This window comes from Capra hircus, chromosome 3 (genome assembly GCF_001704415.2).
Source record: "Capra hircus breed San Clemente chromosome 3, ASM170441v1, whole genome shotgun sequence".
Taxonomy (NCBI): Eukaryota; Metazoa; Chordata; class Mammalia; order Artiodactyla; family Bovidae; genus Capra; species Capra hircus.
Genome location: NC_030810.1, coordinates 97,998,366 through 98,059,313, shown reverse-complemented (window position 1 = coordinate 98,059,313; position 60,948 = coordinate 97,998,366). Strand labels below are relative to the sequence as shown.

The 60,948-nt window shown below is 39.3% G+C and overlaps 1 protein-coding gene across 4 annotated transcripts; it reads left to right on the top strand.

The window, feature by feature from the left end:
• Positions 10,984-50,627, top strand: FMO5 (flavin containing monooxygenase 5). Of its 4 annotated transcripts, none has more exons than XM_018045998.1 (9): positions 10,984-11,086; positions 11,567-11,739; positions 23,609-23,797; positions 26,524-26,686; positions 30,202-30,344; positions 35,120-35,319; positions 38,462-38,814; positions 45,357-45,429; positions 48,393-50,627. In XM_018045998.1, the coding sequence occupies exons 2-9, from the start codon at positions 11,605-11,607 to the stop codon at positions 48,736-48,738; spliced, it is 1,602 nt and encodes a 533-aa protein (XP_017901487.1). In that variant the 5' UTR covers positions 10,984-11,086; positions 11,567-11,604; the 3' UTR covers positions 48,739-50,627. The 4 variants fall into 4 exon arrangements, with proteins under 4 accessions (XP_017901487.1, XP_017901488.1, XP_013817924.2 ...); XM_018045999.1 differs by lacking the exon at positions 10,984-11,086 and adding an exon at positions 11,126-11,229; XM_013962470.2 differs by lacking the exon at positions 10,984-11,086 and adding an exon at positions 11,266-11,460.

The following is a 60,948-nucleotide window of genomic DNA, read 5'->3' as shown; positions in this document are numbered from 1 at the left end:
ACCTAGATAGCATATTCAAAAGCAGAGACATTACTTTGCCGACTAAGGTCCGTCTAGTCAAGGCTATGGTTTTTCCAGTAGTCATGTATGGATTTGAGAGTTGGACTGTGAAGAAGGCTGAGCACCGAAGAATTGATGCTTTTGAACTGTAGTGTTGGAAAAGACTCTTGAGAGTCCCTTGGACTGCAAGGAGATCCAACCATAGAAGAAATACATAATCCTAAATGTGTATGAACCTAATAATATAACTTCAAAATTTATTAAGCAAACAATTGACAGAATTGTATGGGAAAGACAAACCTAGAATTAGAGTTGGAGATTTTAACATACCTCCCCAGTAATCAATAGAACAGACAGACAAAATATTAGTAAGGATATAGAACACTTGAATAACAATACCAAGCAACTTAACTGATACTTGTAGGAAACTACAAGTATCAACAGCTGTAGATTGCATCATCTTTCCAAGTGCATATGGAACAATGAACAAAATATATCATATACTGAGCCATAAAACTAGTAGTCAATTTCAAAGCATTAGAATCACATGAAATGTTAAAATGGAAATCAACAACAATAAGGTATCTATTACCGAACCAAAATTTGGGTCCACTTGCCTACACACAGGAAAGCCAGTCTGCTGACACCAGGTTGTGATGAAGCAAATTGCAGCATGTATTGTAAGGTGCCATATAAGGAACCCTGGAGGAGGAAATGGCAACCCACTCCAGTATTCTTGCTTGGAGAATCCCCATAGACAGAGGAGCCTGGCGGGCTACAGTCCATGGGGTCACAGAGTTGTACATGACTGAAGCAATCTAATTAGCACGCATGCATATAAGGAACCCAGGAATAGTGCTCAAAAAGCCTAACCTCCCTGATGGGTTTCAGCAATGTAATTTTAAAGACAAGGTGAGGGAGTGGCAACCCAGCGTAAATGACCAGCCCCTGCAGAATTCTCTGATTGGCTGATGGTGAGATAACAGGGTGGTGTCACAGGGGTTAACATTATCAATCCGTAGGCCCCAGTAGGTCTACAGGTTACAGGCTTATGGTCATCAAGTTAATTTCCTCCATTTGGTGGCAGTTTTAGCATCTGTAAAGCAACTTAGGAAATATGTGTCAGATATAATTATCTAAATACTTCAGAGAAGCTAAAACAGAGGATATGAGGAAGGGGTTTGTCAGGAGAATGACCCATAGGGTCCTGCTTGGTTACATATCTAGAAAATCCCAAATCATCTGGAAATTAAGTAACTTACTTCTAAATAACTCATCCATCAAAGATGAAATTACAATAGAAATTATAGAATATTTTGAAAGTAACAGTAATGAAAATACAACATCAAAATTTGTGAAATGTGGCTGCAGTAGTTCTTTAATGGAAACTTGATGAGTTAATGATCTCAACAAGCAAAAAGAGGATAAAAAGAAAATCAGAAATTAATTAAACAGAAAACAGATATAAAATAGAGAAAATCAATGAAGGCAAAAGATTGTTCTTTAAAAACATTAATAAGATTTAATGACAGAATTAATAAGGAAAAGAGTGAGAGGGAAAACAGATATACCTAATATCAAAAATGACAAGGCCATGACCCACCTCCTAGAGTAATGGAAATAAAAACAAAAATAAACAGTTGGAACCTAATTAAATTAAAAGCTTTTGCACAATGAAGGAAACTATAAGCAAGGTGAAAAGGCAGCCATCAGAGTGGGAGAAAATAATAGCAAATGAAACAATTGACGAAGAATTAATCTCCAAAATATACAAGCAGCTCATGCAGCTCAATACCAGAAAAATGAATGACCCCATCAAAGAGTGGGCCAAAGAACTAAACAGACATTTCTCCAAAGAAGACATATAGGTGGCTAATCAACACATGAAAAGATGCTCAACATCACTCATTATCAGATAAATGCAAATCAAAACCACAATGAGGTACCATCTCACGCCGGTCAGGATGGCTGCCATTAAAAAGCAAACAATAAATGCTGGAGAGGGTGTGGAGAAAAGGCAACCCTCTTACACTGTTGGTGGGAATACAAACTAGTACAACCACTATGGAGAACAGTGTGGAGATTCCTTAAAAAATTGGAAATAGAACTGCCATACAACCCAGCAATCCCGCTACTGGGCATATACCCCGAGGAAACCAGAATTGAAAGAGACACATGTACCCCAGTGTTCATTGCAGCACTGTTTACAATAGCTAGGACATGGAAGCAATCTAGATGTCCATCAGCAGAAGAATGGATGAGGAAGTTGTGGTACATATACCCAATGAAATATTCAGTTCAGCTCAGTTCAGTTCAGTCGCTCAGTCGTATCCGACTCTTTGCGATCCCATGAATCGCAGCATGCGAGGCCTCCCTGTCCATCACCAACTCCCAGAGTTCACTCAGACTCACGTCCATCGAGTCAGTGATGCCATCCAGCCATCTCATCCTCTGTCGTCCCCTTCTCCTCCTGCCCCCAATCCCTCCCAGCATCAGAGTCTTTTCCAATGAGTCAACTCTTCGCATGAGGTGGCCAAAGTACTGGAGTTTTAGCTTTAGCATCATTCCTTCCAAAGAAATCCCAGGGTTGATCTCCTTCAGAATGGACTGGTTTATTCAGCTATAAAAAAGAACTCGTTTGAGTCAGTTCTGATGAGGTGTATGAAATTGGAGCCTATTATATAGAGTGAAGTAAGTCAGAAAGAGAAACATCAATACAGTATATTAATGCATATATATGGAATTTAGAAAGATGGTAATGATGACCCTATATGCAAGACAGCAAGAGAGACACAGATGTAAAGAACAAACTTTTGGACTCTGTGGGAGAAGGCAAGGGTGGGATGACTTGAGAGAATAGTACTGAAACATGTATATTACCATATGTAAAATAGATGACCAGTGCAAGTTCAATGCATGAAGTAGGGACCCAAAGCCAGTGCTTTGGGACAACCCAGAAGGATGGGGTGGGAAGACAGGTGGGAGGAGGGTTAGGAAGGGGGGACACATGTACACCTGTGGTTGATTCATGTCAATGTATGGCAAAAACCACCACAATATTGTAAAGTAATTAGCCTCCAATTAAAGTAAATTAATTAATTTCTTTTAAAAAGGAATGACAGAGGCAATATCACTATAGATGCGGCATACATTAAAAAATTATATGAGGATTCATGAATAACTTTATGTTAATAAATCTGACAACCTAGATGAAATGGGAAACTTTATAGAAAAATACAACTTACAAAAACTTTGAATAATCCTGTAACTTTTAATGAATTAAGTCCATAATTTGTAACATTCCATTAACAAAAATGTCAGATCCAAATGGTTACACTGGTAAATGCTATCAAACTTTAAGGAAAGTGATGAACAATTCTAGAAAAAATCTTTCAGAGAAGCCAACAAACCTTAATGCCAAAGACCTACCAAAGACATTACAAGAAAAAAATTACAGACTAATATCCCTGGAGACTTCCTGGTGGTTCAATAGTTAAAAATCCGCCTTACAATGCAGAAGACATCAGAGATGTGGGTTGGATCCCTCAGTCAGGAAGATCCCCTGGAGAAAGGCACTGGCAATCCACTCCAGTATTCTTGCCTGGAGAATCCCATGGACAGAGGAGCCTGGTGGGCTGCCGTCTGTGGGGTTGCACAGAGTCAGACATGACTGAAGCTACCTAGCACACACACAAGGAGAAATAAAATCCCATCTGTCTTGAGGCAAGTAAGCCAGTGAGCTGCAACTACTGGGTCATACGACCCAGCATGCACTCTGCAGCCCAAGCACCAAACCTAGAGAAGCCCTTGCACCACACTGAAGACCCAGCATGGCCAAACTAAAAAAGAAAGAAACAAAGAATATAGATGGAAAAAAATTCCAAATGAAATACTAACAAATCAAATACAGTGTTATGTAAGAATGATACATATCATGGTTTTGTGAGTTTATTCTAGAAAGACATAACTGGCTTAACACTTAAAAAAATCATTCAATATAATTTTAACAATGTGATCATCTTAAAAGATATGCAAAAGGACTTTCCTGGTGGTCCAGTGGTTAAAAATCTCCCTGCCAATGAAGGGGACATGGGTTTGACTCCTGGTCCAGAAAGAGTTCACATGCTGCAGAGCAACTAAGTCCATGTGCCATAACCACATTGCTCACATGCCACAACTTTTGAAGCCCCTGCACCCTAGAGCCTGTGCTCTGCAACAAGAGAAGCCACCAGAATGAGAAGCCCATGCACCACAATCAGATTAGCCCCTGCTGGATGAAACTAGAGAAAGCCCACACGGCAATGAAGACCCAGTGCAGTCAAAATAAAAATAAATTAATTAGTTAAAATTTAACAACAACCAAAAATGATAAAGAAAAAGCATTTTATAAAATTTTACACCCATTCATAATAAAAACTATTAGCTGACTAAAAATAGAAGGAAACTTTCTCAATTTGATAAAAATGATTTACCTAAAACTTACAAATAACATCACAATGGTGAAATAGCGAATGTTTCCCTCTAACAAGACAAGGTTATCTGTCATCACCACTTCTATTCAACACCGTATTGGAGTTCCTGTCAGTGTAATAGGAGAGAAAACAATTTAATTGCAAAGGAAATAGTAAAACTGTACTCATAAATGACATGATCATGTACATAGAATATCCAAGGAATATGCAAACTACTAGAATAAGTGAATTTAGCAAGGCCATGTGATACAAAGTCAATATACAAATATTAATAGTATTTCTTTATACTTGTAACAAACAACTGAAATATGAAAATGTAAAAATAATACCATTTACAATGGGATATGAGTTCCATCCCTGTCAGGAATGCAACCTGGTCAGTTCCATCCCTGCCCACATGTTTCAGAGCAACTAAGCCCATGTACCACAACTGCTGAGCCTGGGCATCACAGCTACTGAAGCCTGCATGTCCTAGAGTGTTGTCCACAACAAGAGAAGCCACCGCTATGAGAAGCCTGTGCGCCACAACCAGAGAGTAACCTCTACTCATGGAAACAAGAGAAAGCCCACGTGCAGAAATGAAGACTCAGCACAGCCAAAAAAAAAAATAATTGATTATTTTTAAAAAGAAAGTAAAAAGTTAAGTCACAGACTGGAAGAAAAAATTTGAAATACATATATCTGCAAAGGATTTGAAACCAGATTACACAAAGAATTCTTACAACTCAATTCTAAAACCACTGAGCTTTTTTAAAATGGGCAAAAGATTTTCACAAACACTTTGCAAAGAAGATATATAAATGGCCAAGAAATTAAGTGGAAAGAGGTTCAATATCATCAGTCATCAGGGAAATTCCAATTAAAAACACCATAAGATAACACCACATGCCCACAAGTATGGGTAACAGTACAAAGTGTTGAGAGGCTATGGAGCTACTAGAATTTTTATATATTGCTAGTGAGTGTGTAAATGGCACAACCTTTTTGGAAAACTTTTTGGCAGTGTCAACTAAAGTTAAACATTATACCTACCTATTACCTATAAAGTTAAACATTATTCCTACCTATGACTCAGCAATTCCACTTGGGCACACAAGAAAACTGAGACTAGAAATTAAAAAAAAAAAAAAGACTTGTTTAAGAATAAAACACCTTTTTCATTACGCCAAAAAGCGGAAATAATCCAAATATTCATAAATAAGAGAATGGATAAAACTTAAAAACACTACATTGTGTAATGATTCCAAGCACAGAAAGTATATATTGTACAATTTATATGACGTTCAAGAACAAATTAAAGTATCAGATGTTCTCCAGACTTATTGTGGTGATCATTTCACCATTTCATCATATACAAATATATTCAGATATATAAATTCTGTACACCAGAAACTAAATATATGTCTATTACACCTCAATAATAAAAAAACAAAGAAAAATGAAAGGAATCTATGGTGATAAAAGAAAACAATGCCTGCTTCTAGAGGTGGGTATTGGCTGGGAACATGCACAAGAAAACTCTGTATGACTCCTCTGCTCCACACCCATCTTGACGGCCATTCTACCTCTGAACCGTTCCTAGAATCATCTATTTCTCATGATCTGCACTGTCCCTACCCTAGACCACATCTCAACAGTCTCTGATGTGCAGGTCAGCAGGACCCTGTGTCTGAGGAATGAACGGAAAGACAAGAGCCCCAGAGGCTCATCTGATAGGACCGTTGTTCTTCTCTATGTGAATGAGCCATTACCACAAAATTTCCATTCCCTACTGATCCAGAATTTTAACTTTTTTTTGTGCCTCAGTTGGTTTTCACAACATTTCCAGTGCCTTAACCATGGGAAAAGATATTGTTTCTATGGGGAAATGTATTCCGATTTTCAACAATTTATTAAAATTGCTTAACTTTACAGAACCCAGCCATTTCTTCATTGGCGACGTTCCACCTGCTTTTTACTTAATGGTATTTTTAAGTATCTTTAAATCTTTTTGATGGGTTTATAGTCTGTGTTTCCAATCGTCTCTGAAAATCACAAAGGGAAGGTCTTCCACTGCTTGTTTTTGTGCACAAGAGCATGGCATGCCGCACTAGATGCGTAGGAAGCACAGTTGAAACAGGACACCCCAGCATGTCCTCTGCCTGCCCTTCACCTGTAGAAAGACTTCAGTCAAAGCTGAGCATATATATGTGCTGTGCTGTCGCTTAGTCATGTTGGACTCTTTGTGATGCCATGGACTGTAGCCTGCCAGGCTCCTCTGTCCATGGGGAGTCTTCAGGCAAGAATACTGGAGTGGTTTACCATGACCTCCTCCAGGAGATCTTCCCAACCCAGAGATCGAACCGGGGTCTCCTGCATTGCAGGCAGCTTCTTTACCAGCCGAGCTACCAGGGAAACCTGAGTTTGTATATACTCACTTGCAAATTTGCAGTTAGCCCAAATAGAGAGAAAATTTGAGTTAAGGTTTAAAACATTTCACAAGAATTTAAAAACGACATCCATGCCAAGTTTGAAAGTAATTAATCACAAGACAATGAAAAGTAGTAGAGCATTAAAATGAAATTACATTTTAAAATACCAACTTTTAAAGGTAATTCTTGTATTATTCTGAAATGGTAAAACTGATTCAGTAGGGAGAGAGTACTATTCAGTTTATAAACATATTCATCAGTTTTCCCATAACTAGAAATCTCTAGTAAATTCAAATTTATCCAATTTATAAATAAGTTAATTTTAGGTTACACTGCCAGTATATAAAATGGTTGCATTAAAACACTTTTTAGAATTTTATGTTTAAAAGTACCTATTGTAAGTTCACATTTATAACTGAAAACTTTTATGAATGATATGTCTTTAAAAAGCTACAGGTCCAAAAAATATTGATGCTAAGATTAATTGTAAAAGTTAATTGTTGTAAAAAGTTGTAAAAGCAGTTTTAAAAAGCAAAATTGAAAATTCAACAGCACAAATAAAATAGCAATTTATTTATCTCTTATATAACTGACCAAGATTAATAGATCAAATTAGGAGATCCAGTCATTTAGAGCCTCAATCTGATGATGGACCTACTTCAATACATAGTTTCCAAAGGTCTCTCTAGTTATCAATATTCTAGGCCACAGGTAAGAAAATAGCTCAGAAGTTCAGGGCAAACCAGGGCAAACTAGTGCCTTTTAAATAGGCTGGGCAGAACTTGCCTAGTCACCTCTTTTCACATTCCTAAGTGAGGACTTGGTCATACTTAGACAAGTAGCTGCAAGGGAAACTGGGAAATACAGTTGTTATTTGGGTAGCCCCATCCCACCTACAGTCCTCTAATGCTACAATACGAGGAAAACAGATATCAATGAAGAGTTAGCAGTCTGACACCCCTCTAGTCACTAAAATTCTTTCTTCCTTCTGTTCTGCTCATCCCCACCCCAAGGGAGACAACTCCAAATTCCATCCAGGTGCCAAATCCATCTCAAATTCAGGGACCTCTGGGCAACTTGTAATTACCTCCCTCAGACATGGGTTGGTTTCTTGTGGTTGAGCACCTCACTAATGCAAAGGAAGTCACTTGCTTCTCCAATACCCAATAAATCATGGTCTAGTAGAAGAGACAGGATGATTGTATGAGAACTTCTTGTTCTTTAGTATTCAGTGGCCCTTCCACCACCATAAATTTTGGGCAGTGATAAGATGAGAGGTTAATATTTTGAAATCTCAATGAAGATGCGTTTAGGTAACTGAAAAAAATAAAAGACCCTGCTTTTTCTTTCTAGGAGAAAGTAGCGTTAGACAGAAGAAAAGATATTTGGTGACAAAAGGCATTCTATTTTGTGGTATTTGATGGTGAGCACACTAGTTAAATACAATATTGTAAAGTAAAAAAAAAAAAATCTACAAACGATAAAAAAAGATTTCTGAAGCAAAGTGAGAAAAGAATCCAGAACAATAGTTAATAGTGGCTTTTTTAGAAAAATGAGAAATTTTTGACTAGCTTATCTTAATATCACTCTTGAGAGATAAATGGTATTTTGATAAATAAGAACCATATCAAAAAAGACAGAACCACATAAAAAAACCGACTTTTTAAAATTACTGAAAATTTGAACTCTATCCTTAAACTCCTTTCCCTTTACTCTCCCATTAGGCTATGATGATGTCATGCGTTTCCCACTGCGCATGTATGTGTCTGTGTGTTCATATAATTCAGACCATATTGTGGGCAGAAGTCTTTCTGACAAAGCCAAATGATTTCCCAAACCAAAGGTCTATTTTTAAACATATTTTAAAGTAGTCAAAATAAGACAAGCTATGATCAGCTAGGAGAAGGCAATGGCAACCCATTCCAGTACTCTTGCCTGGAAAATCCCATGGACGGAGGAGCCTGGTAGGCTGTGGTCCATGGGGTCACTAAGAGTCGGACACGACTGGGCGACTTCACTTTCTTTTTTCACTTTCATGCATTGGAGAAGGCAATGGTAACCCACTCCAGCACTCTTGCCTGGAGAATCCCAGGGACGGCAGAGGCTGGTGGGCTGCTGTCTATGGGTTCGCACAGAGTGGACACGACTAAAGTGACTTAGCAGCATGATCAGCTAAAAGCAGTTCAATGAAAGTATAAACTGTAAAGGCAGGATTTAGGCAAAGAAAAGAGAGATGAGAAATGGGAGGACTTGTGACTAAATTAGAAGTAAAAAATATCCTCATAAAGGAGAATTATATATGGTGATTGACACCCAGGCCCAAAGCCAGACTGCCAGGGTACCCCCCTGCATTTTCACTTCCAAAACACACACATTATGAAGTTGCTCAGAGGATTACATGTGTCCATTCCCAATTACATCTGTTGCACCATACAAGGTAAACACTTGAAAAATAACCATTGGTCTGGGAAGGATACTTTTGGGGTGAGGTAAGTCAAAACCCAGTGTTGGTATTATTGGCATCAAATCATCTTCAGTAAAGTTGACTCAGGGAGTAGTACAGGGTGCACAAAGATGCATGGTATCAGCCATAACCTACCTCTCCCAGAACCCCTTACACCTGTCAAAACAGACTTCTGGGTTGAATGGACCCTGATTCTGACCCATTGTGTGAAGTCCTATATCATTACATTGGTCTTTTCTGCATGATTTGAAAAAATCTGTCACTTTTTCAAAGTGGATATTTTGTGTTTTTAATTGCACAGGTAACTGTGTGAGAAAAAGAGCCTTTTAAAAGTATTTTTAGTTTTTTGAAATTATGTTTGTATATTGCCCTCCCTACTAAACTCTGCTGCTGCTGCTGCTGCTCAGTCGCTTCAGTCGTGTCCGACTCTGTGTGACCCCATAGACGGCAGCCCACCAGGCTCCCCGCCTCTGGGATTCTCCAGGCAAGAACACTGGAGTGGGTTGCCATGTCCTTCTCCAATGCGTGAAAGTGAAAAGTGAAAGTGAAGTCACTCAGTCGTGTCTGACTCTTTGCGACCCCATGGACTGCAGCCTACCAGGCTCCTCTGTCCATGGGATTTTCCAGGCAAGAGTACTGGAGTGGGGTGCCATTGCCTTCTCCACTACTAAACTCTAAGCTCCTCTAAGTAGAAAGCAATCCACTCACTCCTCACTGTACCCCAGCACCCAGGTCAGTGCATGGATATTTTAAAGAAAATTTCTATCAGTAGCATAGAACCATTTGAAGTGAAGTGAAAGTTGCTCAGTTGTGTCAGGCTCTTTACAAATTGATGGACTGTAGCCCGCCAAGCTCCTCTGCCCAAGAGATTCTCCAGGCAAGAATACTGGAGTGGGGGGGGGGCGGGCGGGGGGGAAGGATACCGGAGTGGGTTGCCATTTCCTTCTCCAGGGGATCTTCCCAACCCAGGGACTGAAGCCAGGTCTCCTGCATTGCAGGCAGATTCTTTAGCTGCTGAGCCATGAGGGAAGCCCAAATAGCAGAGGGGGCATCCCTGGGTGGGCACAAAGAATTGATGCTTTTGAACTGTGGTGCTGGAGAAGACTCTTGAGAGTCCCGTGGACTGCAAGAAGATCAAATCAGTTAGCCCTAAAGGAAATCAACCTGATTATTAATTTGGAAGGACTGATCCTGAAGCTGAAGCTCCAATACTTTGGTCACCTGATGCAAAGAGCCAACTCATCAGAAAAGACCCTGATGCTGGGAAAGATTGAAGGAAAGAGGAGAAGGAGATGACAGAGGGTGAGATGGTTGGATGGCATCACCAACTCAATGGACATGAGTTTGAGCAAGCTCTGGGAGATAGTGAAAGACAGGGAAACCTGGGGTCCTTAAGTCCATGGGGTAGCAGAGAGTCAGATATGACTGAATGACTGAATAACAAGCACAGAACCAAAGATCCAATTTTGGGTGTTGAGGCCAAAAGGTGGACGAGGGGGCCCCAAAGTGGTTTATCAGATCTCCCGAAAGCCAGATGTTCTCCACTTAAGCTTTTGGAGCAAGACTTGCTTGGTGGTGGTGTTGACAATTTCCCTTCACCAGGAGGCGTCTGTCACTTTAAGATAAACACCAGGAAGTTCAAAGTGAATGGGAGAGGCGAACGACGGAAATTCCGGCTGCTTGGATCTCCCCCTGAGAGTATTTGAGAGTTCGAGCATCTGTAGCTGAAAAACCGAGAGGTTGTAGGGTTAATCCTTTCTGCTTAAACTGGGTTGGCCCACTTTTTATTCCGTCAGCTGGGGAAAAGGTTGCGGCTGAGTGGGCGGGGTGTTGGCTGAGAAGTGTGGAGCCGAACAGCCCTTCCCCATTGGCCATTGCTGATGTTGGTATTTTGTTGCTTTATATATCTTTGAAAAGAGCCAAAATTGCAGTGTGCTCCAGATCGCAGCTGTAAGATCTGCTGGTGTTGAGGCAAGGGCATTGAGTTCGGGTACCATAGCCGACCTCTCAGCTCTGGGTCTCAGATCTGGGTCTTGCAGCCGCAGGGCTCTCCCATCCAAGGTGTAGTAATTCCCTGTGGCTAGGAGGACACTGGTATCTGGTTTCCTCAAAGGTGTCTGCTGTTTCAGCCTTTATTTATTAATGCCATGTCCAAGTCTTACTGAAAGATGTTAATTGATGTGTGTTTTCTATCTTTTGTCATCCTTTCTTTTGGACAGGTTCCACTGACCCAGCCCTGTGAAGATCTCTGGAGACCATGGCCAAGAAAAGAATTGCTGTGATTGGGGCAGGTGTGAGTGGGCTCACGTCTATCAAGTGCTGCCTGGAAGAAGGCTTGGAGCCCCTCTGCTTTGAAAGGTCTCATGACATCGGAGGGCTGTGGCGGTTCCAGGTAAATCTCCTGGTTCCTTAATACTTGGAACTCTGGCTGTAACTAGGTGCAAAAGATATTTTATCTTGTGTCAGGAAATATGATGGGCTTCATAGTGATTCAGCCTGCTAGACTTCAGTTTGCTGATCCCTTCTCAGCAACCATCACCTCAGGTTCTATGCAAGTTCCTCTTTCCCAAGGCTGGCAGCAAAAATGGGACAGAGATATCACTTTTTTTTTCCCCTTTACTGATGACTATGAAAATGGCACAGAGATCATTTTCATTTACAGATCTTCTTTGATTGACAATGAAATTATATCTTGATAAGCCCATCATAAATTGAAAATATCCTTTGCTTAAAATACATTTAATACACCTAACTTGGTAAAGAACCTGCCTGCTATGCAGGAGACTGCCTACAATGCAAGAGCCCACCAGCAATGCAGGAGAGGCAGGATTGATCCTTGGGTTAGGAAGATCTCCTGGAGAAAGAAATGGCAATCCACTCTAGTACTCTTGCCTGGGAAATCCCATGGACAGAGGATACTGGTGGGCTACAGTCCCTGGGGTTGCAAGAGTTGGACACGATTTAGTGACTAAACCACCCCCTAACACCATAGCTGCACCTAACCTACCTTAAATGCGCTCAAAGCACTCATCTTAGCCTACACAGGCAAAATCATCTCACACAAAGCCTATTTTGTAATAAAGTGTTGAATATTTTATAATTTATTGAATACTGTACTGAGCATGAAAACCAGAATGGTTGTAAACTGATCAGTTGTTTACCCTCCTGATCTGTGACTTGGGGGAAGCTGCCACTGCCCAGCAGCACCAGAGTATGGCACAAAATATTGCTAACCCAGGAAAAGATTAAAATTCAAAATTTGAAATATGGTGTCTATTGAATGAATATTGCTTTAAAACTATTGTAAAGTCAAAAAAAATCACAAGTTGAATCATGGTAAGTTGGGGAGTGTCTGTAATAAGTTTTGCTGCTATCTGGAAGAGGGCAACAATCTCTGTAGTGGCAGGGTATAACAAAATGACAATATGTGAAGTGGCTAGAAAATTTAGAGTGGTTACTCTTGGTCTGCATTAATCAGTAATTGATCTAGAATATAGGTTACAGCTCCTTCCAGTAATTCCTCTTTTCAGTCTTTTCTAATCTTACTGTTTTGTTTGTTTGTTTATTCCTTCCTTCCTTCCTTTTAAAAAATTCTAGTAACTTTAAACAATTCTATAATAATTCCAGTCCCTAAATAGGATATAAAATCTGGCTTGAAAGAATCAAAAAATTCTTTGAACTTTTTCTTTGCTTGAGAAGTCAAATCAGTAGTCATATCTTCAGAGGAGGCCAGAGGGTGCATGCAACTACATTTTCTTGTCCTGCACAGATGAAGTTGTTGTTTTAATATGCACACCCAGCCCTGCAACTAACATAATAAGGTCTCATCTAACTTAAATGATAGTTAAGCTTATTATATGTTAAAGAATATTAACCTCCTTAACTACCTCCAAAGCAACATCCATTGGGTTTGCTTTTCAGCTCACTTTTTAGAGCCAGTGAATGGTATTAAGGTGTCCAGCTTTGTTTCCTGTTTCATAAAGACAAACATAGTGTTTGCCAGTTACTTTAAAGTGGTTTCACAGCATTCCTTAGTTGAACAACAGCACCGCTGTTTTGCATCTTGGCTCTGTCTTGGTGACTAGCTCTGACAGTAGTTCTCATTCAGATCCAGGGTGAATACCCCTTAGCACACCACCATGCCTTGGTCATAATCAGTCTTGCACGTGGGCTGAAAAGACTGTTAATTAATATTTTGTAATCAATAGAAAATTTTACTTTAGAAACCCAGCCACAACATAGTGTAGAGTTTAAGAGCACAGTCTGAGTTCAAATCCTGTGTCTGCACCTACTAGCATTACTGTGACTTCGGGGAAAATCATTAAACCTCTCTGTACCTCTATGTTATCATCTTTAAGAAGGAGATACCCCCTTCACAGAGTTATTGTGGGAGGTTAAGTGAATAATTATGTCATAACTAGTAACAGTGGCACAATAAGTGCTACACATCAGTTGTTATTCAGTAGGCCGAATGTGGGGCCCACACATTTGATGTCTGGTAAGCATCCTAAGCAACTACTGATCAGGTAAGAAATCAGTTGAAGGTTCACCATCCTACCTGATTATCAGGTTTATAGCTTTTGTCTCCAAAGTGGCTTAAACTTCTCTGTTAAAAACTCAACTTGAAGTTTGTTCTGATGATACTCTTGGCAAAATTTCAACACCTTATAAACTGCTTACTTGAAAATAAATAAGCTATATTTCATCGTAATGCTCTGACTTCTGTTAAGACAGACCACATCTATGTCTATTATATATAACACATATTTTTACATATATTATATGCACACACATACACACCACTATAATTCTAGAGCCAAAGGCCATGCATGCCTGGCATGTATTAGGCACCAAACATTTGCATTTTATAAATGAATCCTTGAGATGGAAAATTTCTTGGGTGGCTGCTTAGACTGCTTGTGGAAATAGACCTTCATTTTCACATATTCCAGTTACACAGTTGTGAAGTCTGAGGTATTATAAACATTTGTTAATTGCAGATTAAGCATGTTTCACATGTTGATGCTGGTTTCCTCAAACATTCCTTTGAGATCTGCTTTTCTTTCACCTCCTTGCTTGTTATTTGGAGCCTTCTCCCCCACCCTACCCCTCTCACATTTTTATAATTTCATTGGAGGTTTCATATATAAGATCATCCCAAGCACATTGGAATTCCACTGTTGCTACGAGGTGTCCAGTAAGTCACTGGGGACTCAGGGCTTCCATTTTCTTTCTTGTAATAGGTCTCAGGGATTCAGTATGCATGCCTTTCTTCTTGACCTCTTCATTAATGTTAGGTCAGACTGAGTGTGAAACATAGGTAGTGACGTGACACATATCGCTTTAACGTTCATCACTACAGTATTACTTTATAAGCAAAGTGGCTTAAAATGATAAATTGCTTGGGAAATGTTGAGGTTTTAATAAGTATGCAATGCTGTAGAATAATTTTTAATTTTAAATTTAGTTTAATTTTAGTTAAATTTTAAAAATCTCAATGCATACCATAGCAGTGCTTCTCAAACTTGAAAATGAAAATGAATCACTGGAGATTTTGCTAAAATGTACATTCTGATTCATTAATCTGGGGATGGTGCTTAGATGCTATATTTCAAATAAGCCCCCAAGTGTTGTTGATCCTGCTGATAATTACATTTTGAGTAGTAAAGTTCTAAAGTGTATATGTTATACAAAGGAACCATATTGATACAATATAATGTAAAATAAGGCATATTTACTACATTTTGATTTAAAATATAAAATTAAGTAATAACCACTCTTAGATGGATAGATCTTTTAAATTCTTAAATATATCTCCTTCTAAAAAAGACAACTGAATGGATACAAAGTTAGAAGGTTAACTATAGAGCAGTGGCTGTTAACTCTGGCTGCACACTGAACAGTCACCTGGGAACTTGAATAAACTTTAGCAAATACTGCTATCAGCCCATCCAGATTCTGGCTTTATTGGCCTGGAGTGCCAATAAAATTCTCCACTAGTTATTTCTAATGCACAATCAACATGGAAACCTTTGACCTTCAGCCTTTACTCCCACTTTCCCGTGTGATAAACGAGGATGACATTGCATCTTTAAAACAAAATCAATAATGGTTTATTGAATAAACATTTCTGGACCTCAGACTATATTAGATGATGAGGAAACAGAGTTATATAACCTCTTGCCTCTGCCCTTAGATATTTTGCAATTTAGCTAAGAATGTGTGGAGAAAGGACTTCTGAGGTGGATGGGATAAACTCTGGTTCCCTGAGCTTTCTAGGGCCAGCACATGACCTCTTATCAGTACATTTCAACCTTATCTATATATTGCTGCTGCTGCTGCTGAGTCGCTTCAGTCGTGTCCGACTCTGTGCGACCCCATAGATGGCAGCCCACCAGGCTCCCCCCCTCTGGGATTCTCCAGGCAAGAACACTGAAGTGTGTTGCCATTTCCTTCTCCAATGCATGAAAGTGAAAAGTGAAAGTGAAGTTGCTCAGTCGTGTCCGACTCTTCACCACCCCATGGACTGCAGCCCACCAGGCTCCTCTGCCCATGGGATTTTCCAGGCAAGAGTACTGGAGTGGGGTGCCATCGCCTTCTCCATAGACAGGGAGTAATTAAAACAGGGTCTCTGGCACAGATGTATAGAACGGACTTTTAGACTCTGTGGGAGAGGGAGAGGGTGGGATGATTTGGGAGAATGGCATTGAAACATGTATACTATCAGGTAAGAAACGAATCACCAGTTTATGTTTGATACAGGATACAGGTTGCTTGGGGCTGGTGCACAGGGATGATCCAGAGAAATGATATGGGGTGGGAGGTGGGAGGGAGGTTCAGGATTGGGAACTCATGTATACCCGTGGCTGATTCATGTCAATGTATGGCAAAACCAATACAGTATTGCAAAGCAAAATCAAGTAAAAATAAAAATTAAAAAATAAATAAATAAAAATAAAACAGGGTCTCTGGGAGAAGGGACCAGGCATTAGTATTTTAGAGTTCCCCATGTGATCCCTGTGTGAAGACGACATTGAGAACAGTCCTAAGACAACTGGGGTCTGATGGGATTCTGAGAGTCTGTCAAAGGAACAGAAGGTCCACACTCTTTTCATTCCTCCCACTGAAGGTGAGTCATTTTTCTCCATTCTTCTGCCCTTACTATTGCCTCTGATCCCTTCAGTTTAAATTACACTACCCTATGTCCCCATTATTTTTTCTTTCACATGAATTTCCTATTCAATGCAAGTCATGTGCTTAGGCAGGAAGTATGATCAAAGTATGTCTGTATAGGGAAGATTATTTACTGACGGTAGAAAATACTAAAATGCAAGAGTGGAAGCTCCTTTTTCTACTCACTGACCTGATACTGCTCTGCCCTCACTTATAAAGTAGTGAGCTGACAGTAATAAGCACTACCAACGGGGTGTTTAGAAGGGCTTGAAGGTTTTTGTGGAGATACAATATTTCATTGTCTTAATTATTGGAAAATTAATACAAATATATTGTCAAATATAAAGGGTAAGCTCTGTGATTCATTTAGCTCAGTGACCCCCAACAGACCTGCTGTGGAAAGCATCAGTCTACTCCGTCTATTTGGAAACTTCGAACCTTTGGAAAACAAGGACAGAGTGTATTTTTTAGCATTAAGATCATGAGGTTTTTTGTTTTGTTTTGTTTTGTTTTATTTTGGCAGCACTGGGTCTTGGTTGCAGCATGCAGGATCTTTAGTTGCAGCATGAGAACTATTAGATGTGGCATGTCGGATCTAGTTTCCTAACCAGGGATCGAATCCACGGCCTCTACTTTGGTACAGTGTGGAGTTTTAGCCACTGGACCACCAGGGAAGTCCCTGCAGCTGCTGCTGCTGCTGCTAAATCGCTTCAGTTGTGTCCGACTCTGTACGACCCCATAGACGGCAGCCCACCAGGCTCCCCTGTTCCTGGGATTCTCCAGGCAAAAACTCTGGAGTGGGTTGCCATTTCCTTCTCCAGTGCATGAAAGTGAAAGTGAAGTCACTTAGTCGTGTCCGACTCTTAGCGACCCCATGGACTGCAGCCTACCAGGCTCCTCCATCCATGGTATTGGAGTGGGTTGCCATTGCCTTCTCCGAGGGAAGTCCTTAATATAGTGTTTCTATTACTTTAGAAATATCTGCTGAATGAATGAAGTCAAATTTAATAGTTAAGAATATTTCTACCCCTGCCCTCACAAACACCTTGTTTTCAAAAGGACCTAACCACTAATTAATTTTTTAATGTGCTATTACAAATAATATGTTTAAATAAACTTTAATTTTAGAACTGTGTTAGGTTTAGAGAATTATTAGGAAAATAGTACAGAGTTCCCATATACCTCATGCCCAGATATTATTAACATCTTACATTAGTGTGATAACATTTGTTGTAATTAATGGACCAATATTGATACCTTATTATTAACTGAAGTCCATGCTTTATTCAGATTTATTTAGGTTTATTTTTCCTAATGACCTTTTCCTGTTCCAGCTGTCATGTCTCCTTAGGCTCCTCATGGCTGTGTCAGTTTCTTAGCCTTTCATTGCTTTTGATAACCTTGACAGTTTTGAGAATCACTGGTTAGATATTTTATAGAAAATCCCTCAGTTGGGATTTGTCTGATGTTTTCATCGTGGTTAGACTGGGGTTATGAATTTTGGGGAGGAAGACCTTAGAGGTAGAGTGCCATTCACATCACATCATATCAATGTTACACTCTATCACACTTATCACACTGATTGATGTTAATTGATGACCTGGCTTGAAATGGTGTTTATCAGGGTTTGTCACTGTGAAGTTTCTCTTTTTTTCTCCCATGTCATACTGTACTCTTTGGAAGAAAGTCACTATGCACAGTCCACACTTAAGGGCAAAGTTGGCTATTCTAGGCTTTTTGTCTTTCCACATAAATTTTAGAATCAGTTTGTCAACATCTACAAAATGGCTAGCTGGGAGACTGACTAAAACTCAGCATGTTGCATAATCCTAATCCACTTTATTATCTTCATTTATTGTTCTCCTCCGTTAACTTCAAGCTTCTGAGTCCTTAAATTGTTTTTGAAACATTCTAGACTCTTTTACAACTTTAAACTTTTGTAATACTACTTCTTCTTCATTTGGAAAATTCTCATCAGTCATTCAAGAGTCCCATCAATGTGACTTCTTGGGAGAAGTATTTCTTGTTCTCTCCACTGAGTTAAATGCTCCCATTCAATCTCCAAACTGCCAAAACTCTCTGCTCATATTGCCATCAAGGCAACTTAGAATACACAGTAGTCTACATTTGTTACTATCACTGTGAGATACCCAAAAGTAGAGTTTGTGTCTTATTTTTTGCATTTCTGATGTGTGTGTGTGTGTGTGTGTGTGTGCACTCAGTCGTGTCTGACTCTTTGCAACCGCATGGACTGTAGCCCACCAGGCTCCTCTGACATGGAATTTTCCCGAATACTGAGGTAGGTTGCCCTTTCCTACTCCAGAAAGTATATATCTTCCCAACCTGGTATATAGTGGATGCTTAATAAATGATTTGAAATGAATTAATGAGCGAATTATAGAGATTGAATTTGAAGACACTTAAAAATGGATTTTGAAATCTGTAAAGGAACACTGAAAATAGCCTATGCTATAACTTTAAGTGGAAAAAGTAATATACAAAATTAAATTTACATTGCAATCATCAAATATAATATTATGTATGCCTGGGACAACTGTATGCCTGTGTCTACCCATGTTTACATAATTACACATTGTATAATCTCTACCCTGTTATATGAGTATATTTTATTTATTATAAATCAATAAAACTTGAAGGTAGGAAAAACAAATTGATTTATTAAGGAGGTAGGATTTTTCTTTTATTTATGTAGAAATATTTATATCACACCTTCACGATAAAACCCTTCGGCAAACTAGGAATAGGGGGAAACACCTTCAATTTGATAAAGAACATCTACAAAATACTTACAGGTAACATTATACTTTGAAGAAGGGAATGGCAACCCACTTCAGTATTCTTGGCTGGAGAATCCCATGAACTGAGGAGCCTGGTGGGCTACCATCCATGGGGTCGCAAAGAATTGGACATGACTGAGCGACTAACACAACATTATACTTAATACTGAGAAAATGAACAATTTACCCATAAAACTGAGAACAAAGCAAGGACAGCCTCTCTTAACACTTCTATTAAACACTGTATTAGAAATCCTAACTAATGTAATAAGGTAAGAAATGGCAATAAAGGTATACATATTGGGTAGGAATAAGTAAAATGATTTTTATTTGAAGATGATATGACTGTCTGTCTATGTAGAAAATTCCAAAGAATTTTTTTAAAATTCCTGGAACTAATAAGCAATTATAGCAGGGCTGCAGGCTACAGAGGTAATATACAAAAGCCAACTGCTTTCCTATATACCAGAAATGAAAAATTGGACTTTGAAATGAAAAGCCATACCATTTATAATAATACTCCCCAAATCAAATGCTTACCTAAAAATCTAACTGAGGAGAACAATAAATGAAGATAATAAAGTAGATTAGGATTATGCAACATGCTGAGTTTTAGAATAAGAAATCTGGTTTCCCACATGGAATCAGTAGAAGCCAGTAAGCAGTGGGCTGACAGGATCTGCTTTGAATTTATCAGGATACTTAAGAAGTGGTGTGGAAGATAAATTCTACATCATACTGAGATCATAATTTATTAAACCATTTGCCTATTGGAGGAGGGGCCATTTAAGTGATTTCTAATTAATAGCTATTTTAAATAATATAAATTGAATATCTTCATGCATTTGATTTTATATTACTTTGCAATTTTCCTTACAACAAATTTTATAAGATAAAAATATCTTATTCAACTCTTTTTGAAATGAGTTTGATGTATTTCATTAGTTTGTTATGCATTATGTGAAAGTTACTTCTTTTTTCTATATGTACCTTTCTCAATGTAATTCACCATAATCTATTAAATATCTACTAAGTGCTATTTATAATTTTATATACTATGGGAAAGATCATAAATATAAGTCAAGGGGTTTACAATCGAATTAGGGAGATAAAGAATATATAAACTATAAGACATTATGGAGGTCTCTGAATCCTAAACTGAAAAACAAACTATAGAAAATGGAGCAGCATCCAAAAGTTTAATTAGAGAAGAGGTACAACCATACCCTAGAAAGAACACTTTGGTTGAAATTTGTAGGATAGGTTAGAAGAGACTTGAAAAGAGACTTATGAAAACATTATTAGCAGCCAACAAGAATGAGATCCTGAAGTATAGGGCAAAGAAATGCGAATGATCAATCCAGGATTCTGAAATTCAAAAATTCTTCTCTAAAAACCAGGGGAAAATCATCTCTAATGTGGGCAAAGCCAATGAACACTCTCCTTTATGGCCATTGAATGCTCAGTAATACCCAACATCCAAATATCTGTTTGTTGATGGAAAAAAGGGAAGACTGTCTCTGCATGATAAACAACCCTTTGTTGTTTAGTCTTTAAGTTATGTGGACTCTTTTGCAACCTCATGAACTGTGGTCTGTTAGGCTCCTCTGTCCGTGTGATTTCCCAGGCAAGACTGCTAGGGTAGATTGCTATTTCCTTCTCCAGGGGATCTTCCAACCCAGATTTGAACCTGAGTTTTCTGCATTGGTAGGCAGATTCTCTACCACTGAGCCAGCAGAAAAGCCCTAAAAAGGAAGTGCATGGGTGCGTGCTCAGTTGTGTTGGAATCTTTGTGATTCCATGGACTTTAACCCACCAGGATCCTCTGTCCATGGGATTTTCCAGGCAAGAATACTGGAGTGGGTTGCCATCTCCTATTCCAAGAGATCTTTCCCACCCAGGGATCGAACCCACATCTCTTGCATTGGCAGGCAGATTCTTACCACTGGGCCACCTGCAAAGCCCAGAAAGGGAAAAGGGGGTACAAATTGGTTAAGGTAATTGTCCATAATCAAAACAATTTTAAAAACAGTTAAAAAATCATCGTTTGTGATGTTTCAGTTAAAGCTAATATAGCAGTCTGGATAGATACTGTGCTATTTTATGTGGTCAGTACAACACCCCTGTTTGTGTGTGCTAAGTCACTTCAGTCATGTTCAACCCTTTGCAACCCTATGGACTGTAGCCCACCATGCTCCTCTGTCCATGGGATTATCCAGGCAAGAATACAGGTATGGGTTGCTATGCCCTCCTCCATGGCATCTTCCCAACCCAGAGGTTGAACCTGTGTCTCTTGTGCCTCCTGCATTGGCAGGCAGATTCTTTACCACTGAGCTACCTGGGAGAATCTTGAGGATTTTGCTAGAAAGGTAGGTTCCAATTCAGTAGGTCGGGGTGGGGCCTGAGATTCTGCATTTCTAACAGTCTCCCAAGAGATATCTCTGCCTGCTAGTTCTTCAGGTAGCAAGGATCTAGAGTAGTGATTCTCAAATACAGTGTATTTGTTGGGCATTACATGGTTCTGAGACCAAAGCAAGTGTGTGTGGGTGTGTATGTGCATGGGTGGGGGATGGTCCCCAGACATCAACAAACAACATTCAGATACTAGCAAGATATCCAAGAATTAAACTCAATTCTATTTACCCAGAGATAGTTTCAGATTCCACAAATTGAGAGCTCAGTCCTATTAGACTGCCCCCTCAGCCCTACTGTAGACACCAAGTCATAAACTCAGGTTATTACCAGTGCTTCTGACCAACTGGCTACAGTTTGGAGATTCCAATGACCCCTCCTTGGACTTTGGACTTCAGATGCCAGTCATTACCAGGTTGTTACCTATACTTCTGACCAACTGACTATAAGTCAGAAATTCCCATGACCCTTTCCTTGGGTTTGCTTAATTTGCTAGAGCAGCTCACAGAACACAGAAAACCCATTTACTCACTCGATTACCAGTTTCTTATAAAAGTATGTAGCTTGGGAACAGCCAAAGAGAGAGATGCACAGGGAAAGGACACTGAGCTTCCATGCCCTCTCTAGGCACACTGCTCTCCTGATCTTCTCAGGTTCACCAACCTGGAAGCTCCCTAAATCCTACTCTTTGGGGTTTTTATGGCGGCTTCATGACATAGGAATGATTAATTAAATCACTGGGCATTGGCTACTGATTCAACTTCCAGTCCCTCTCCCCTCCCCAGAAGTCAGAAGGGGGCAACTGAAAGTTACAACCCACAGGGTTTGCTCCATTGGTAGCCAAGCCCACCATTATTTGCCTTCTAAGAGTCACCATACTAACACAACAAAAGACTTTAATCACTCTCAACACTTGGGAAATTACAAGAGTTTTGGGAGCTCTGAGCCAGGAACTGTGGTAGAAAGACCAAATATATATGAGAAATATATTTTGACCATCTGGATGACCAAATATATATTTCTTATAAATCACACTATCACAGACATTTAACTTATTTCATTTTTATATTACAAATAATGCTATCAACATACATTAACATAAATTTTTGTCTGAATACTAAATCTTTCTTTAAATGGCTAAGTGTCAAGGGTTTTCATGTTCCTGCCACATTACTCTCCAGAAAACATTGTACTGAGATTTCATTTTTGCTAACACTGAATAATTGTCTTTTAAATTAGTGAAAATAAGGTAAAACAGGAACACATAGTGGACAGAATTATAAATTAGTACAGTGTTTCCTGGAGAACAGTTGTTCCAAGTACACGAAAAACCTTGAAACTAGTACTCAGATGGGCAGTTCTCACTTGGAGTCTCTTGTCATTTTAATCTAAGACTGGACACATACTATGACTTCTTTGTTTCCATGTTTAGAACATCAGCTGGGATAACTAGGACTTCTGGGGGCTGGCTGCACATCTCTCTATCACAAACATGCTCTTCATGTGGATAGCTTGGGCTTCCTCACAGGATGATGGTCTCAGGGTAGCTGGACTTGTTACACAGCTGCTGACTTCTATGAGAGGAAGTTTTCTAAGAAACCCAGGTGGAAGCGGCAAGACTACTTACCACTTAGTCTTGGAAGCCATCCAGTATCATTCTAACTGCATGCTGTTGGTCAAAAGCAAGTCATAAAGACAACTCAGATTCAAGGGGAAGAGACAGCATGAGGGTGCAAATCCTGGGAGATAGAAAGGGATGTGTGTGTATAACTTTTTTTAAAAATTGGCATTTCAGATAACTTTTCAAATGTTAATTGGCTGTTTATAAACCACGACCTTAATTCTCAAGCTGTTATGAATGCTTTTTATTTACTGCAGGAAGAACCTGAAGAAGGAAGGGCAAGTATTTACAAGTCAGTGATCATCAACACTTCTAAGGAGATGATGTGCTTCAGTGACTATCCCATCCCAGATCATTATCCTAACTTCATGCACAACTCCCAGGTCCTGGAGTATTTCAGGATGTATGCCAAAGAATTTGACCTTCTAAAGTACATTCGATTTAAGGTAGGGAATTTTGTGGGTATCTCTGTGTTTGAAGTTGTTTGCAAAGTAAATGAATAATGTGGTTTCATTTAGCGGTGCTTATGTGTAGCTTGGTTTGGTATGCTCATGTATCTATCCAATAGACTCTACACTGAGTCTTCTCTCTGACTGAAAAGTATCAATGGGAAAGTCCCTCTTCTATGTATTTTGACTACAGATCCAGGAAGCAACCTTCATTTCATTGCCTTCATTCTGTATCATTTGATTACAATAAACAAATGAGAACTGACAGGTTTGGGCACTTTGAAAACTTCTGGTGCCACAACTTGTTCCACAACTTGCCACTTAGCCTTTTATGCTTTCTGAGGTGCTTTTCAATGCATTTTTTATGTGACGACAACAACCCCATGTATTAGTTATTGAACAGTTATGAGAAAGCAAATAAATCAACTCTGGTGTAGAGGAAAGAACACTGAATTGGGAAAAAAAATCTTAAATTCTAGTCTTTGTTCTGCTGCTAATCTACTTGTGACTTCAGGCAAGTAAGTTCCTCAACTTTGACGTGTCTCAGTTTTATTTGTAAAACAAGATGATTGTAGTATATCACCTCCTTGGTTCCTTCCTGCTGTAAAATCTTCCATGATATTTCTATTATTTTAAGCCATGACCATAAAAGAACCAGTATTTCTGACAGCTGGCAAAAAACCCAAATCTTCTACTTTCTGATCATTCTACTAAATCATGCCTTTTTCTATTTAACAACAAAATTAAAATGGCAATATCCAGTGACGACTTCCAAAGTCAGTCATTTATAGTCTAGTGATGCTTCTCTTCACTTTTTAAAAACACTTAGGTTTGTTACCACACTAATCAGTGAAGAAACACCCAAAAAAACAAAACAAACAAAAAAACAGTGATTTAACAGTCTAGTTAGGAGGCAGAAAAATGAAAATTTCATTGTAAGCATAATTAATAAAAATACAGAGTTACAGGGTGATAAATGCCCTGAGATCTATACATTGCAGCTCAGAGGTGGGACACTTAATCCCTTAGAGCTTGAATTATCAGGTACCCTTGGACTTCCCTGCTCAGATGGTAAAGTGTCTGTCTACAATGCGAGAGACCCAGGTTCAGTCCCTGGGTTGGGAAGATCCCCTGCAGAAGGAAATGGCAATCCACTCCAGTATATTGCCTGGAAAATCCCATGGACAGAGGAGCCTGGAAGGCTACAGTCCATGGGATCGCAAAGAGTCGGACACGACTGAGCGACTTCACTTCACTAAGGATGTTTTCTTAGAGGAGATAATACCAAACTAAATGTTGAAGGGTGAGTATCTCCAAATGAGGAAAGCATAAAAGGATGGTCCAGGCAGAAGCACTGGCCTGTGTACAAGTAAGAACATGATAGAGAGGAACTATAAATAATATAGGATCACTTGGGTATATAAGAGTGTTATTAGTCCACCAAGACATTATGGTCATAAATCCTAGAAGCACATAGGACGTACTCTTAATGTTTCCTTAGACTAGGTAGAGTAACCTGTATTTGTTTTTAAAGCTAAAAACTATACCACTGACTATCCCATCTTTTATCTTCTTTCTTTCCAGTTATTTGTAAAATGGGCATTTATGGGAGTCAAAGAAGTTCATTTACACAAAACATGAGCCACTGAGATGTTTTTCTACTCTATTAGGAAAGGGAGCCTTATTAGCTCAGTCACACATTTAAGACTAGACAGTGAGAACGGAACTTGAGATAAGAAGGCATCGGAAGATCTCAGGATGTCTGGGAGTATGGGGAGGAATAGGCATTTAGTGCATCAAGTGTCTTAGAAACACAAGGGAAGCCCACATCTGATTTAAGTGTCATATTGCCCTAGGGTATGGTCCAGGGCATATGGTACAAGAAGGGCTTCCCAGGTGGCGCAGTGGTGAAGAATCCACTTGCCAATGCAGGAGACACAGCAGACTTTGATCCCTGTGTCAGGAATATCCCCTGGAGGAGGAAATGGCAACCCACTCCAGTATTCTTGCCTGGAAAATCCCATGGACAGAGGAGCCTGGTGGGCTACAGTCCAGGGGATTGCAAAGAGTCAGACATGATCGAGTGACTGAGCATACACACACGCATGGCCTAATAAAACTAGTAATTTGCACTTTTCTAGAAGAGGACAGTGCGACATTAATTTGCCAACTCGTTTGAACTAGGTTGCCTCATGAAAGTTTTCTCACTCTGACCACGGGGGTGGTGGTTGTGATGGTTTAGTTGCTAAGCTGTGTCCTACTCTTGTGATCCCATGGACTGTAGCCTGCCAGGCTCCTTTGTCCATGGGATTTTCCCAGGAAAGAATACTGCAGTTGGTTGCCATTTCCTTCTCCAGGGGATTCTTTCCGACCCAGGGATCAAACCCTGGTCTCCTGCATTGCAGGCAGAATCTTTACCAACTGAGGCATGGCCCAAGAAAAGTAGTCATTTGTACTTTTCTAGAAGGAGAGGATAGTGCAACATTAGTCTGCCAACTCTGTTTTTATTTAGCTCTCCTCGTGAAAGTTTTCTCACTCTGACCATAGCCCCAAACAAAAAAAGTTTTTATTTGTAGAGTATGAAAATCAAATATCCCTGCCTTAGCCCTCTTATGTGGTATCAGCCCTTTGTGTAAGCCCCTGCAAAGACAGACCTGTCAGGGAAGATGACCACTGCATAGGCTGTGGCTACAGTCCCCTGTGGTGATCCCTTTTCTTCTTAGACCACTGTGTGCAGTGTGAAGAAGCAGCCTGATTTCCCCACTTCAGGCCAATGGGAGGTGGTCACGGAATCTGAAGGGAAAAAGGAGGTGTATGTCTTCGACGGAGTTATGGTTTGCACTGGCCATCACACCTATGCTCACTTACCCTTGGAAAGCTTCCCTGGTAAGTAGCCTACTAAGCAAGAAGACCCTTGAACCATGCCTGTGACCTGGTCCCTAAAGAATGGTCTGAGTGATTCCTACCTTGGGATGAAATAAGGCTTATCCTAATTGTGCATATTCTACTGAAAAATGTTGCAGTAACATGTATTAATAATATTGGGGAGGTAGAAATAACAATAACATGGGGGACTAGAGGAAAATTAGAAGGCTTTATATTTAGTTTCACGATGATTATAGTTTTTCTAAGCATAAAAAGAGTTGATCTGCATTAGACTGAACGAAGGCTTTAAAAAATTTTTATTGGAGTATAGTTGATTTAAATATTGTGTTTTGAAACATTTCTGCTATATAGCAAAGTGAATCATATGTCCACTCTTTTTAAGATTCTTTTGCCACACAGGTCATTACAGAGTATTGAAAAGAGTTCCCTTGCTATACAGCAGGTCCTTATTATTGCTGTTTTGCTGGGGTCCAGACCCGGTGGATCCAGGGAATTCGAAGGTGGGGATGGTATTGGCATCCTTGGAAAAATACATATTTAATTACAGAGATATAGAGAGATTAGAAATGGATAGTGTAGTAGAAAAATTAGTGGAGAAAAAGAGGCTGAATAACTTGGAATTCAGCCAGAGAAATGGGGAGCAAGAAAGAAGCGACATGGGGCTATCAGTCTTTCCAGAAACTGATCGGATTTCTTTATTTTTGGGTTTGCTTATATACCTTTTGTTACATATAGGGATGAATATAGAGTCACGTAGGGGTCAGTAGTCCTGACCTTTATCAAAATCAGGTGCTTCACATAAATGTATTAAAAAAAGGTCTTAGGGATATTACATCATCTTCTGGCCATGAGTGAGACCTGCTGACATTTTATGATCCTTTCTTTCTGATAACCAAAAAACTTATTTCTTCCAAGGGTGTTTTTTCTTAAACCACGCACCACCCTCCAAATAAAGTTACATTCCTATAGGGTGAGGGTGTAGTGAGTTACAATCAAGAAAGGAATTTATTTAACCCAAGGTTAACATGATTAATCTTAAAGGTTAATACTTATTTCTCCTATATGCTTAAAGGTTAATACTTATTTCTCCTATATGCTAGTTATATTCATTATAAGGGCAGGGAACATGGAGATTTAGCAGCAAACATCAACCCAACAAATGAAAATCCTTTCACTAATGTTCCCCTTAAGATCTATTTAGTCTTAAGATAGTGATGAAGTTACATTTTTACATAGCAAGGACACAGTGATTTATAACAAAGTACAGTGATCTATTACAAAAGAGAAAATTCATTAACTAAAAAAGTCTAGTATTGCTAACCTCAAAACTATTATATTTCCTTTTCTATATTCCAAATACATTGATTAATATATTCCCAGGTGCCTAAGGATATGGAGGCCTGGCGGCAATCATTGACTCAACAATGAGAAAAGCCCTATGCTAATTAAGACTCTCAAAATACTCCAAAACTCTCTGTGCTTATACTTATTAAGTATTAAGTATATAGGTAGTAAACAATCATGTGCGTAGTGGCAAGAGTATGGATAATCCTGTCACACAAGCTAGTCTGTCAGCAGAGAGGTTTGACCTAAGACACCCTTGTCACACCCAGGGCAGGGAATTAGCAGCAATTATTGGCACAACAAATGAAAAACCCTTCACCAATATAATTCCTAACCAAACCACTATACTAATAATTTCCAAATCCCCAAAAGAATTTGCCTTTAGTAAGTCTAAAACATCTCATGCCTCTCAGATTGGGAGGCTGTAAACAATCACATGTGGCCGGACGAATATACAGGTGGGCTAGATAACCTTCAGAGGAGTCCGTAAGCTGAAACACTCTTGTCACGCCCAGGAGTTTTTATTGCCTTGGAGCTGCACGTTTACTCCTTCTCCGAGAGAAATGGTTATGGGGGAGAGCCTAAAACAGACTCTGGTTTTGGGGTAGATGCTCGGAAACAGGGGGTTTCCTGAGGCTTGATCACGCCTTTGTGTATGCCAAGCCTCCTTCCTCATGACCTTTGCCCTGGGCGGAGTTCCTCACGCTGGCCCCCGGCACTGTTTAGTTGCCAAGTTATGTCAGACTCTTTTGCGACCCCATAGACTACAGCCCACCAGGATCCTTTATCCATGGGATTTCCCAGGCAAGAATACTGAAGTCAGTTGCCATTTCCTTCTCCAGGGCATCCTCTCAACCAAGGAATTGAACCCATGTTTCCTGCATTGGCAGGTGAATTCTTTACCACTGAGCCACCAGAGACCCCTTCTTACAGTAGTGTGTATATGCCAATCCCCGTGTCCCAGTTTATCCCTCCCCCACTTTTCCTCCCTATAGAAAAGTTTGTTTTCTATAACTCTTTCTGTTTTGTAAATAAGTTCATCTGTGCAATTGTTTTAGACTCCACATATAAGAGATACCATATGATATTTGTCTTTCTCTGACTTACTTCACTCACTTTGACAACCTTTAGGGGCATCCCTGTTGCTGCAAATGACATGATTTTGTTCTCTTTCATGACTGAGTAATATTTCATTGTATAAATATACCACATCGCTTTATCCTGAATGAAGGCTTTTTTTTTAGCAATGGAGGAAACAAACAGAAATATCGAGTTTCTAAGCAAGAAAATAAAGCTTAAAGAAAGAGTTAAATTACAGTCTTTGGCCTGGATTTTCATTTTGAGGGAAAAAAAATACTATGTATGTGCTCAGTTGCTCAGTTTTCAACTCTTTGTGTTACTACTGGAGTGGGTTGCCATTTCTTCCTCCAGGAGATCTTCCCAACCTAGGGATTGAACCCATGTCTTCCTGCATTGCACATGGATTCTGTGTATACTCTAGAGTATATAAAAACATGTATACTACAATTGAAATGGAAGTAGGTATTTACAGAAGATGAAGAGAGGGTGGGGTGGGCAAATAGGTAAAGGGGATTAAGAAATACAAACTACTAATTATAAAATAAGTCACAAGTAATATAATAAACAGCACAAAGAACATAGTCAAAATACTGTAATATTATTAGAGAAGGAAATGGTAACCCACTCCAGGGTTGTTGCCCAGAGAATCCAATGGACAGAGGAGCCTGGTAGGCTGCTCTTGGAGGGTCACAAGGAATCTGACACAACTGAGCATCTAAACCACTATAATATTGTAAAAATGTTACCTAATCTATAAAATATCATTACTATGTTATACATCTGGAACTGATGTAAGTCAACTACAAAAAAAAAAAAAGGAAGAAGAAGATGAAAAGACAAGAGAATGTTTTCTGAAGTAGTTTGGATTTGTGAGTCCACAAGTCCAAAGTACAAACAGATCCTGAGTTAAGCAGACTACTTATGATAAGGAAATCACAAGGTTTGACTCTGGGGCTATGGGAAAAGAAACCAGGCAAAAATATTAAAAAGGTGACAGTGCACTTGAATAAAAGGAGAACACATGGAGGATGTGCACACTGCAAAAAAATTCAATGACCATTACCCAGTAATTATTTTTCCTTCTCTTGTAGGAATTGAGAAGTTCAAAGGACAATACTTCCATAGTCGAGATTATAAGAATCCAGACAGTCTCACTGGAAAGAGGGTCATTATAATTGGCATTGGGAATTCTGGAGGAGACCTGGCAGTGGAAATTAGCCACAGGGCCAAACAGGTTTGAATTAGTAAAATTATTTACTTTGCTTCACTAAGGAAGCTGCAGGACCCAACGGAGTGTATATAACTGCTCACAGCCCATCAGTGCCAATGGCAAATGTAGGGATTGGTTTTGTTGCCTCAGTTGGCAACATCATGATTGATGATGTGACTGAGCCAGGTTACAAGTTAAGATTTCCATCATTTATCTGGCCTCACTCTAAGGAATTTAGTTATGACCAAGGACTGTGCCCATAATCTCTCTCAGCTGTCTCTTTGGAGGGTGCCTCTGGCTTTGAAGAAGACCAAGTGATTGCTGGGAGAGCCTGTTAGAATGCAGCATCCACAGTGCGGACCACTTGTTGGCCAGCAGAAATGCCATGCTCTTATTTTGAAGGAAAGTGTACTGGGTCATTGAAAGCTTTTCACTCATAGGCTGGTAGGGGAATTTTCCCCTTCACTCTTCTTCACTCCCCAAATGAAAAAGAAAAAAGAAAAAAAAAAGCAGTCTAATCCTCTGAAGACAACATGGACATCAGTATGAAAAGCATCCACATTGTAGCACATGCAAGCAGCTCTCCCCAGCTTCTGAGTACAATTAGTTAACATAGAATATCATCCACAGTAAAGCCATTTCTATGTCCTTGAGGGTTTTTTGGTTGTTTTGTAGTTGTTGTTGTTGTTTTTGTATCATAGATTTTGAACTGGGAAGAAAGCATCTTCATTATAAATTCCTAGAAAAAGACATCATCTTTCTGGAATCATAACTTTTTTGGCATAGTTAAATGGTTGTTCTTCAGTAACTTTAATTAAACATACATTTTAAATTACTTTTAAAAAAGGAAGTTTAATGCCACAACTTTGTTAAATAACCTTTACCCAGAAACTCCATTCAATAACACTTCTTCTCAGGTTTATCCTCATCTATTACCACAAAACTGGTTTCACATGTTACTCCATGAATTAATTCAATAAGCATTTATTAGAAAACAGTTATATAAATAATAAAGGGTAAAAATGTATGTGGGTGATGTAATAAAAGAGTGTTCAAAGTATGTGGTAGGGACCCAAGGCATGAACTATCTTTAATACTATTGGCTTGTTAAATTGTCAGCCATAGAGAAGCTTGGCCTTACAAGCACTCAGTTCAGTTCAGTTCAGTCGCTCAGTTGTGTCTGACTATTTGTGACGCCATGAATCGCAGCACACCAGGCCTCGCTGTCTATCACCAACTCCTAGAGTTCATGCAAACTCATGTCCATCGAGTCGGTGATGCCATCCAGCCATCTCATCCTCTGTTGTCCCCTTCTCCTCCTGCCCCCAATCCCTCCCAGCATCAGAGTCTTTTCCAATGAGTCAATCTTTGCATGAGGTAGCCAAAGTATTGGAATTTCAGCTTTAGCATCAGTCCTTCCAATGAACACCCAGGACTGATCTTCTTTAAAATGGACTGGTTGAATCTCCTTGCAGTCCAAGGGACTCTCAAGAGTCTACTCCAACACCACAGTTCAAAAGCATCAATTCTTCGGTGCTCAGCTTTCTTCACAGTCCAACTCTCACATCCATACATGACCACAGGAAAAACCATAGCCTTGACTAGATGAACCTTTGTTGGCAAAGTAATGTCTCTGCTTTTTAATATACTATGTAGGTTGGTCATAACTTTCCTTCCAAGGAGTAAGCGTCTTTTAATTTCATGGCTGCAATCATCATCTGCAGTGATTTTGGAGCCCCCAAAATAAAGTCTAACACTGTTTCCACTGTTTCCCCATCTATTTCCCATGAAGTGATGGGACCAGATGCCATGATCTTCGTTTTTTGAATGTTGAGCTTTAAGCCAACTTTTTCACTCTCCTCTTTCACTTTCATCAAGAGACTTTTTATTTCCTCTTCACTTTCTGCCATAAGGATGGTGTCATCTGCATATCTGAGGTTATTGATATTTCTCCCTGTAGTCTTAATTCCAGCTTGTGCTTCTTCCAGCCCAGCGTTTCTCATGATGTACTCTGCATAGAAGTTAAATAAGCAGGGTGACAATATACAGCCTTGACGTACTCCTTTTCCTATTTGAAACCAGTCTGTTGTTCCATGTCCAGTTCTAACTGTTGCTTCCTGACCTGCATATAGGTTTCTCAAGAGGCAGGTCAGGTGGTCTGGTATTCCCATCCCTTGAAGAATTTCCCACAGTTGATTGTGATCTATGCAGTTAAAGGCTTTGGCATAGTCAATGAAGCAGAAATAGATGTTTTTCTGGAACTCTCTTGCTTTTTCCATGATCCAGCAGATGTTGGCAATTTGATCTCTGGTTCCTCTGCCTTTTCTAAAACCAGCTTGAACATCAGGAAGTTCACAGTTCACGTATTGCTGAAGCCTGGCTTGAAGAATTTTGAGTATTACTTTACTAGCATGTAAGATGAGTACAATTGTGCAGTAGTTTGAGCATTCTTTGGCATTGGAATAAAAACTGACTTTTTCCAATCCTGTGGCCACTGCTGAGTTTTCCCAATGTGCTGGCATATTGAGTGCAGCACTTTCACGGCATCATCTTTCCGGATTTGAAATAGCTCAACTGGAATTCCATCACCTCCACTAGCATTGTTCATAGTGATGCTTTCTAAGGCTCACTTGACTTCACATTCCAGGATGTCTGGTTCTAGGTGAGTGATCACACCATCGTGATTATCTGGGTCGTGCAGATCTTTTTTGTACAGTTCTTCCGGGTATTCTTGCCACCTCTTCTTAATATCTTCTGCTTCTGTTAGGTCCATACCATTTCTGTCCTTTATTGAGCCCATCTTTGCAAGAAATGTTCCCTTGGTATCTCTAATTTTCTTGAAGAGATCTCTAGTCTTTCCCATTCTGTTGTTTTCCTCTATTTCTGTACAAGCACTGAGGAACCATAATTTGCCAAAGAACAGGGCAGCAAGAGTGGGTGGAGGTAAGGTGGATATGTTTCTGATAAAGGTTTGTGACATATGTGTTATTGTCACTATTTTATATAGAGAGAACTTTTTACTATTTTTTAAGTGGAAGATAATTGCTTTATAATGTATTGGTTGAGAACTTTTTAACTGCAGCTCTGAGCATTTACATTACTTATAACCTATATTGTTGAAGTTATATAGACTGTACACAAAATAATTTGATTCCTAAGACCATGCATGCTCTTTCAACTGTGACACATAAAAGTAGTTAATTATGATAGTGCTTAAGGTCACCATTGGTGAGAATACATGTATGAAGTATATGATCATCCCTCTGTAGACAGGTCACCTTTTAACGGAGGGCTTAAACAAAAAACCATAAAACAAGGACTTCCCTGGCAGTACAGTGGTTAAGACTCCAGTGCAGAGGGTGTGTGTTCAGTCCCTGGTTGGGGAACTAAGATCCCACTTGCTGCAGGGCATGAACCAAAAAAAAAGAAAAGAAAACCCATGAAACAATGTACTTAAATAGCTTGCTGCTGCTACTGCTGCTGCTACGTCACTTCAGTCATGTCCGACTCTGTGTGACCCCATAGACGGCAGCCCACCAGGCTCCCCCATCTCCAGGATTCTCCAGGCAAGAACACTGGAGTGGGTTGCCATTTCCTTCTCCAATGCGTGAAAGTGAGAAGTGAAAGTGAAGTCACTCAGTCATGTCCAACTCTTAGTGACCGCATGGACTGTAGCCCACCAGGCTCCTCCATTCATGGGATTTTCTAGGTAAGAGTACTGGAGTGGGGTGCTATTGCCTTCTCCGCTTAAATAGCTTACAACCCTGGAAACTATCTCTAGAGAGTGTTATAACATAGACAAAGTGATGCTTTTGCCAAGTAGCCGAATACCAAATTTTTATTAGCTCTGGTGGACTTGAGCCAGCAGATGACACAGAAAGAGTGACCAGCTCCTCTGTTGCTCTACTTGCAATTTTCAGTTTTTCCCTTAAATAACTGAAACATTTCTTAAGCACAAGCTTTGGCGTAGGTAAGACTTAGGTTAGAAATTCAGCTCTACCACTTAGTAGCTATATGAGTTCAGGCAAATTATTCATCTTCTCCATGTTTCTCATCCATCAAATGGACATAATATTACCTACCTCAAGAGGTATTTATTTATTGATCAAATAAAAATACAGATAAAGGACCTAATACAGTGACTTACAGGTTATAATTCTCAATAAATGGACATGTTGATGATGGTATATTGGGAACTTAAAGATGTATCTGATATACCCTTCCACCTTGGAGAAAATACATTAGGAAAGACAAAAATCAGAATATACAATGTTAAATATCAGTATAATTGATGTTTTTTTGTAATAACGCAAACAATGTCAAAGGCCAAGAATAGATTGAAGGTTTTAAATTAAATGATGTCCACTTCCTGTCAGCTTTACTGTTCCCTGATTTTAAATGAGTTGAACAGGTGATAGAGAAGTTCAGAAAATGGAGAGAAAATTATCAGCCAGAATGATCAGTGGTATCTTATGGAGGAGAGAGACTTGATTCTGGATCTTATAAAGGAATAAGCTTTAGAGAATCTAGGGAATAGGGGGCCTTTCAGGGAGGCATAATGACATTAAACAGAAATGCAGTGGTAGCTTACAGCAAGATATAGTCTTGTTCAGTGAATATACCAATTTAATTGTAAGCTTAGTGTTTGAGAAGAAAATGGCAGGAAATTTAAATAAATAAAGAGATAGGCAGGGAATAAAAAGCCAGATTAATGAGTTTGAACTTCATCTTGAAAAAAATGGGCTCCCATTTCTTCAGAGAATGGCAAAAGCAAAAATTATTTTTTCCCCATCCCTCAGGTTTTCCTCAGCACCAGAAAAGGGGCTTGGATCCTCAATCGTGTAGGAGACTGTGGATATCCTTTTGATACAATTTTGTCATCTCGATTTAATCATTTGCTGAAGAAGATTACTGGTGAATCAGCAGCAAATGCATATTTGGAAAAAAAGATTAACCAAAGGTTTAATCATGAAATGTTTGGCCTGAAGCCTAAACACAGGTATGTTCCAAGGCTTGGAGTTGGCAGTGATGGCCAAGGCAAAGTATAAGGGCTGTGCCCACAGGCTAACAGTAGAGCTTACCTCTACCTGTACATGAAACAGATGCACAGAATCAGAAATCAGATTTCTACCTTGCCCCCACAGAAGTCCAAGATCTACTGGTCTGTAATTTTCCGTCTAGAATTCTCCTTGGCATTAATCATTTTCTTATTCTCCAAGGTACGAGTTCTTTTTACATGATGCCCAACAGCTACAATAAAATGGTAGTAGAGGGCAGTGCATCCTTCATTCATCTAACAAACAACTGAGCGTCTGAGCCAAGCATTAAACTGGCTTGAGAATACTGAGACTCAAGACCTAATAGTAATACTCACATCTCACCTTTTTGAAGACTTAATATAAGACAGACACGGTGCTAAATGTGTTACTGCATGATCTCATTTAGTCCTCACAGTAGCCCTATAGGTTGGTACTATTTTGATCTCCATTTTGCAAATATAAAAATTGACAATTAGAGAAACTAACTTGCCCAAGATCACGTAAGCAATAAATGAGAAATGGCTAGTTCTTTAAATACTCTAACAAGAAGACAGGCGGTAGAATATGATGTTATAAAAGAAATGCATGGAGATTATGAAGGACAGAAGTCTTCACACAGAAGTGGACTGTGATAGCATTTCCAGAGGGTGATTTTAAATGCTTTTTACTCCCTCCAACTTTTAATTTTTTTAATGTTTAGATTTACTTGCTATAAAATAGTAAGTGCAATGAACACCCATATACCCTTCATTTAGACTGACCTATTATTAACAGTTCACTATATTTCCTTTCTCTCTCTTTCTGGAGGTATATAGATCCATACATATATAGTATCTATATATCCATGCATGCATTCATACATTTTTTCCCTGAACTATTTGAGAGTAACTACTTGTAGTCAATAGGACATTTTACCCTACATTCTTTAGCATACATTGCCTAAGAAAAAGGGCATTCTTCTACATAAACATAATATAATTACCACACTTAGCAAACTGAACTTTGATAAAGTACCATTATCTATTGCTAATATATTGCATATTCAAATTTCCCAAATTGTCTCAATTATATTTGTAGCTTTTTATTTTGGGGCCACACTGCATGGCTTAAAGTGCAGAGTCCTAATCACTGGACCACCAGGGAATTCTTTGTAGCTTTTTTTATTTTTAAAATCTAGGATCCTGTCAGATATTACACCATTGTGTTCAGTTGTCATCTCTCTTTTATCTCTCTTAATCTGAAATTATTCTCTATTTTTTTACATTTTTTTTTTTTTTTTTAAGAATTGAAGCCATTTGTTTTGTAGGACGTCTCTAAATTTGGACTTTCATAGTTGTTCTTCCTCTATTATATTTAGATTAAATGTTTCTGGTGCAAATGCTCATAGGTTATGTTGTGCCTTCTTGGTGGGTCACATCAGGAACCAAATGATAGCAGTTTATTGCATATTAATGATGTTAAATTTGATCACATGGATTTGGTAGTAGCTACCAGGTTTCTCTTCTGTAAAGATATTTTTTTCCTTTGAAAGTAATCAATGGGGTTATACTTGGAGAGTGTGTTTCCCAACAAACTTTCAGCCATTCATTTGACCCAGTTATGGAAACTGTAGCATCCAAAACTTTGGGAATCACAAAAATAAACTGAGTCTTTATGAAATAATAGGAGATAGTCAAACAAATATGGTAAGGAAGTAGCATTCTAATTATACATACAAGGTCTTAGAATAGCAAAAAATACATTATGCTGTAAGACCTGCACATAGTTTCGTTGGGCTGGACTATTAGGCAGAGATTGAAGAGTGCCTGAGTACATCTCCAGGTTCGCTGGAGATAAATAAAATGAAAAGTTTAGAATGAAGACAGTCCAGAGCCATCATCAAAAGGTTTTAAGCAGGTGAGTGACATAATAATAATGAATACATTTTTGAACAATCACTCCCAGAATAATGTAGAACATAGATTGAGGGGGGATGGAGCAGGAGACCCTAAAGACAACTATAAGAGTTCAGGTGAAACAGAGAATGAGTAAAACAATTCTGAAGCTGTTTAAAGGAGAAAGGGTGGCCTTGGTAACCAGATGTAAGACTCACAGTTCTGTGATTTGGGCAACAGTGTGGAATTGTGGTACTGTTAGTGAAAAGGAGTAAGTTTGGAGAGAAAGATGAAATGATGAGGTTGGAATGAGAACAGAATCACAAACCTAAAGATTTGAGTCAAGGAATTACTAAATGCAACAAGCCGGTAATACTGTTTAGACAGACCAGTTCCTGAGAAGAGGCCAGCTCTGTCTGAACATGGCAGGCTGAGGATTCTCAGAGCCTGTTAACACAGTATCCAAGGATTCAGACTGTTTTTAGAAAGGTCCAAATTCTGCAAATCTGTCATTTTTTTGTCACCTTATCCTATGCTATTTCTAGGAAACACTACTTATCATGCCCAGAGGATCTCAAGGGAGTTCATAAAAAACCATTTTGATATAAATCCTAAAGTCCTAGGCTGCAGGACCTTAGGCAAGCCACTTAACTTCTTTAGTCCTCAGTTTCCTCATCTATAAAACCTGGATAATGGTAACTGTCCTGCCTTCTTCATTAGGTTTATGTTAATGTATGTAAAATCAATTTATAAATATAAATTACTATGCACACGTAGTTCATTATACAGTTTGGAAAATGATGGTTCAAGTCTACCTCTTGGGCCTTTGAAACTAAAATGAGGCTCAATAGGATGCTGATAATACAGTTCTGCAGACTTTCTGACATATGGATAGAAACCACGAGACTGTGGCCTTATTAGGTCACCAAGAGCATTATTATTCCTTGAGAAACCATACATCTACTTTTCAAATAAGACCATTCTTCCCTTACTTCTCCAACATCTTCCCTTTCAATGCCTTCCACAGTCCAACATCTACTCTGAGATCATCCTTATCTTTATCAAGCTGGTATATATTAGACCCTTCCCAAATGTCATGAATAGAGGGAGACTATTGGCATATTGATTAACCACCTCAATCAAAGCAGAATTTTACTTACATGTTAATGATTTCTCTCTCTCTCTCTCATGATCTCTCTCCTTTCTCCTTCTTTCTCATCATTCACAGAGTTTTCAGCCAGCATCCAACAGTGAATGACGACCTGCCAAACCGTATAATTTCTGGCTTTGTGAAGGTGAAAACAAATGTGAAGGAGTTCACAGAGACAGCAGCCATATTTGAGGACGGCTCCAGGGAGGATGACATTGATGTTGTTATCTTTGCTACAGGCTATAGCTTTGCATTTCCTTTTCTGGAAGATTCTGTCAAAGTAGTCAAAAACAAGATATCCCTGTATAAAAAGGTCTTCCCTCCTAACCTTGAAAAGCCAACTCTTGCAATCATAGGCTTGATCCAGCCCTTGGGTGCCATTATGCCCATTTCAGAGCTCCAAGGACGCTGGGCCACTCAAGTATTTAAAGGTAAGTGACCATGTAAGATGATTACCTAATTACTTAGCAGTGTGTTTAATTATGTTTATGTTCTTGCTTGTAAATAGCCAGATAGTATATATGATTATAACAGTGCCTGGCACAAAGTTAGTGCTCAAAAATTAATTGTTGAGGGAATATAAAGTAGTAATTTATAACCATGGACCTATAGCAAAATGTCCTGGGAAATTTTCCCAAAATAGGCTTGTTTTGCTGGTGGTATTTAATTAATAAGTCCGAGATGGAGCTGATATAAAATCATTGAGAAAATGTTCTCCAGATGATTATAATGTGCACTCCAGATTAAAATCCACTCTTTCAGATTTTAGAAAATGGATACATATTTGTGAAGCAGTCTTCTTTTATTATAGTTAGAGAAAGTCAAATATAGAAGTGCTGTGACTTGATTTCAGCAAAAAATTAAGACCTGGTAAAGACTAGCCCAGAATATAGAATATTCAGCCACTCAAATTCTCAATTTTCCCCCTTTATATTCCCTTTTTCAGAAAATTTTGGCTATGAGAACATGAGAAAAAACTTTAGGGTTTGGGATAGAAGGTTCAGTATGAATTAGCAGAATAATGTGGCTTCTAAAGACTTAATTATACCTGACATCATTAAAAAACTATAATATCCCGGAATTTACAACATTCTTCTCCAAGTCAGACCACACTGTGGTCAGACCACACCTAAAGATATTTTAAAAGTGAAACTGGAGTACATTAAAAGGAGAGAGATAAAAATGGTTAAGGGATTTGAAAATGTGCCATTTGAAGTACTAAAAAGGAGCTGACATATAGATTCAGGGATCAGATCTGATAGACAGAGAAGGAGAACTATGGATGAAGGTTCATAACATTGTATAGGAAGCAGTAATCAAAACCATCCCTAAGAAAAAGAAATGCAAAAAGGCAAAATGGTTTTCTCAGGAGGCCCTAAAAATAGCTGAGAAAAGAAGTGAAAGGCAAAGGAGAAAAGGAAAGATATACCCATTTGTATGCAGAGTTCCAAAGAATAGCAAGGAGAGATAAGAAAGCCATCCTAAGTGAACAATGCAAAGAAATAGAGGAAAATAATAGAATGGGAAAGACTAGAGATCTCTTCAAGAAGATTAGAGATACCAAAAGCACATTTCATGCAAAGATGGGCATAATAAAGGACAGAAATGTTATGGACCTAACAGAAGCAGAAGATATTAAGAAGAGGTGGCAAGAATACACAGGAAAACTATACAAAAAAGATCTTAATGACCTAGACAACCACGATGGTGTTTTCACTCACCTAGAGCCAGACATCCTGGAGTGTGAAGTCAAGTGGGCCTTAAGAAGCATCACTACAAATAAGGATAGTGGAGGTGATGGAATTCCAGCTGAGCTATTTCAAATCCTAAAAGATGGTGCTGTGAAAGTGCTGCACTCAAAATGCCAGCAAATTTGGAAAACTCAGCAGTGGCCACAGGACTGAAAAAGTTCAGTTTTCATTCCAGTTCCAAAGAAGAAAAATGCCAAAGAATGTTCAAACTACCACACAATTGCACTTATTTCACATGCTAGCTAGGTAATGCTCAAAATCCTTCAAGCTAGGCTTCAACAGTGTGTGAACCAAGAAATTCCAGATGTACGAGCTGGATTTAGCAAAGGCAGAGAAACCAGAGATCAAATTGCCAACATCTGTTGGGTCACAGAAAGAGCAAAAAAATTCCAGAAAAACATACTTCTGCTTTATTGACTATGCAAAAGCCTTTGACTGTGTGAAAAGTGAAAGTTGCTCAGTTGTGTCCGACTCTTTGTGACCCTATGGAATTCTCCAGGCCAGAATACTGGAGTGGGTAGCCTTTTCCTTCTCCAGAGAATCTTCCTAACCCAGGGATCGAAGCTAGCTCTCCAGCATTGCAGGTGGATTCTTTACCAGCTGAGCCACCAGGGAAGCCCCTTTGACTGTGTGGTTCACAAAAAACTGTGAAAAATTCTTAAAGAGATGGGAATACCAGACCACCTCACCTGCCTCCTAAGAAATCTGTAGGCAGATCAAGAAGAAACTATGAGAACCAGACATGGAACAACGGACTGGTTCCAAATTGGGAAAGGAGTATTTCAAGGCTGTATATTGTCATCCTGCTTATTTAACTTATATGCAGAGTACATCATGTAAAATGCTGGGCTGGATGAAGCACAAGCTGGAATCAAGATTGCTGGGAGAAATATCAGTAACTTCAGATATACAGATGACACTGCCCCAATGGCAGAAAGTGAAGAACTAAAGAGTCTCTTGATGAAAGTGAAAGAGGAGAGTGAAAAAGTTGGCTTAAAACTCAACATTCAAAAAACTAAGATCATGGCATCCGGTCCCATCAATTCATGGCAAATAGATGGGGAAACAATGGAAACAGTGACAAACTTTATTTTCTTGGGCTCCAAAATCACTGCAGATGGTGACTGCAGCAATGAAATTAAAAGACGCTTGCTCCATGGAAGAAAAGATATGACAAACCTAGATAGCATATTAAAAAGCAGAGACATTACTTTGCTGACAAAGGTCCATCTAGTCAAAGCTATGGTTTTTCCAGTAGTCATGTATGATTGTGAGAGACCATAAAGAAGGCTGAGTGCCGAAGAATAGTTACTTTTTAACTGTGGTGTTGGAGAAGACTGTTGAGAGTCCCTTGAATTGCAAGGAGATCGAACCAGTCCATCCTAGGGGAAATCAGTCCTGAATATTTGTTGGAAGGACTGATGCTGATGCTGAAGCTGAAGTTCCAATACTTTGGCCACCTGATGTGAAGAAGTGACTCACTGGAAAAAAGCTTGATACTGCATTGAAGATAGATTGAAGACAGGGGGAGAAGGGGATAACAGAGGATGAGATGGTTGGATGGCATCACTGACTCAGCGGGCATGAGTTTGAGTAAGCTCCGGGAGTTGGTGATGGACAGGGGAGCCTGGCATGCTGCAGTTCATGGAGTCACCAAGATCAGACATGACTGAGTGACTAAACTTAATGGATTCAGAGTTCTTATAAAATATTTCAGCTTCTTCCCTAGTGAAGACTTCATGGTAGTAGAGAAAAAGAAACAATGGTGATAAATGGCAGAGAAAACTAGTACAGCCACTATGGAGAACAGTGTAGAGATTCCTAAAAACCTGGAAATAGAACTGCCATATGACCCAGCAATCCCACTCTGGGCATACACACTGAGGAAGCCAGAACTGAAAGAGACACATGTACCCCAATGTTCATTGCAGCACTGTTTACAATAGCTAGGACATGGAAGCAACCTAGATGTCCATCAGTAGAAGAAGGGATAAGGAAGCTGTGGTACATATACACAATGAAATATTACTCAGCTATAAAAAAGAATGCATTTGAGTCAGTTCTGATGAGGTGGATGAAACTGGAGCCTATTATACAGAGTGAAGTAAGCCAGAAAGAGAAATACCAATACTGTATATTAATGCATATATATGGAGTTTAGAAAGACAATAAGTTCAGTTCAGTTCAGTTGCTCAGTCGTGTCCAACTCTTTGCGACCCCATGAATCGCAGCACGCCAGGCCTCCCTGTTCATCACCATCTCCCGGAGTTCACTCAGACTCACGTCCATCGAGTCAGTGATGCCATCCAGCTATCTCATCCTCGGTCGTCCCCTTCTCCTCCTGCCCCCAATCCCTCCCAATCAGAGTCTTTTCCAATGAGTCAGCTCTTCTCATGAGATGGCCAAAGTACTGGAGTTTCAGCTTCAGCATCAGTAAAGATGACCGTATATGCAAGACAGTAAATGAGACATCGATGCAAAGATCAGACTTTTGGACTAAGTGGGAGAAGGAAAGGGTGGGACGATATGAGAGAATAGCATTGAAAATGTATATTACCATATGTAAAATAGATGACTAGTGCAAGTTCAATGCATGAAGCAGGGCACTCAAAGCTGGTGCTCTGGGACAATCCAGAGGGATGGGTGGGAGGGAGGTGGGAGCGGGGTTCAGGATGGTGGGACACATGTACACCCATGGCTGATTCATGACAATGTATGGCAAAAACCACCATAATATTGTGAAGTAATTAGTCTCCAATTAAAATAAATAAATTTTTTAAAAGATTAACAACAACAACAAAAAAAAGCTTTTCCAGATTTCCCCAAAGTTCTTTCATTTCTTTTCTTTTTCTTTTAATTTTTTGGCCATACCATGGGGCACATAGGATCATAGTTCCCAGCCAGGGATCAAACCTGTGCCCCCTGCATTGGAAGCATGGAGTCCTAACCACAGGGACTACCAGGGACGTCCCAGAGTTCTTTCATTTCTCAATTCTTTAATTCTATCCAGTAGATTGTGTACTCCTTGAGCGCTGGACCAGCAATCCAATGCAAGTAACCCATTAAGTTGGCTAATTCCAGTCATATTAAGTGGATCTTTTAAGTGGTCAATTAAGTAAGAGGAAAAAGTTGCATTAAAATAGGCCACAGCACCTTAACATACTTTGAACAAACAACTGAGACTCTTCCAGAACAAGTGAACTATTGAGAGGATTAGGGAAAAAGCATTTGGAAGATTCTGCATTATGGCTGTGGGATTAGGGGATTTTAGGGGAATTGTATAAAAAGCCCAGTTTTCTGTGCTAGCAGAGCTTAGTGCTAATTCCTCCAGCTTTCTTTTAACACTCGGAAGAAAGGAACCATCAGAGAATCCCTATAAATTTATCAAACTTCCAAAAAGAACCCTGAGTTTTTTCTAATATTCATACCCCTACACTCTACTTACCAAACTCTTGCCTTTCTCATCTCTGAAGTCTACCCTCACTGTGCTGATTTAAAGCCTTAGAATCAGTTAATTTCACACATGCCCAGCTCAGCCTTGTCTTCTTGCCTCGTGTGTTCTTTCCTACCAAGTCCCATTTCCCTTCTTCCTTTGTTCTCTAGAATTTCTGTTCTCTTGTTAAGGAAATATTACACCCTTTTGTAGACCACTGAGTCTTCTTGCTTGCCTTGACCAAAATCTAGTTTTATTTTATCTTTGTCTCTTTTGTAACCTCTCAAGAGCCCTTGCAAGGATTCTACTCTCATTTAGTAACTTTCTTCCCTTGCAAACCATATGAAATGATACAATTCTCTGGATCACAAGGAGGCATTATGTCATAGCATGGCATTCAAGTTCCTTCACAAATTGGATACAGGCTGCTTTTTCATGCCTATCTTTCACTACTTTTCCCATATATGCTATCATCTTCTAGATCTTCTAGCTGACTTACCCACTAAGCAGCAAACACAGCAGGTAATATGTTGAAAGCTCTTTGTTTTCCTGGCTGCAAGCTGAGTCCTCCTTGCAGGGCACAGGCTTCTCTAGTTGTGGTGCGAGGGCTTAGCTGCTCTGCTGCATGTGGGTTCTGAGTTCCCTAACCAGGGACTGAACCCACATCCCCTGCATTGGAAGACAGATTCTGAACCACTAGACCACCAAGGAAGTCCCCTGAAAGTTCTTTAAATAAAAGAACCAAGTTTATTTGCCTTTGTCTTCCAAGACTAGACCAATGCCTAGCACATGAGAGGCAGCTAATAAATCTCTATTCAATGAATGCAAGTTCAGCTTTGGTGGTTTTCTAAACTCTACAGTTGTTCCGTCCCTAAGTCATGTCTGACTCTTTGCAACCCCATGGATTGTGTAGCACACTGGGCTCCACTTTAGAGTTGGATTTAGAGTTGCGTACAACCAAGGGAGGAAATGAACAGGCTTTTTCTACACAAATAAGGAGTAAAGGGGAAGGCATACAAGACAGAGAAAACAGCAGAAGCAAAGGCATAAGGTATGAGTACCTTTAGAGTTGGCTCAAATTTTCCATATGGCATAGTGCCTATAAATTCCTGGTATAAAGCTAATCATTGAAATTGAGAGTTTCCATGTTAAGTACTATCCTACCTTTGTCTAGCCATGTCCTTGGTGTTGGTGTTAAATTCCTGCTACTGGAACTCTTTGTGCAATGGTGCATAAATTTATTTGTTAAGACTGGGTATTATGAGTTGCCTTTGACCTTGCCCCTCACTCTCACCAAATAAAAAAGTTTATAAGGTAAGGTTTATTTCCCAAAGGACTTAAGGCATAAAATAGATTGACAGTTTATTTTTACTTCCTTCTTTCTGTGGTATAAAGCCTCTTTGTGATTGAGTACAAGTACCGATGTGTTTCCCATCATCCTCCCACCCTTTTACTTTGAACCTAATTTTTCATATACCTTTTATCATTTTCTCATGTCCATATCTCATTTCCCAGTTGAAAGACTATTTTAGGGAGGAGGAAGATATTGGTTGGGAAGCAGATTAGGAGCAATTTCCTCCAAAGACAAAGTGGGAAACATTAAGCTACTGAAGTTAATATGGTTATATTCTGGTGGTGGAAGGGTAAGGTGATCAAAACTGCATGTGTAACTTCCTTGGTACAGAAAACTAGCCTGTATTCCTTTGAATTCTCCATAGCATGGTAATTGTTAATAGGATTATTATTCACACTGAGGTAATTTTATACTTAAATTTTTTTTTCTCTTTAGGGTTAAAGACATTGCCCCCACAAAGTGAAATGATGACAGAAATAGCTAAGGTTCAAGAGGATATGGCAAAACAGTAAGAATTCTCCCAATTTTTCCCACTCAATTCTTAATAAGAGCAATGTTGTACTATATTTATTTTCCTTGTGTTCATTTAAGGATTTAGATATTTTGAAGGAAAGGAAATAATAGTTTGTGACAACAGAATAGAGAAATACCACCAAATGATTTGAGTATGGATGGGAAAGGAGAGAAGAGCTTAAGAAAATCCTATGTGTAAGGTCTAAAAGAAAAGTCAAGTAGGAAAAAGCACATGGAGGGAAAACCAGGTATGCTATTTTGGCAAGAATTACTTGAAGGGCTGTTAGAGCTGCCAGAGAAAGGATGGGCAGCAATGAATTAATGAAGGGTAGATATGGTCAAATTACAAATCTGTAGGTAGACTTGCAGTTCTGCAGAGGTCATTTGCTGGCTGGCCTGTGACAGTATACTCAGGCCACAGTAGCTCTTGGGATGAACAGTCTATATGATCTGGGAAGGTGGTACCATCAGCTAGCTGCTTAGTGCTTATTTAGCAATCTGAATTTCAGAACTTAAACTTATTCACTGGGGGATTTTTATTTGAACAAAGTTGATGTTGATCAAGTCCTAAAAGTCAGAGGCACAATCACCCCATGCCCAAAGATGTGGTTATATGATTATACCAGTGTAACTCTCCCTTCTGGGAGGAAGAGAACGTTTTTATTTAACCCTGATACACTTTCTAGGTGCCCTCCTGTTTTTCTCCTCCTTTCACTGCCAAACTTCAACAGTATAAACATTCTGTATCACATGCTCTAAATTGACACCCTCTTCTCCCTCCATTGTGACTTCCATCCTTATTCCTGCAATTGCTCTCTTAAGAGTCATCCGTGAACAACTTAATTTTTCTTTCACTACTGAGTTTGGTGCTTTTTAACACCTCTTCCTTCTTGGAGTGCTTTCTTTCCCTGGCACTATTTATTATTTTTATTATTAATTATATTATTATTGGGCTTCCTAGGTGGCTCAGATGGTGAAGAATCTGTCTGCAGTGCAGGAGACTTGAGTTCCATCCCTGGGTTGGAAAGATCCCCTCGAGAAGGGAATGGCCACCCACCCCAGTATTTTTGCCTGGAGAATTCCATAGACAGAGGAGCCTGGTGGGCTATAGTCCATGGGGTCACAATATTATATTATTTAAATAATTTATTATATTTATTATTTAGTATGTATTTATTATCAATTATTATATTTATATCATGTATTATATTTATTATATTATTTAAATATATTTATTATTACCCCATTTCAATTTTCCTCCTTTCTTTCCTTTGACTTACCTTCCAACTGTGAGTTCCTAAGAATAATATTTAACTTTTATTGAGGGTCAACTTTGTGCAAATACTAAGTGTTTTACATATATGAGTTTATTTAATTCTCGAAACAATCCTACAAAGCAGGTACTAGTGTAATCTCTGTGACATCCTCCTGAATACTACAGCTGTTGACCCACTACATGCCTGTAAACCCATGAGCTAACATAACACCCATAAGGGAAAGCTCTCAAATTATTTCCTGTCTTACCTTCTTCTCTTCTAAACTTTAGTCCCATTTCATAAATTCCTTTGCCTATCTATCAGTTCCTCAGGAATTCTATCTTACCAGTTCTATTTCAAATTTATTTTCTATCATTTTTCCTGCCCTGTTTTTTATAGTTTCTTTTGGCGTTTCTATTTTTATTTTTTTAAAAAGTTTTTTGGCTGTACAGCATGTAGGATCTTAGTTCCCTGACCAGGGATTGAACCCATACTCTCGTTCCCCCTTCTCTCCTCCCCCTGCATTGGAAGTGCAGAGTTTTAACCGCTGGGCTGCCAGGGAAGTCCCTTTTCCTGTCCTTTTTGGATTTCTAGTAAGCCCATCTAATCTAATCGCAGTTAACCTGACTTGACTTTTCCCTTATTTCTTTTCTGCCCCACTGTTCTTTCTTTCTTTCTTTTTTTTATAGAAAGTAAAAAGAGAAAGTCATCAATTAGCTCTTTAAATCCCACTGGCTTCCCCAATGGCACTAGTGGTAAAGAACCCACCTGGCAATGCAGGAGATGTAAGAGACGTGGGTTCAATCCCTGGGTTGAGAAGATCCCCTGGAGGAGGGCATGGCAACCCACTCCTGTATTCTTGCCTGGAGAACCCCATGGACAGAGGAGCCTGGAGGGCTACAGTCCATGGGGTCGCAAAGAGTCGGACACGACTGAAGCGACTTAGCATGCACTTTTCACATAGGTATTATACTGTTACCACATTTTCTCTCCCAAAAGCCCATTTTGCTCTTCAAATCTGCACTTGCTGTAATCATTCCATCTGGTTCCATTTGGAGGAACCTTGTAGGATAAGTCATCCTCCCCCTCCTTTCAGGATTCCAAATTAATGTTGGTCCTGGGAAGTCCTGCCCTTTGGACTCTACTACCACCTCCCTCATGAAACAATTGAGGATCCCAAACTTGAGGATTTTTGTGGTGGGTTCTTTCTGACAACATCAGAGTCCTCTGTATCTCGATCTGCTGTTTGCTTCCATACATCCACCCTTATTTTCTCCATTCTTCCTCTGCTGTAGGTAGGGCCCACGAATATTCTGTGCTCACATTCTATACTCATTCTTGCTTTCTTCCTTTACTGTGCCATTCCCTTGACTTGTAATGCTCTCCTCTTTGTTCTTACTTTATCTATTTCTTCCACATCCTTCAAAAACTTATCATAGTTCTGTTTCAACTACCCTCCTCTACATTTCTATATTTATCAGCCTAAAACCACATGATTTAACAAAGTCTTAAATTCTTCTCTGTTTCATGTGTACCTATCTACTCCAGTAGATTATAAGGTCCTTAAGGATAGAGACAGTGTCTTTTCTTTCTTCTCTGTTTTCTATAGTTCCTATCCCAATATTGAGCCAATAGCAGATACTCAGAGAGCACTGATTGATTGAATTGTTAATAGCCATGGTTTCTGTCTTCTCTGCTTCAGGTATGTGGAAAGCCAACGCCATACCATTCAGGGAGACTATATAGGTACCATGGATGAGCTTGCTGATCTGGTGGGCGTCAAGCCCAATCTTCTGTCCCTGGCCTTCACTGACCCCAAACTGGCATTCCAGTTATTTTGGGGACCCTGTACTCCAGTCCAGTATCGTCTACAGGGTCCTGGAAAGTGGGATGGAGCTCGAAAAGTGATCCTCACGACACAAGATCGTATCAAGAAGCCACTAATGACAAGAATAGTTGAAACCGATAATTCTAACACTTCGACAATAACAATGGCCAAGTTTATGTTGGCTGTTGTTTTCTTTGCCATAGTTATGACCTATCTGTAGCTGTTCCATTGTCATGTTTTTCCCAGTTTTTTTTGAAAGCTGAATCTACAGATGCCTTTGGAGCCTGACGAGATTGAACAATGTTCATTGCCCAAAAAGAGATATTTCATATTGCCCAGAAATCTACTTTTCTTTCTCTTTCCAAAGCATTCATTCTTTTTCCTCTTTTCCCTTCAGTGAAATCTCAGCATTTCATTTGTATTGACTTACTTCCCTTACTCTTATGACTCAGTACTTTTTCCTTCCAGTAATTCCTGGACCATGAGCTTAGATACTCTTTTAGTCATCTTTGTTTCTCTTTAGCAGAATTCCTGGCATGTGGCAGGTACTTAATAAATGTGTGCTGTCATTTATCAAATATTATGGTGGGGAATATAAGCCAATAGCTACATAAGAAATGGGGACTCCATGTAACTGTGCTTCTGACAATATTTTCTACTAGAAGTTGAATCTTTTGTTGTTTTTAATATATAACTAAATGTATTTTTCCTGAGAGATAAGAGAAAAAAATTGTCTTATAATTGTTGTATACACCTAAGATAAGATATATAGATACTTAAACATTTTGTTTCACTATCTATTCACTAGTATATCTGATACTTGGTCGTTTTTATTCTTTTCCCCCAAGTAACACATCTCTATTTTCTCAATGAGAACTACCTTCAACTGTCTAAGCTCACGGATCATTCTAACAATCTAGCAGCTGCCAACAGGTTCAACCTGACTGGAAAAACTGAGATTTTTAATTAGTGGTCCAGTCCTTTTTGATCTCTCAGTTCTCATATTAGGATACAAGACTTTATCTTAGGAACGGTGATAAGTAGCCATCAACTGCTATAGTATGACGTACAAATGTGACTGGATTTCCTCCCCCATCCCCCAACTCCCACTTTCTCCCCTCCATACCCTCCCACACACAGAAAGTCAAGGTAATTCAAAGAGGTCAGTTATGTAATAAATTAAAATTGATGATAACTAAATATAGGCGTATCCTACTTTTAACAGTTATGTCAGAAATTGCAAGTTGTGAAAAACAAAGCAAATGAAATGAAAACCAGGGACTCCAGTTTATGTCCAAGAGCTGCTGTTGATTCTGTTTTCTCATCCATAGAAGAGTTGTTCTGTTTTTTGTGCCTCAGAGAAGTTAACTAAGTGTTAATTGTTGGGCACACGGAATTTCATGAAGAAAGGTATTGGATGTACCAATCAGATGTGTGTTCATAAAGATGCTGTTGTGTAATACATTTTGGGATTGCTATTACTTAACAAAAGAATAAGTTTGAACAACTGAAGAAACAACATTAGAAATTATTTTCTTTCCCAATATTAATAAGAGAACCAGAAATGTGAGAACTACAACTTCTTCTTAATTGTATAACTATTAATATTTGTATAATTCCCTGCTATTTTGCCTGTGGAAAAACTTTTTAAGAATGAGAAGGCCTTTTGCCTTCCATAATTCTTGTGATACTTGGGATTTATCCTCTATTAAAATGGACCTAGTATCTTTTTTTTTAATTGGAGTAGTTGCTTTACAATGTTTTGTTAGTTTCTACTGTATAGCAAAGTGAATCAGCTATATGTATACATATATCCCCTCTGTTTTTGGATTTTCTTCCCTATTTAGGTCACCACAGAGCACTGAATAGAGTTCTTTTTGCTATACAGTAAGTTCTCTAAAATGGACCTAGCATTTTCTAATCTGTAGACTATTCTAGTGCAAGAGTAAATAAAAAGCCACTTCTTTTTCATTTCCTTCTTTTAACATATACATTTTCCTCTTTTAGCATGTAAGTTTGTTGAATTAATAGTCCTTTGACAACATAATTCCTAGTTATCAGTAATAAATACTCCACTTTCCTGTTTAAATAAAAAGCATGTAATTTTAAGTTGATTGATTCTCTCACTTTATGTATAATATGAAATTTTACCAAAAAAAAACACCCCATCGTCGTAAACCAAGCTAAAAGTCAGATGTGAATAGGAAAGTGAACTTAAAACAAACTCAAGATACAAAGCCCTAGTTACTGATTTTGTTGTCGTTGTTAGTCACTAAGTCATGTCCGACTCTTTTGACCACGTGGACTGTAGCCCACCAGGCTTTTCTGTCCATGGGATTTCCCAGGCAAGAATACTGGAGTGGGTTGCCATTTCCTTCTCCAGGGGATCTTCCCACCAGGGATCAAATCCACATCTCCAGTGTCTCCTGGATTGCAGGTGAATTCTTTACTGCTGAGTCATCTGGGAAGCCCCAGTTACTGATTCAGTTCAGTTCAGTTCAGTTCAGTTGCTCAGTCGTGTCCAACTCTTTGCGGCCCCATGAATCGCAGCATGCCAGGCCTCCCTGTCCATCACCACTCCCGGAGTTCACCCAAACTCATGTCCATCGAGTCGGTGATGCCATCCAGCCATCTCATCCTCTGTTGTCCCCTTCTTCTCCTGCCCCCAATCCCTCCCAGCATCAGAGTCTTTTCCAATGAGTCAACTCCTCCCATGAGGTGGCCAAAGTACTGGAGTTTCAGCTTTAGCATCAGTCCTTCCAAAGAAATCCCAGGGCTGATCTCCTTTAGAATGGACTGGTTGGATCTCCTTGTGGTTCAAGGGACTCTCAAGAGTCTTCTCCAACACCACAGTTCAAAAGCATCAATTCTTCGGTGCTTAGCTTTCTTCACAGTCCAACTCTCACATCCATACATGACCACAGGAAAAACCACAGCCTTAACTAGATGGATCTTTGTTGGCAAAGTAATGTCTCTGCTTTTCAATATGCTATCTAGGTTGGTCATAACTTTCCTTCTAAGGAGTAAGCGTCTTTTAATTTCTTGGTTACAGTCACCATCTGCAATTTACCACATCTTTCTTTTGTAATAATATTAAAAAGTAATATCATTTTCTTAACAATATTATACAAAAAAAAAAAGAGAGAGAGAAAGCTTTTCTGTAGTACCAGAAAGTAAGGAAGTGCTCAAAAAGCAAACTGGTGGGAGTATGTCATAGGGACACGGGAACCAACTGAAAATGGTCCCAGTGGCCAAAGCTGAATAACAGTATAAATAATCTAGCAATCTCGAGTGGCCTAGGCCTGCGGCAGCTTGAAATGGGGTTTTGGTTCCCAGCCAGTGACTGAATCTGGATCGTGATGTTGAAAGCACCAAATCCTAGCCACTAGGCCAGTTGTCAGTGACAAGGCCCTGGCTCTTCAGCTTTGCAGAAAAGAATTTCCACAAAGAGAGAAAGTAGTAAAACCAGTAAAGTATTTATTAGGAATAAAAAGAGTACCATATGTGTGGATAAATACATGGACACACTCAGAGAGACAGTCCCTAAGTTGTGCCTTCATGGCAATTTGAATTATTTTTATGGGGCATTTCTTCCAGTTTCTTTTGGCCATTTGTTTTGATTTGCCTGGATCGGTGTCAATATTTGGTATATCTCAGATCCTCCCATGTGTGCCAAGATGGATTCTATGGAAAAGGCCTATGGGTAAAGCATCCCTTAGCACTCCCCTTCAAGGGGACTTTCTGTGAATGTGTGGTCAGGAAGGTCTCCTGACTTCAAGAATGAGAAATACAGGGCCTGGGCAGGGCTCAGCCTCCAAAGAAGATCCTTGACAAGATATTCTTGTTTTGGTGTTTCAGTCCACAGGGAATAAATCTCCAATCACTTCACTGGGTGGGGCAGGGGTGTGGTAATCTATCTCCTGCCTCAGTAGAAGTGGATTATAATATAAAGTATAAAAAAATGCCCATGAGTCCATACTGATATAAATAAGTGATTGAGTAGTAAATAGGGCAGAATAGACAAAACTCCCATAGGAAGAATTTCAAACATTTACATAACTACACTACCCTCAAGGAGTTGAATCATAATTCCCCACTCCTTAAGTATAGGCTCTTCCTTCCAAAGAGAACAATATGAAAAGGGGGAGAATTAACTTTGCAGTGGAGAAATCAGACAAACACTACCTCAACTGGGTGATCAAGATTAACATCAACAGTGAAGTCATGTTGACAGTATGATGTGATGAGAAAGGTACTTTACATCTATGGTCTTCCTCCCTAAAACCATAACCCAGTCTACCCATGAGAAAAACATCAGACAAACCCAAGTTCAAGAATATCTTACAAAATACCTGACCATCTCAAAACTGTCAAGCTCATAAAAGAAAAAGGAAGGTCTGAAACTGCTGTAGTATAGAGGAGCCTAGGGGGACCTGATGTCTAAATGTAATGTATCTTGGATGGGTCTTGGAAAATAAAAAGGACAAGTAACAGAAAATGGAAGAAGTGTTAATAAACTATGGATTATGTTTAATAACAGTGTACTGATTGGTTTTTTGGTTGTGACAAATGTACCACAGTAATGTAAAATGTTAACAATAAAATAAATTGGATGTGGGATATACAGGGACCCTATACTATCTTCCCAAGTTTTTCTTAAAACTATTCTAAAAATTTTAAATTATTAAATAAAAAAGAAACATATTCCTTTGGTTCAGGATTTGACCCAGAGCCATAATCTAGTGAAATTTTCTCAGGGGAGAAGTTATATTGGACAGTACCATTCATTTAAATTACTATCTTTTCCCTTGATTAGTCTACAAATTAAGCTGTTTTAATAAAGCACACTATAACTTACTATAGCAATTGTTTTCCTTTGCTGAGTAAGTATAGGCTACAGTTGTAGAGAGGAGAAAATGGTAATATAAGGTCAAAGGACACATTTTCTTAAAATACTCAGTTAATTTCTTTCTTGTAGCTGAGTATATTAAGACAGTCATCTCCACTAGCAAATTGTATGATATATTAATGACAAGTGCATTCATGAATGAGATAATTTTACTCAATATTGGATCTCTGCATTGTTAATTTTATCAATAGTAATATAAAATATACTATATCAACATCCTCCAGACTGCCTATTGGAATTTACCAAAGTGCTGTGTTTTTACCATGCTTCTATATACATTCTCATGCTGTACCCTCCTCTTGTTACATGTTCCAGCCTACTTCATATTTCACCTTCAAGATTCACTTTATCTGTTATCTCTTCCAGAAATCTCTTCTTGATTTTCAGGAGGAAACTGGTGACTGCACCACACTTGGTATATTGCTCAATTATACATGATGAATATCACAGTCACACTACATAATATCAATTGTTTCTCTCACCAAGTTCTTCTTTGAACTAGTAAATTCCTTCCAGGAAGATACTTTATAATTAATTTGTATGTTCCTATGGCAACCCATTCCAGTACTCTTGCCTGGGAAACCCCATGGACGGAGGGGCCTGGTGGGCTATAGTCCATGGGGTTTCTTGGAGTCGGACACAACTGAGCGACTTCACTTTCACTTTTCACTTTCATGCATTGGAGAAGGAAATGGCAACCCAGTCCAGTGTTCTTGCCTGGAGAATCCCAGGGACAGGGGAGCCTGGTGGGCTGCTGTCTATGCAGTCGCACAGAGTCGGACACGACTGAAGTGACATAGCTTAGCAATGCCAAATATAGTGTCTGATACATGGTAAGACCTCAGTAAATTAGTGTAGTTAATTAAATAAACTCAACATGGGAGATAACAGTATGAGTTTTTTAAAAAGTAAATAAAATAGTGAATAATACTTTACCATTTTATTAAAAAGTGATCAGGAGATTAAGGGGTTCTTAACACTTTGAAATGTTTGTGGCCAAGCATGTTCTTCCAGAACATATTCTTGGATAAATCTTTGATCTGAGTCAGTAGGTCATCTCTAATATTCCATTTGGTTCGAAACACAAGTGATATGTCTTATCTATAACTTATTTCCTTGATCAAACGCAGGGTTTAAAAAGTCAATCTCGGCACAGGAAAGAAGATGGGGGACATGTCTTCTTTGATCCTGCTTGCTGTCCTGCTCCTCACTACTGTTTCTTCATGTTTTGTCACGTTCCCCACCTTCTTCAAAGTACCCACTATCTCTTCTGTTTGAAGTTATTTAGAGACCTCCTGTTTACTCTTCATTCAGGGAAGATTTGGGCACCAAGCTTTCCACCTTTCTCTCTATATAATTACTCCCGTAGTTGATTTTTTCAGCATTTTTTTAACCTCAATTTTTTATTGATATATAACTGACATGCATTATGTTAGTTTCAAATGTACAATATAATGATTTATGCATATATTATTAAGTGATCACCACAGTTAGTATAGTTAAGATCTATCACCACAAATAGTTAACAAAATTTTTTTCTTGTGATGAGAACTTTGAAGATCTACTCTGTTAGCAACTTTCAAACGTACAACAGAATATTGTTAATTATAGTCACCATGATGTACATTATATCCCCAGGACTTATTTTACAACTGGAAGTATTTACCTTTAGGGGCTTCCCTGATGGCTCAGGCGGTAAAGAATCCACCATGATTCCCATGCCTGGAGAATCCCCATGGACAGAGGAGCCTGGCAGGCTATACAGTCCATGAGGTTGCAAAGAGTCAGACATGCCTGAGCCACTAAGCATGCCACACTTAACTTTAGACCTCCTTCACCCATTTTTCCCATGTCCTGCCTCTGCCAACCACCAATCTTCTCTGTGCATCTGTGAGTTTGTTTTATTTTCTAGATTCCACATATAATTGAGATCATATGCAATTTCTCTCTTTGTCTTACTTATTTCATTTAGCATAATGCCTTCAAGGTCCATCCACGTTGTCGCAGAGGCAGGATTTCCTTTATTTTTATTGCTAAATACTATACCATTGTGTATATATACCACATATTCTTTATTTCTCCACGAATGGACAGTTTGGTTGTTTCCATGTTTTGGCTATTGTAAATAATGCTGCTATGGACATGGATGTGTAACCTTATTCTGTAGTTGATTTCCACAATTATGTAAGTAACACATTCACCCATCCAATGTATTAGTTAGGATTAGTAACAGTAACCCAAATTAACAGTGGGTTAAACAAGGTTAAGGTTTATTTCCCTCTCACGTTAAACAGTCTGGAGGAAGATAGTCCTGAAACGGTACAGCAGGTCCACAGCATCTCTTTCTGCTCCACTATCAGCATATGGCTCTGTCTTATGGTCCAAGATGGCTGCTGGAGCTCCAGCCATTATATGGACATTCTACACAAAAGGAAAGAAAAATATAGTTGCCTTTTCTCTTAAGGCAACTTCCTAGGAGAACATTGCCTTCCACAGAACATTGCCACTTGGATCTCATTGGGAGAATTTAGTCACATACATCTAGCTACCAGAGAGGCTAGGAAATGTGTCCTTATACAGAAAGGCAATGCGCCCAGGTAAAAATCAAGATTCTGTTATTAAGGAGGAAGGGAGAATGAGTGTTAAGGTAGACCTTTACCACCTGGCCTCTCAGTTCAATGACCGTCTCACCCCAATGATCTTATAATCTACCTATGTCATCATCATCAAAATCTTGATTTCAAGCATCTTACTCTCCGGAAACATCTCTTATCTTTCCAGGACACTCACTCCAGTACTCTAACAGTTTTTTGACTCCCCTGTGTGCCCTCCATCAACCTCCTCTTTTTTGGGGGGTGGGGGTGCGTTGTGCTGGGTCTTTGTTGCTTTGTGTGGGCTTTTTTGCCTCTAGTTGCTTCAGGGCAGGGCTGGGCTTCTCTTGGTTTCTGCAAGCCTCTCACTGCAATGGCTTCTTTTGTTGCAGAGCACAGGCTCTAGGCCCGCGGGCTTCAGCAGGTGTGGCCCATGGGCTCAGCTGCTCGGCGACATGTGGGATATTCCCATACCAGGGGCTGAACCCATGTCCCCTGCATTAGCAGGCAGATTCTTAACCATTGGACCAGCAGGAACGCTCCATCAACCTGTTCTATCTTCACTTCTTAACCCACCTGGTCTAAAACCCATGGTCCAACATTAAATCCATACCCTACCACGCACTCTCGATTCCTTTGCCCTTTCCCCCATACTTGCTTGAGTAGTACCTTTGTTATGTGTCTTCACTAAAACACTCAAATATGGCGAGAGAAAAATACCACCTGACATCTTAAATTCATGACTCCTAAACCTTGCTTCTTTTTTCTCTAAGATAGAAGCAATCAGAAGATTTTCACATCTTTCTACTCAGTGCCTGAGGTTTGTAATGAGGGCTAGTTATATAGGCACCCTCTGCCTAGCATATATCAAAATTCCAGGCTCCCAAAAGGAAAGCAGGTGTTCAATATAAAACACATGGTTAGACTTCAGTGGTTAAGAATCCACTTGATAATGAAGGGGACATAGGTTCGATTCCTGGTCTGGGAAGATTCCACATGCCACGGGGCAACTAAACCCATGCACCACGACTACTGAGACTGCACTCAAGAGCCCATGCTCTGCAACAAGAGAAGCCACCATAATGAGAAGCCTGTGCCCCACAACTTGAGAGACATCCCTGCCCACCATAACTAAAGAAAGCCTGGACATAGCAGTGCAGACCCAGCACAGTCAAAAACAAAAATAAATAAATATAAGATAATAGATTCCATAATTTACAGGAAATGGACAAATTCCTTTACAAGCATAATTTAAAAAAAAAAAAACACATGGTTATACAGTTTAGTCTCAGGGAGCTACTCTTATCAGGGTGGTAAGAACCCTCCCAAAATCCAAATTCTCAGGCACCAGACATGGGTTAAGGATGCAAGCTGGCCTTCCTGAGGATAAACAGTCTCAGGCCTGGAGTCATGCCCTCCTTGAGAGGGCAATACATACATAAGTTATTTGGAATTTTTCTGTACAGAAGATTTGTTCCCCATATTCTGGTTGGTTTTAATTCTTTATTTTGGGGGATATGGGAAGCACTATCATGGTTACAAGAGTCAGCTAACCCTTACCTGCATATTGCCTTTTATTAGGAGTCCCCAACACTGGTCTCCAGACTCTTGCCTGGCCTAGTGTTTCTCAAAATTTGGCTCTTGAGCCAGAAACATCAGCATCATCTGGAATGTGACAGAAATTCTCAAATCCCACCCCAGACTTACTGAATCAGAAATTTTAGTAAGCCCTCCTGCTGCATGGTAAATTTTAAGAACCACTGGTTTAGCCAGATAGTGAGGAAGACCTGTATCTACTTTTTCTGTCGGGCTTCAAACTGATCCTGAGGTCTCCACTATCTGCCAGAACCAATAGATGAAAGTGGGTTAGGATGGGAGTGGTGTGGAGTCGGGGTATATTCAAACTAGCATCTTCCCTTCCTTGTGGATTATAAATAAACTTATTTTAAAGCTCTCTTCAGAGCATTCTTTTCCTCTATTTCTTTGGGGGCAAATTCTCTCATTTGAAGAGTCTTCTTATGAAAGATCATAGTACTGGACATCTGCGTTTTACTATTTGGATTGCTTTAGTAACTTTTTACATTTTGGGGTGGGGGGACAGATGTCATTCTTTCATAAAAGTTGAAAAACTAAAACAAAGATTTCTTACATAACTTTTCCCAAATTCCCTAAAGGCAAGAATTTACATACCAACAAAGGAACAAGGAAATTAACATTCATATAACATTGTTAACTAAATTGCTTATTCAACAGTCACCACTTTTCCCACCAATTTCTTTTTTTTGTTCCAGGATCCTATATTACATTTAGTAGTTATGTATCCTTAATCTCCTCTCATCTTTCCCAATTCTTCAATGTTTTGTTGTCTTTCAGGACCTTGACAATTTGAAAGACCTAAGTTCCATATTTTATTTCTGATTTATTTACTTTATACCTAATGTTGTTTTTCGATCGCAGGATCCCACTTAGAATATCACATGCCCTTTATTATTAGGCTGCTTTAGACTGTGACAGTCTCTTACACTTTCCTTGTTTTCGATGATCTTGACAGTTTTGAGGAGTACTAGTTAAGTATCTTATAGCTGCTGCTGCTGCTAAGTCACTTCAGTCGTGTCCGACTCTGCGACCCCATAGACAGCAGACCACCAGGTTCCCCTGTCCCCAGGATTCTCCAGGCAAGAACACTGGAGTGGGGTGCCATTTCCTTCTCCAATGTATGAAAGTGAAAAGTGAAAGTGAATTTGCTCAATTGTGTCTGACTCTTCGCGACCCCATGGCCTGCAGCCCACCAAGCTCCTCGGTCCATGAGAGTTTCCAGGCAAGAGTACTGGAGTGGGGTGCCATTGCCTTCTCTGAGTATTTTGTAGACTATCCCTTAATTTGTGATTGTCTGATATTTTCCCCTCATGATTAGGCTAGGGTTTTGCATTGTCAGGAGGAAAACTACAGAGGTGAAGTGCTATTCTCATCACATCATACCAAGGGTACTATTAATCACTTACCTCTAATGATGTTAACCTGCTGAGCTTGTGTTTGTTAAGTTTCTCCACTGTAAAGTCATTCTTTTTTCCTTTTTTTCCAAACTGTATTCTTTGGAAGGAAGTTACTAGGGCTCTGCCCATACTTAAGGGTTGAAGAGTTAGGATCCATGTCCTTGAGGGCAGAATATCTACATAAATTTTTTATAGTTCTTCTGTATGGGAAGAATCCTCTCCCATGTATTTGTTTATTCAATTATTTATATCAGTACGGATTCATGGATATTTATTTCATAACATGGGTTATAATCCAATACTACATTATTTATTCCATTGCTCAAATGATTCCAGCTTTAGCCATTTGGCGCTGTTGCACTGCTGCCTCTGACATACCCTCATTAGTTTTTTTTAAAGCACTTCTTCACTTTCTGGCACTACAAGATGCTCCAAACTCATCTTGTACATTCCCTGTCCCAGTTTTAGGAACAGCCATTTCTCTCAGGAGTCCTGGTTACTCTCACTAGAGAATGGTATTAGAAATCAACAACTTTGTGCCAAGTGGGCTCATTGCTACTGGGGTATCATTGCTTCCAGGCCCTTCAGTGGACAGAGCTTGGAAATATGTGTATACTAACTCATGAATACACAATTATTTCTATACTTATCCATCTATGTCTACACTAAGCTAAATATGACTTCATTCTAATGAGAGAGTTAAAGCTTATGCAGACTGATAGGGAGTCCAAGGCCCCTTGAGGAGGAGGCAAGCATTCTTTCAGATATTCTTTTGCCTTAGTCACGTAGGATATGTTTCCCTTAAGCCCTATATAAACATTGCAATGATATATCTTACTCATGGGAATGCTTTTCTCAGGCTCTGAGTTAATGACTGTAATTATAACAATATATCTTGACTGGGATTTTGTTCTTTCTCAAGACTGGCACTACTGAAGCCCAGAGACATGTTGCCTGGAACATGTTCCTCCTGGCTAATCTTTTGCTGATGTTGTCTCAAGATGTATGTTGTGGGAGAAGGGGCTGGTAAAACTTTTACAGACTTGAAGTATTCTTTTTACCTATTCTCAGCAGCCAATTGAAAAGTATATAATGCTCAGCTCATACTAGCAAAATGGGTACTCTTCTACCTCCCTTCCAGTTCCTTATGAAAGGAAGATTTCCCTATCCTTTCACTTTAACAAAATCTCTGCTGCACAAAGCTGAGTGACTGAGACTGTGTCTTTGGTCCCAGAGTGAAATTTTCTCCTTCGGAGGCCACAAACCTGACACCAACCACCATAAGTGAAAGTGAAAGTGAAGTCACTCAGTAGTGTCTGACTTTTGCGACCCCATGGACTGTAGCCTACCACACTCCTTTGTCCATGGGATTTTCCAGGCAAGAGTACTGGAGAGGGTTGCCATTTCCTTCTTCAACCACCTAAGCTATCACTAATGTCTTCAAGTCTAATCTAGGATTTAGGGAGCCCATGCCTAATCTTCTTACTTTATATAGGAGAAAATTTACAACTAGAAAGATAGAGATACTTCCCCTAGTCTAACAACTTGCAGTTAGCAGTCTACTTGCACCAAATCAATACTTACGTGGTGATGCTGTGTATATGCTGCTGCTGCTAAGTCGCTTCAGTCGTGTCCGACTCTGTGAGACCCCCATAGACAGCCCACCGGGTTCCCCCATCCCTGGCATTCTCCAGGCAAGAACACTGGAGTGGATTGCCATTTCCTTCTCCAATGTATGAAAGTGAAAAGTGAAAGTGAAGTCACTTAGTCGTGTCTGACTCTTTGCGACCCCATGGACTGCAGCCTACCAGGCTCCTCTGTTCATGGGATTTTCCAGACAAGAGTACTGGAGTAGGGTGCCATTGCCTTCTCCAAATGCTGTGTATATGCTAGGTGCTAAATCAATGCATTTTAATTAAGATGCTAATTAAGATACT

Coding starts and splice junctions, on each gene's coding strand:
- FMO5 (XM_018045998.1), top strand. CDS start 11,605: ATGGCCAAGAAAAGAATTGCTGTGATTGGGGCAGGTGTGAGTGGGCTC. Junction 26,687..30,201: donor ACCCTTGGAAAGCTTCCCTG/GTAAGTAGCCTA, acceptor CTTCTCTTGTAG/GAATTGAGAAGTTCAAAGGA. Junction 38,815..45,356: donor GGCCACTCAAGTATTTAAAG/GTAAGTGACCAT, acceptor TTTTCTCTTTAG/GGTTAAAGACATTGCCCCCA.